General features: G+C 35.5%; 3 protein-coding genes and 1 pseudogene across 4 annotated transcripts; 3 read left to right on the top strand and 1 right to left on the bottom strand.

Annotated features, from left to right (window-relative positions):
• Positions 1-20,454: 20,454 nt before the first annotated feature.
• On the top strand, positions 20,455-21,372 carry LOC308422540 (olfactory receptor 5AC1-like; the record flags this gene model as incomplete). The annotated part of the gene is made up of 1 exon (XM_080919177.1): positions 20,455-21,372. The coding sequence occupies one exon, from the start codon at positions 20,455-20,457 to the stop codon at positions 21,370-21,372; it is 918 nt and encodes a 305-aa protein (XP_080775303.1).
• Positions 21,373-31,431: 10,059 nt separating this feature from the next.
• On the bottom strand, positions 31,432-32,352 carry LOC308422538 (olfactory receptor 5AC1-like; the record flags this gene model as incomplete). Its single annotated transcript, XM_080919175.1, has 1 exon — positions 31,432-32,352. The coding sequence occupies one exon, from the start codon at positions 32,350-32,352 to the stop codon at positions 31,432-31,434; it is 921 nt and encodes a 306-aa protein (XP_080775301.1).
• Positions 32,353-52,024: 19,672 nt separating this feature from the next.
• Positions 52,025-52,948, top strand: LOC308422536 (olfactory receptor 5AC1-like; annotated as a pseudogene). The gene has a single exon. The product of its transcript is annotated as an olfactory receptor 5AC1-like (transcript).
• Positions 52,949-69,796: 16,848 nt separating this feature from the next.
• LOC308422806 (olfactory receptor 5AC1-like) lies at positions 69,797-70,723 on the top strand (the record flags this gene model as incomplete). Its single annotated transcript, XM_080919477.1, has 1 exon — positions 69,797-70,723. The coding sequence occupies one exon, from the start codon at positions 69,797-69,799 to the stop codon at positions 70,721-70,723; it is 927 nt and encodes a 308-aa protein (XP_080775603.1).
• Between the last annotated feature and the right edge of the window lie 1,366 nt (positions 70,724-72,089).

The following is a 72,089-nucleotide window of genomic DNA, read 5'->3' on the forward strand; positions in this document are numbered from 1 at the left end:
TGTGGTATTTTGGGAACTCAAATCTCAAGAAAGTGGGATTTCCTGGGTGGGATTTCCCGGGAGCGGCAGAGGAAATCCCTAGGGCAAGGAATCAGTGTCCTTTGACAACCTTTTACTCTTCACTAGCTTTCTGCTTCTGCCACATTGCATACAGTGACTCTCCTAAGAAAGCCAGTATTTTGACTTAGTTTCACTTGTATATAATTTTATTCATTCTATACTTTCATATCCAAGAATAACTCTCAAATATTGTACAGAACTTATTTCATAAGTTCAATAAATTTTTCCTTTTTTTGAGTTTTCAATGTTGACTGTAATTTATTTTCATTTTTTTCTAAACTTTTTTGTGCTAGTACAGCATTAATGTGGAACTACAATTGTGCAATTATTATATTATTTTCAAGATGAGAACACACAGTGTACACATGGGCCATTAGAACTGTGCTGTGCTGTGCCTCTATGCATCAATTCTTAATTGTTTAAGAATCATTACATCAATAAACATCTATTTTTACATAGTTCACCAGAGCAGAAGGAGAAATAGATAGGAAAGTTAGTTTAATAGAATAATTATGCACACCAAGGCAAACTGAAAAGCAGTCATGAACAAATGAAATGAATTCTATACAGACATTGTCTTAGGCTAGGGTTAGGAGAAATGGGAAGAACTGCTTTTTTTTTAAAAACTGTATTTTAAAAAACAAAGATAAAAGAAAAATAAATTTTAAACATTTTTGCATAAATGTATACAGATACAATTGTGTCAGTGCTTGGCTTTTTTTTTTCTTTTTTTTAAAGGTTTGATACTCTGAATTAAGGTCTTACTAGTTACAATGAGCAAAAAGTATGTGTAAAACAGGATGTAACCTGGAATTAGAAAGTTTTCTTGGTGTGTAAGGATTGAGCATAATGGTTTTTTAATTTCTTTTCTTTTTCTTTTCTTGAACTTCACACAGTCTGTGAGTTGTTTCTGGGGTGTTCAGTGCATTCTAGGATTAGTATCCCATTGTCAGTGACTGTATATAATGCCTGTTTTTTTGTGACTGGGTTCTCTCACTCAGGATGATATTCTCTAGATGCAACCATTTTCCTAAGAATTTGGTTAAGTCATTGTTTCTGATGGCTGAGTAGTACTCCATTGTGTAAATGTACCACAATTTTTGTATCCATTCATCTACTGAAGGACATCTGGGTTCTTTCCAGCTTCTGGCTATTATAAATAGAGCTGCTACAAACATTGTGGTGCATGTATCTTTGTTGTATATTAAAATGTCTCTGGGGTATATGCCCAGAAGTGGAATAGCTGGGTCTTCAGGTAGTACTATGTCCAATTTTCTGAGGAATCGCCAGACTGATTTCCAGAGAGGTTGTATCAGTTTACAAGCCCACCAACGGTGGAGAAGTGTTGATCTATCTCTACAACCTTGCCAGCATCTGCTGTCATCTGAGTTTTGGATCTTGGCCAATCTGACTGGTGTGAGGTTGAATCTCAGGGTTGTTTTGATTTGCATTTCCCTGATGACTAAGGATGTTGAGCACTTCCTTAGATGGTTCTCAGTTATTCGATATTCCTCAATTGAGAATGTATTTTTTAGCTCTGTACCCGATTTTTTAATAGGGCTGTTTGACTGTCTGGTGTCTAGCTTTTTGAGTTCTTTGTATACCTTGGATATTAGACCTCTATCTGATGTGGAGTTGGTAAAGATCTTTTCCCTTTCTTTTGGCTGCCATTTTGTTTTCTTGACAATGTCTTTACTCTGACAGAAACTTTGCAATCTCATTAAGTCCCATTTGTTAATCTTTGACCTTAGAGTTTGAGCCATTGGTGTGTTGTTCAGAAAATTTTCTCCTGTGTCTATGTGTTCTAAGGTTTTCCCTACTTTCTCATCTAATAGTTTCAGTGTATCTGGTTTAATGTGGAGATCTTTGATCTACTTGCACTTGAGCTTTGTACAAGGAGATAAGAAAGGGTCTATTTTCATTCTTTTGCATGCTGAACGCCAGTTGGACCAGCACCATTTGTTGAATAGGCTGTCCATTTTCCTTTGAATGTTTATGGCTCCTTTGTCAAAAATCAGGTGATCATATACATGGGGGCTCATTTCTGGATCTTCTATTTTATTCCATTGATGCATATCCCTATTTCTGTACCAGTACCATGCAGTTTTCAGCACAATTGTTTTGTAATATAGCTTGAGGTCAGGGATAGTGATTTTTAAAGATGTTTTCTTGTTGTTGACGATGGATTTCGCTATTCTAGGTCTTTTGTTATTTCAGATAAAATTGCACATTGATCTTTCCAACTCAATGAAGAAGTGGGTTGGAATTTTGATGGGGATTGCATTGAATCTGCTGGTCCAGGTGGAAGATGGGCCGAGCCCTGTTCTATGCCCCTATTTCACTCTTTCTAAAAGACTTTATGTTCTACAGATCAGATAAAAGGTGACATAAATTCTGCTTCATGTACACAGTTAAATTAAATTCCCAGTGAACAGCATACACCCCATCACCCAGTTCAGATAGACAGGTTAATTTAGAATAAATAAAACAAGTACCTATACAATTCAAGTCACCATTATGTGTCTTTATCATATGACACCAATGAGAAGAACTTTGTTTTCATTTGACTCTTTGGTAAATCTAATGTAATTACTTTACTTTTGGTGTGATTATAGGTCTAAGTCCTGATTTCTGGGTTTGTATTCTTAGGGAGGATGTTTTTTCTTGGGTTTCTGTTTCCTCCTTTGGATTTTTTGGAATCAAGTGAAAGATGATTCAAAGGACAATTAACAGGATAGTGGTGAAACTGCTTCTTATGTTCTAGTCCAGTCTATGGAAATGTGCATACTGCATCCAGGTTACTAGTGAGTGTGTTAGTTCTGTGGACAGCCTGCCTGGTTTTCTGGCAAGAGTGGAATGTGTTTGAGAAGAGTTGTGTGCCTAAGTCAGGACTGAAATACAGTAGAAGTGGGAAAAAAGGGGCAGGTGTGGATGGTCTGTGGTCTTTATAGGAAGTGTAAACACACACAGAGAAAATTTCCCCTGATAATAGTGTTTGAAAAATAAGGAGAAAGTGAGGAAATAAGGGTTAGGAATTGGCCAACATCTTAGTAGTAGAATCTTGAAACCTGTATTTTACAAACAGGATGAAACTGGCACCAAAGACAACTGGTAGACCTATATTTTAGTATACTAAAACAAAAACAAAAAATTACACCCCAATGTCTACTGCATTATCTTCCAAAATACCTAACATATTAAAATATTCTACATGGCCACTAATGGGTGATTTGACAAATTAAATGATCTGAGCCTACCAAAAGATAAACATAAATTTTAATACAAAACTAAATATATAAATACACTATTCAAAAGATGTAAATTGTTGTACTTATCGGTTTGGAGGAGGTGGGGGCGGGGTACCCCTCTGCTCCTCGTGGGGGTGGGGGGGAGGTAGCGCCTCACAGTGCAGGTCCCAGGGAGGGCTGCTTCTGGTGCAAGCTCTGACTGGCCCACAGGTATTCAGGCTGGGAGGCTCGGAAACAAATCTCAGCGAGGTGCCGCCAGGCCTGTGAACTCTGGAGGGCCAGGACTCAGCCCAGTGCTCAGATTATAGCCCTGCAGGCCAGGGTCCTAAACCCCTGCCTGCCTGTTAGAAAAGTGCAGAGCCTGCGATAAGGCTCTGGGATAAAGCGTAAACGGACGATGAAGGAATCAGTACCACAAAGGAGCCAGGACAGAGGAGAAGGTTTCAACATGTTTTTATTTTCACGCGCCTCTCTCCTTTGTTCTGTTCTTTTTAAATGGCCCGGGATCCAACCCCTGGATTCCCATACATTTGCTTCTATGATTGGCCATGGTTGTTTTTCTAATGTTGTGTGTGTGTGTGTGTGTGTGTGTGTGTGTGTGTGTAGGGGTGGGACTTAGGGAGTGGCTGATTTGGCTAGAGTTTATGTCACTCTCTCCTGTGGAGGTGGGGTTTGGGGCTTGCCTAGAGTCTTGTACATCTGCCCCATTGTGGTGCATCCAGGTAAAGTGGATTTGCAATCAGGAGTTTAGAAAGCACGTGCTGGTTGACAGTTACCTGTCCTCGTGGCTTCAACCAAACTCAACCTCTCACATTTCCACTCTGGCCTTTCAATCCCACAGTAAATTATGTCATTAAAAACGGATGAATCACTTGTGCCCAGTCAGAGCCATTAGGACTTGTGACCTGCCTGCAGAGAACTAAGCACCTAGAAGAGATGCAGGAACGCTCTCCCTATTGATCCCACAGGTGAACCCATACTGTCTCTCCACTGATTATCTGGGGAGAGACCTCTGGGAACTCTTAAGAGTGCAGGTATCACGATACTGCTTGGGTTTGTGCCCTTCAGGTCTCCATCTGCATCCAGAGCTAGAGCCAGCACATCATCATTGGAACTCACAGCTTTCTCATAGAGAGCTGAATACCCAAGACCAATCTCCCACTGGAACTCATTGTCCAGAGACACAAAGGAAAGACAAGCTCCATTCAGAGACAACGAGAACAACTAACATCAAAGAAAAGAAGATGGCAAGAGGCAAGTGCAAGAATCTAAGCCACAGAAACCAAGCAACCTGGCAACATCAGAACCCAGATCTCCTACAACCACATGCAGTGTATAGCACAACACATCAGAAAAACAAGATTTGGATGTAAAAATTTGCCTCATGCTGATGATAGAGGGCCTCAAAAATTGCATGAATAACTCCCTTAAAAAAGTACAGGAGAACACAGAAAAACAAGTACAAACCCTTAGAGAAACACAGGAAAACACAAGCAAAGATGAAGGAATGGAAAAAACAAACAAACCAAAAACCACAAAGAGGGTCCACCCTGGAGATAGAAAACCTAGGAAAGACGTAAGGAGTCATACATGCAAGCATAACCAACAGAATACAACCGATGGAAGAGAGAATCTCAGGGGCAGAAGATAACACAGAAATCATTGATACAACATTCAAAGAAAATGTAAAAATTAAAAAGCTCCTAACACAAAACATTCAGGAAATCCAAGACACAATGAGAAGAACAAATTTAAAAATAATAGGTATAGAAGACAGTGAAAACTACAAACTGAAAGGCCCAGTAACTATCTTCAGCAAAATTATAGAAGAAAATTTCCCTAACATAAAGAGATATAACCATGAACATGCAAGAAGCCCACAGAACTCCAAAAAGATTGGACCAGATAAGAAATTCCTCCAGACATATAATAGTTAAAACACCAAATGTTCAAAACAATGAAAGTATACTAAAAGCAATAAGGGAAAAAGGACAAGTAACATATAAAGGCAGACCAATCAGAATTACACCCGATTTCTCAACAGAGACTATGAAAGTTAGGAGATCCTGGACAGACATCATGCAGACCTGAAGAGAACATAAATGCCAGCACAGGTAACTATATCCAGCAAAATTCTCAATTACAATAGATGAAGAAGCCAAGATATTCCAGGACAAAACCAAATTTACACAATATCTGTCCACAAATCCAGCCCTACAAAGGATAATACATGGAAAACACAATATAACAAGGGAAACTACACCCTAGGAAAAGCAAGAAAATAATCCTTTGCAACAGAACGAAAATAAGAAAGGCACACAAACATAATTCTACCTCTTACAACAAAAGTAACAGGAAACTACAATCACTATTCCTTAATATCTCTTAATATCAAAGGACTCAATTCCTTAATAAAAAGACATAAACTATCAGACTGGATACAAAAACAGGACCCAGCATTTTGCTTCAAACAGGAAACTCATCTCAGCAACAAAAATAGGTACTACCTATGAGTAAAAAGTCAGGAAATAACGTTCCAAGCAAATGATCCCAAGAAAGAAGCTGGAATAGCCATTATAATACGAAATAAAATAGATTCTCAATAAAAAGTCATCAAAAAGTAGGGACATTTTTACTCACCACAGGAAAAAATCTATCAAGATGAACTCTTTTTTTGCTCTGCATTGCTGATAATTTTCCTCTTTATTAGGTACTCTGCATTTAAATTTGAGATGTTATCTCTATACCTCACCTAGCTCCCTTTCCCCCTCCTGCTCCATTTGCCTTCATAAAGGTGCACTCCCATCTGATTCTCCTCTCCACCCCATTGCCTTAGCATTGCCATACATTGGGAAAAAATGCCTTCTCTGGAATAAATGTTTCTTCTCACACTGATGCCAGGCACTGCTATCTTCAGCTACATGCACAACTAGATCAATTGGTCTCAATTGTGCACACAAAGGATGGTGCTTCACTCCATGGGAGTTTTGGAGGGTTTGGTTGGTTGATAATGTTGTTCTTCCCATGAGGTTGCAACCCCTTTCAGCTCCTTAGGTCCTTTCATTAGCAACCTCATTTGGACACCCCAGTTCAGACCAATGGTTAGCTGCAAGCATGCTCAGATTTATCTATATCACTCTAGCAGAGTCCCTGAGGGGTCATCTCTGTCTGGTTCCAGTAAGTACTTTTTGGGATATACTATAGTGGTGTATCCCCAGGTGAGACAGCTGAGTGATGATTTCTTCAATCTCTGTTCCTCTACTTGACTTTGCATTTAGTCCTATGAGAGTTATTTTTCCTTTTCTAAGAAGGATTGAGGCATCCCTTTTTGGCCTTCCTTCTTTTTTAGCTTCATAATGTCTGTGAATTGTTTCTTGAGTACTGAGTAGTCAGAGCTTTCTGGAGCTAGTATCCACTTATCAGTGAGTGCATACCATGTATATTCATTTGTGAATAGGTTTCCTCACTCAGGATGATACTCTCTAGTTACAGCCATTTGCCTATGAATTTCATGAAGTCATTGTTTCTAATAGCTGAGTAGTAGTCTATTGTATAAATGTACCACACTTTCTGTATCCACTCTGCTATTTATGGATATCTGGGTTCTTTCCAGCTTTTGGCTATTATAACTAAGGCTGCTATAAACATGGTGGAGTATGTGTTCTTGTTATGTTTAAACATCTTTGGGGTATATGCCCAGGATTGGAATAGCTGAGTTTTCAGTTAGTACTATGTTTAATTTTCTGAGGAACCCCCACACTGATTTCTAGAGTGGTTGTACCAACTTACAACTCCACCAAAAGTGGAGGAGGGTTCCTTTTTCTCTATATCCTTGCCAGAATCTGCTGTCACCTGAGTTTTTTATCTTATCCATTCTAACTGGTGTAAGGAGGAATCTCAGGGTTTTTTTGATTTGCATTTCCTTGATGATTAGAGATGTTGAGCATTTCTTTAGGTGCTTCTCAGCTATTTGATGTACCTCAGCTGAGAATTCTTTGTTTAGTTCTATACTCCATTTTTAAAATAAGATTATTTGATCCTCTATAGTGTAGCTTTCTGATTTCTTTGTATATATTGGATACTAGCCCTCTACCAGATGTAGAATTGGTAAAGATCCTTTCCCTTTGATCCACTTGGACTTGAGCTTTGTACAAGGAGATAGGAAAGATAAGTTTGTATTCTTCTGCATGCTGACTGCTAGCTGAACAAACACCACTTGTTGAAGAGGCTGTCCTTATTCTATTGAATATTTTTAGATCCTTTGTCAAAGATCAAGTGACCATAGGTGTGTGGGTTCATTTTTGGGTACTTAATTCTGTTCCTTGGTCTACCTGCCTATCTCTGTGCCAGTAACACAGAGTTTTAACCACAATTGACTTTGTAGTATAGCTTGAGATCAGGGATGGTGATTCCCCCAGAAGTGTTTTTATTCTTGAGAATAGATTTTGCTATTCTAGGTTTTCTGTTATTCCAGATGAATTTGCATGTTGCTTTTTCCAACTCTATGAAAAATTGAGTTGGAATTTTGATGGGGACTATATTTAATCTCTAGATTACTTTTGGCAAGATGGCCATTTTTACAATGTTGATTCTGCCAATCCATGAGCATGGGAGATCTTTCCATATTCTGAGCACTTCAATTTTCTTTTTTAGAGTCTTGAAGTTCTTGTTGTACAGATCATTCACTAGCTTGGTTAGAGTCACTCCAAGGTATTTTATAGTCTTTGTGACTCTTGTGAAGGGTGTGGATTCTCTAATTTCTTTCTCAGCCTGTTTATCCTTTGAGTAGAGGAAGGAAGTTGATTTTTTTGAGTTAATTTTTTAGCCAGCCACTTTGCTGAAGTTGTTTATTAGTTGTAAAAGTTCTTTGTTGAAATTTTTGGGGTCACTTAAGTATACTATCATATCATCTGAAAGAAGTGATATTTTGACTTCTTCCTTTCCAATGTGAATCTCCTTAATTTCTTTTTGTTGTCTAATTGTTATGGCCAGTACTCCCAGTACTATATTGAATAGATAGGGAGAGAGTGGCCCGTCTCATCTAGTCCCGGATTTTAATGTGGTTGCTTTAAGATTCTTTCAATTACCTTTCATGTTGGATACTGGTTTCTTGTATATTGCTTTTACTATGTTAATGTATGGGCCTTGGATTTCTGATTTCCAAGACTTTTTTTCATGAAGAAATGAATGAGAAGAACATGTGGTTTGTTTTCTTTGAGTTTGTTTATGTGAGGGATTATATTGATTCATCCCTGGTAGTAAGCCTACTTGGTCATGATGGATGATTGTTTTGAAGTGTTCTTGGATTCTGTTTGCAACAATTTTATTGAGTATTTTTGCATTGATGTTCATGAGAGAAATTGGTCTGAAATTCTATTTGTTTGTAGTGTCTTTGTCTGGTTTAGGTATGAACATAATTGTGGTTTGAAGAATGAGTTGGATAGTGTTCCTCCTGTTTCTATTTTGTGGAATAGTTTGAAGCATATAGGTATTAGGTCTTCTATAAAAGTCTGATAGAATTTTCCACTAACCTCATCTGGTCCTGGGATTCTTTTTTGTTTGAGAGGCTTTTGATGACTGTTTCTATTTCTTTAGGTGTTATGGGATTGTTTAGATGGTTTATCTGATCCTCATTTAACTTTGCTATTTGGTATTTGTCTAGAAATTTACCCATTTTCTCCAGATTTTCCAGTTTTGTTGCGTATACTCTTTTGTTGCAGGACCTGATGATTTCTTTAAATTTCTCAGTTTCTGTTGTTATGTATCCCCTTTCATTTCTGATTTTGTTAATTTGAATACTTTCTCTGTGCCCTCTAGATAGTTTGGTTAAGGGTTTATTGATCTTTTTGATTTTATCAAAGAATCTGCTCTTGGTTTTGTTAATTTTCTTTGTATACTTTTCTGTCTCTATTTTGTTGATTTTTGCTCTGAGTTTAACTATTACCTTCTGTCTACTCCTCTTCTTTTTGTTCTAGAGATTTCAGTTGTATTGTCAGGCTGCTAGTGTATGCTCTCTGCAGTCTCTTTTTGGAGGCACTGAGCACTATCAGACTGGATATGTAAACAGGATCCAGCATTTTGCTGCATACAGGAAACTCATATCAGAGACAAGACAGACACTACCTCACAGTAAAAGGCTGGGAAAAGAAGGGGAGACATAACAACAGAAACGGAAGAAATTCAAGAAATAATCAGAACCTACTACAAAAGCCTATACCCAACAAAACTGGAAAATTAAAGGAAATGGATAATTTTTTAGACAGATACCACTCATTAAATTTATATCAGAATTGGATAAATTATATAAACAGTCCCATAACCCCTAAAAAATTGAAGATGTTATCAATAGTCTCCCAACCAAAAAAAGAAAGCCCCAAACCAAATGGGTTTAGTATTGAATTTTACCAGACCTTCATAGAAGACCTAATACCAATACTCTCCAAAGTATTCCACAAAATAGAAGTAGACGGAAAAATATCCAACTAATTTTTCGAAGCTACAAGTATGCTAAAATTAAACCACACAAAGACACTAAAATGAAAGAGAACTTTAGACTAATTACCTTCATGAACATTGATGGAAAAATACTCAATAAAATTCTTGCAAACCAAATACATCAAAATGATCATTTACCATGATCAGGTAGGCTTCATTCCAGGGATGCTAAGGTGGTCCAATATATGGGAATCTATCAACGTAATTCCCTATATAAACAAACTCAAAGAGAAAAACCACATGATCCTTTCTTTTGATGCGGAGAAACATTTGATAAAATTCAATATCTCCTCATGTTAAAAGTATTGGAAAAATGAGGAATTTCAAGGCCCATACTTGAACATAGTTAAAGCAGTATACTGCAAATCAGTAGCTGATATCAAACTAATCCCAGTAAAATCATGGACTAGAAAAGGCTGCCATCTCCCCCTACCTATTCAATATAGTACTGGAGAGAGCAATATTGTAGTAGCCAGAGCAATCAGACAGCAAAAAGGGGTCAAATGGATTTGAATTGGAAAGGAAGAAGTCAACATATTACTATTTAAAGATAATATAATAGTATACTAAGTGACCCCAAAATCCCAACAGAGAACTTCTACAGCTGATAAATAACTTCATCCAAGTACTAGATACACAATTAACTGAAAAAAAGTCAGTAGCCTTCCTCTACTCAAAAGATAAACAGGCTAAGAATTAAATGAGAGAATGGACACCATGCACAATATCACAAAGAATATAAAGTACCTTAGGGTGACCTTAACCAAGCAAGTAAAGGAACTGTATGACAAGAACTCCAAGTTTCTGAATAAGAAAATTGAAGAAGAACTCATTATGTGAAAAGATTCCCCCATGCTCATGATTGGAAGAATCAACATTTTAAAAATGGCCATCTTGCCTAAGGCAATCTACAGGTTCGATGCAATCTCCATTAAAATACAAACTCAATTCTCCATAGTGTTAGAAAGAGCATTTTGAAAATTCATCTGGAATAACAAAAAACCCAAGATAGCAAAAATAATTCTCAAGAATAAAAAACTTTTGGGGGATTCATCATACCTTACTTCAAGCTTTTCACAGATCAATTGTTATAAAAACTACATGAAATTGATAAAAAGACAGGCAGGTAGATCAATAGAAAAGATTGAAGACCCTGAAATGAACTCACACACCTATGCTCACTTGATCTTTGACAAAAGAGCTTAAAGCATTCAATGGAAAAAGAATAGCCAGTTAATAAATGGTGATGGTTCAACTGGTAAACCGCATGCAGAAGAATCTAAGTTGATCCTTTCTTATCTCCTTGTACAAAGCTCAAGTCCTAGTGGATGAAAGACCTCCACATAAAACCAGGTACACTGAAATTAATAGAACAGCAATTGGAGAAGAGCTTAGAGCACATAGGCACATGGAAAATTTTCCTGAACAGAACACCAATGACTTATGCTCTAAGACCAAGAATTGAAAAAAAGGACCTCATTAAATTCCAAGGCTTCTATATGACAATGGACACTGTCAAAAGAAAAAAAAAATGAAACCAACAGATTTGGAAATGATCTTTACCAATTCTATATCTGACAGAGGGCATACAAAGAATTCAAGAAGATAGACTCCAGAGAATCAAATTACAGAGCTAAACTGTAATTTTCAACTGAGGAATATGGAATGGCTAAGAAGCACCTAAAGAAATGCTCAGAATCCCTAGTCATCAGGGAAATGCAAATCAAAACAACACTGAGATTCCACCTTACAACAGTCTGAATGGCTAAGATCAAAACCTCAGATGACAGCAGATTCTGGTGTGAATGCAGAGAAAGAGGAGCACTTCTCCACTTTTAGTGAGGTTGTAAGCTGGTACAGTCACTCTGAAAATAAGTCTGGCAGTTCTACAGAAAATTGGTCATAGTATTATCTAAGAATTCAGCTATACCACTCTTGGGCATATAGCCCCCAAAAAGTTCCAACATGTAACAAGGACACATGTTTCACCATGTTCATAGCATCCTTATTTATTATAGGCAAAAGCTAGAAAGAACCCAGATATCAATCAACAGAGGAACGGATATGGAAATTGTGGTACATATTTACAATGGCATACTACTCAGCTATTAAAAACAATTAGTTCACTAAATTCCTAGGCAAATGGATGAAACTTCAAGCTATCATCCTGTGTGAGGTAACCCACTAACAAAAGAACACTTATGGTATCTCCTCACTGATAAGCAGATACTAGCCCAAAAAGTTTAGAATAACCAAGAAACCATTCACAGAAATTATGAAGTTCAAATTGATGGAAGGCCAGAAGTTGGATCCCTCAATCCTTCTTAGAATGGAGAACAAAACTCTCTTGGGAGGAAATACTAGGACAAATAGAGGAGCAGAGACTGAAGAAATGATCATCCAAACGCTGCCTTTGGTGAGATCCATTCCACAGGCAGCCACTAAACCAGTCACTATTGTTAATGTCAAGAACTGCTCACTGGCCAGGGATTGATGAAAAGATCACCCAGAAGCTGTCTCACCTTGATATCCAACACATATGTAATCACAAAATTCAAGCACTATAGCTGATCCCAAAAGGTACTTACTGGTAGGAATTGGACAGAGATGCCCCCTCAGGGACTAGTCATATAAATACAGTGGAGCATGCTTGCAGGTATCCATGATCTGAACTCTGGGGCCACAATGAGGTTGATAAAGAAAGGACCCAAGGAGCTGAAAGGGGTTGCAATCTCATGGGAAGAACAACATTATCAACCAACCGAACCCTCCAAAACTCTTATGGAGTAAAACTCCAACCTTTGTGTACACGTCGAGAGACCTATTGATTCAGTTTCATATGTAGGTGAAGATAGCAGTGTCTGGAATCAATGTGAGAAGAGGCATGTTTTCCCAATGTAGGGGAATTCCCAGGCAATGGGATGGAGAGGGTTATCAGGAAAGACTGCACCTCCGTGAAGGCAATTGGAGGGGGAGGTGGGATGTGAAGTGAGCTGGGTAAAGGGATAGCATCTCAAATGTAAATACAAAGAATCTAATAAAAAAGTGGAAAAAAAAGAAAGAACAGATTACTGGCAAGAGCCTGATATAAATATTTCCTCAGAGGCTCTGCCAGAGGCATACTGATACAGAGGTTGATGCTTGCATCTAACCATTTGACGGAATACGGGAACCTCAATGAAGCAGTTATAGAAAGGACTGAAGGAGCAGAAAGGGTCTGCAACTCCAGGGGAAGAACAAAATTATTGACTAACCAAACCTAACACAGTCTCCAGGGACTAAAACACCATGCAATGTGTTCTTATGTAGAGACCCATGTCTCCAGTTGCATATGCAGGAGAGAATATCATTCTCTGGCATCAGTGAGAGGAGAGGACTTTGATCTAGTGATGGCTTGTTTTCCCATTATAGGGGATTGCCAAGATGCTAAATTGAGAAAGGGAGATTGGGAGAGGGAGCACCTTTATGGAGGCAATGAGGGTGGAGGGGAAATAGGATTGGAGGAAAGGGGATAACACCTGAAATCTAAATACAGAGAATATTCAATAAAGAAAAATAGGAAAAGAAGTGGATGGATCATGAAGATATGCCAAATGAAATTTCTCAGGCCCAGAAGGCTCAGTACTACCTAACCTCTATTAAATACAGAATCTAACACAGTGAGACACATGGAAGTGTACTTGTGTAGTTTTCAGAGGCTTGAGAGTTTACAGGCCAAGGAAATGGTTGATGCAAGAAAAAGGTTTCAGGGGATACAAAGGCATTCCATAATGTCTTCACAATATTGTAATGACCAGTGATCATGAAGTACTTCATGCATATATACACACACATCATTTTGTAGTCATAAATACATTCAACCAGCATAATCCAATTTTAGGTAAAATTTGAGGTAACAAAATTTAAGGTAACTCTTAATAAAATGTTATATAGTTTTTCTAAATACATGAGAATTTTGTGATAGTTTAATGTAGATATAGATACATAATTATATGCATTCATATAAATATAATGTTTGTTACTTTTGGCTTGTATAAAAAACCAACATTCATTACTTGTGATATATGTAATATATTACAATATACATATAGTATTATGGCAAAAATGTAAGATAACACCCTTAACAATGTAAGTATGTTTTGTTGCACTGTTTTTAATTTTATGGTTAGAGATATGCAAAGAAATTTTTTTCAAGACTATATTTGAATACAATATTTTCCTTTTTTCTCTCCTTCCTGCAAATAGTCCCACATATCCTTATCTGTGTGTCTTCAAATTCATGGCATCTTTTTTCTTTTCAAAATTACTATTGCATATATACATATATAAATAGCATATCATGTACAATATCATTTATACTGTACAATTGTATATACTATACAATATATACTAATATAGTGATGTAAATGATATATGGTACATATTATATACCTGTTCAGTCTGTGGAATGTCTTTCATGTTTTCATGGCTGACCATGTGATACTGGCTAACCAATTGGTGTGCTCTTCTCTGGTGTGCCCCTCTGCTCTCAGCCTTCCTCACTTTCCTATAGTTCTTTGTGGAGGGCTGAGCCTCATGGGCTTTTCTCCATCCAGTTTGGCATGTTCGTTAATGTCATTCTTACTCACCTCACAATTTGTTGGCAAAGCTTCTTAGGCTTTATGGACATTGCCTCTGAATTTCTAAGGAGGCAAAACCTTACTGCAAAGTCCCCTATCTTCTGGTTCTTAAAATGAATCTGTCAGTTCTTTTTTCTTCAATGTCACCTTCCCTAGTCTTTGGTGCAGGAATGCTTTTAACAAAACAGTTATAACCAGAATAAATAAACTCAAGAATTTTTAAGCTAAGAGATTAGAAAATATGCTGCTCATTTTGTTAAGAAAGCAGATGCATATTCACATAGTTTTGTTTTTAGCAGTATCTACTAATACTATATATACAAATGGAAAAAACATGAATAGGTAGTAGGTGAAAGATGTTTTCACAAAAGTGCTATCAATATTCACCAGTAATTGATAAGGCTGAATCAATCTGCTCTTTCTAAGTTTTTATACATTTTCATTTCCTTAAACATTTTTTGATATTTGATAACAGTAAGCCACATTAAATTTGTTGTTTTATATATGAAAATGAGTTTATATTGGCAATATCATAGGATTCAATAAAATTTCTTCTCAATGTAGGAAGTGTGTGAGATAATCTATTTTACCATTGATCGAATCTGAATTATCAAATGCTAATTAAAATAAAAATTCAAAAGAATGACAAGAACTTCAAACCTCTAAAGAAAGAAATTGAGGAGGATATCAGAAAATGGAAAGATCTCCCATGCTCATGGATTGGAAAAATCAACATCTTAAAAATGGCCATCCTACCAACAGCAATCTACAGATTCAATGCAATCCCCATCAAAATTCCAACCCAGTTCTTCATGGAATTGGAAAGATCAATGTGCAATTTCATATGGAATAACAAAAGACCTAGAATAGCGAAATCCATCCTCAACAACAAAAAAACATCTGCGGGAATCACTATCCCTGACCTCAAGCTATATTACAAGGCAATTGTGCTGAAAACTGCATGGTACTGGTACAGAAATAGGCATGTGGATCAATGGAATAGAATAGAAGATCCAGAAATGAGCCCTCATGTATATGGTCATCTGATTTTTGAAAAGGAGCAGTAAACATTCAATGGAAAAAGGACAGCCTATTCAACAAACGGTGCTGGTTCAACTGGCACTCAGCATGCAAAAGAATGAAAATAGACCCTTTCTTATCTCCTTGTACAAAGCTCAAGTGTAAGTGGATCAAAGATCTCCACATTAAACCAGATACACTGAAACTATTAGATGAGAAAGTAGGGAAAACCTTAGAACACATAGGCACAGGAGAAAATTTCCTGAACAAAACACCAATGGCTCAAGCTCTAAGGTCAAAGATTAACAAATGGGACTTAATGAGATTGCAAAGTTTCTGTAAGGCTAAGGACATTGTCAAGAAAACAAAACGGCAACCAACAGAATGGGAAAAGATCTTTACCAACACCACATCAGATAGAGTCCTAATATCCAAGGTGTACAAGGAACTCAAAAAGCTAGACACCAGAGAATCAAATAACCCTATTAAAAAATGGGGTACAGAGCTAAACAAAACGTTTTCAGTTGAGGAACACCGAATGGCCAAGAAACATCTGAGGAAGTGCTCCACATCCTTAGCTATCAGGGAAATGCAAATCAAAACAACCCTGAGATTCCACCTCACACCAGTCAGATTGGCCAAGATCCAAAACTCAGATGACAGCAGATGCTGGCGAGGCTGCGGAGAAAGAGGAACACTTCTCCACTGTTGGTGGGGTTGCAAGCTAATACAACCACTCTGGAAATCTGTCTGGCGATACCTCAGAAAATTGGATATAGGACTACTTGAAGACCCAGCTATTCCACTTCTGGGCATATACCCCAGAGACACTTTAATACACAACAAAGATATATGCACCACAATGTTCATAGCGGCTCTATTTATAATAGCCACAAGCTGGAAGGAACCCAGATGTCCTTCAGCAGATGAATGGATACAAAAATTGTGGTACATATACACAATGGAATACTACTCAGCCACCAGAAACAATGACTTAACCAAATTCTTAAGAAAATGGCTGTATCTAGAGAATATCATCCTGAGTGAGATAACCCAGTCACAAAAGAACAGACATAATATGCAGTCACTGACAGTGGGATGCTAACCCCAGAGGCTTGCACTCCCCCAGAAACAACTCACAGACTGTATGAAGTCCAAGAAATAAAGAAAACAAAACAAAACAAAAAAAAATTTACAAAACAAGAAAACTTTAACTATTTCCATGTTACATTTTGTTTTACATGTACTTTAGCTCATTGTAACTATTAAGTTTTCAAGGCATACAACCAAACCTTGAAAAAAATCAAGTACTGACTAAAAAATATATTCATATAGTTTTATATAAAAATTATATTAAAATCTGTAAAAAAGTACTGACAAAATTTTATAATTTTAAGCAAAAAATGTTTAAAATCTGTATATTTATCTTTGTTTTGTAAAATAAAGTTGTTTAAAAAAACAACAAAAAATGCAAAAGAATTATCTGATAATTCTCATAAACATAATTAATACCCATACTATTATATGCATTAATAAAATATACCTATATGTTAAAATATTATAATTGATAAAAGTTTAATAAGATGAAGAATCAATTGCATCTAAAATATCTAAATAATTTCACTGGATTAAATACTTTTATTTGTAACTGTCTTTTAATATTTTGGATTTAGAAAGCAAGTGAGCTTATGTAAAACCAGTTGCAATAGTTTTGTTAGTAATAATTAGTTGTTTAATAAACAATGCCCAACAGATTGACTTCATTCTATAGGGAATTTTTGGTACCATTAAGGGATTTTTGGTATTAAATTTAAAACAGAATTGAAGATGATAAATAATAAATGTTCCCTATCAACCTCTTTGTTAAAGAATATTGACACGAGCACAGTTATTGCTGAAACTTGAGTATCTTCATGGAGATTTAAGCTCCATAGCACCTATGCTTGCAGATAATTTCACAGGAATTCAGTGAGAAAATAATATTTTTCAAAGTTTGCCATATGTCAGTAAATGCATGGAAATGATATTGTATAAGTGTCTTTTTAGGTGAATTATCTAATAAGTGGGGCAAGGCAGTCCGGAAAAGGTAAGTGAAATATTCCTTTATTTTGTAAATGTTCTCCAGATTGTTGTCACTCACAACAATGTGTTTATACACCTAAGATGTGAGCTCAATCATGTGATTTTGTAAGCATTTATGTGGTTAGCCTCTATGCTGTGATTCTTATTAAGTAGAATTGCTGGTTCCCGGTACCACAGGGCTGTGTGGCTTCTGATGGCATACATGTGTACTCACCCAGTTAATGGATTTCTTGGGAATATGAAAAGAGGAAGAGTCCCTCACAACAGCAGAATCTGTTTCATATTAACTGCTTAGCAGATATAAAACAAATGTTATATTATGCCTTTTATGTAAGACAGTGGAACATTTAATAATTTTTTTAAGTTTACCTGCTTCTCGGCTAATGTTTCAGCTGCCAATAAAACTCTAAGAAAATCTTCTGTTTCCTATTTCCAGAAAGAAATAAGGAGAACAAATTTCATGGAGTTGTTTTTCTTATTAGGTTGAGATGAAGAAGCATAAAATACCCTTCACAAATTTTTATATATTTTCTCAGTTTGTCTACATATTTTGTTTCCCCAAGATACCGTCTTGCCTATTCTTAGTCCAATTATGCTCATTTACTGTTACAGAAATACGGTTGGTCCTTACTTGAACTTTCTCCCAGCTGTAGCATATAGAATCTGGCACCACTGCCCTGGCTGGTTATTCTCATGGGTATTCACGGCTTGGTGAATTTTTTTCTGTGGATATTGTAGATTAGCTATACCTAAGCAAGTTCTACAACATTGATTATTTATATAAATATAGTTTTTATAACTTATGCAGAATGCAAATGATGAGACACTGGTCATGTGCTCCATGATATTCAACAGCACCTGTAATTTCCAATTTCCCTCAAGCAATTAGAAGCTCAGGAAACACTGTGACATTATTTTAATTTCTTTAAAATCATGTACAACTGAAATACTAAAAATTATTCTTAATCGACTGGACAGTTTTCTGTATTGGCATGTTTGAATAGTTTCTTAGATCTATCATAATATGTAAAGAAGGCATATACATCTCAGTGTATGTGTGTTTCATTTAAAACAAGTGTGAATGATACATTATGAATACATATGAGTACTCAGCTCTTTGTGACAAAATTTATAATATTTTAATTTGAGTGTGTTTAATCCCATAAAAATTAATGCTTTTTTACATGCTTTTTTGTTGAAGAAACTTGAAAAGACTTACTTGAAAAGTGTGTTTGGTTATTCCACTTCTGGGCATTTACCCCAGAGATGATCCAACATACAACAAAGATACATGCACTGCAATGTTTATTGCAGCTCTATTTATAATAGCCAGAAGCTGGAAAGAACCCAGATGTCCTTCAGTAGATGAATGGATACAAAAATTGTGGTACATTTATACAATGGAGTACTACTCAGCTATCAGAAACAATGACTTAACAAAATTCGTAAGAAAATTGATGCATTTAGAGAATATCATCCTGAGTGAGATAACTTAGTCACAAAAGAACAGACACAATATGCAGTCACTGATAATGCGATACTAACCGCAGAAAGCTCTGAACACCCCAGAAACAACTCACAGACTGTTCAACAAAAAATATATTTTAATTAAAATAGAACTGTATCACATCCCCCTTTCCTCCCTATAGCCCCTCCTAGTTTCTCTCCTATCCCCTCAAATCAATAGCCTCTTTTCCTATATTATTATTACATATATACATATGTGTATGTATATGTACCCACAAATACTTAATTACAACCTTAAAAATGTATTTGTATACTTTTATGCAAAAATGCTTAAAATTGTACATTTATCTTTGTTTTTTTAAATAAGAAAATATATTTCATATTTGCAAATATATATGTCATTTGAGATACTTTTCACTAAGCATGTAACCAATACGCAATTTCTTTTAGCATTTAGACCTTTAGAAAAATTTTAAACATCTCTCTTGTGTTAGTCCCTTAGATGTGAATTCTTTTAGCTTCCTGCTCATCTTTGCAGTGTTCATTTAACCTACAAATATTTACTCAATCTAGAATTGCATGTTGAGTTTTGCCACATTAACTGTGATGCTTTATTGAACTTGGTTGTATTCTTGATGAGAAATTGCAACAAATCTTTTTTGTCATATTGTGTGTAGTTCATGTGTCAGTAAAAATAAAAGAAAATTGTGTTTGTTCATATATATATATATATATATATATATATATATATATATATATATATATATATATATATATATATATATTTAAATCAGGTAACATTTGAAAAGAATAGAAAGAGTAGAAATATTTTAAATTGCCATCTTTTTACCGTACCTGGTTATTATTTAGAATGAAAGATTTGTCAATATAACTAATACCTAAAGTGCAGTCCATTTTCCTCCCATATAAGAATATTTGAATGATATATATGACCTAAAAATAGAATGATGTGTTTTGAGAAGGTAAAGAGAAACATCAGGGGAGGAGAGAAAACTGGAGAGTGTCAACATGTTCAAAATCCATTTTAAATGAGAGTCAAAATGTCATTATATAAAACAGTATTTTATACAAGAGACTTTTTTCAGCTTGGGCTTGTTTTAAAAATATTTTAGTATAGTCTATTTTCCCTTTTGCCATTCTAAATTTTATATAAAACATAAATGTGTCTAGGTTAAACATAATCTAAGTATATATTAAATTATAAGGTCATGGGAATAAATGTCTATGATGTCCTCAGTAGTTCTCAGCTATTTGCACAGTATAAAATGTATGCATCAACACTGTTCACAAAATGTTCCCTATTTCAGGAAAGCTTTGAAAGCAGAAAGAGTTTGTTCTGACATGTGTGAATGTGGACTGTGACCTGGTACTACTCTCACAGATTCTTAGTTATGTTTTCTTTGTCTCATCTCTCTTTGCAGTGAGCATATTGAGGAGCTGTAATGGAGGTGAACAGCACCCTTCTGACTGAGTTTGTTCTCAGAGGAATAACAGATCGTCCAGAGCTGCAAGTCCCCCTGTTCCTTGTGTTCTTCTTCATCTATGTCATCACCATGGTGGGCAACCTTGGCTTAATCTTTCTCATCTGGAAGGACCCCCATCTTCACACACCTATGTACCTTTTTCTTGGAAATTTAGCCTTTGCTGATGCTTGTACTTCATCCTCAGTGACACCAAAGATGCTTATGAAATTTTTAAATAAGAATGACATGATATCCATGGGTGAGTGTTTTGCCCAATTTTATTTTTTTTGTTTCAGTGCAACTACTGAAATTTTCCTCCTGGTAGCGATGGCTTATGACCGGTATGTAGCCATATGTAACCCTCTGCTCTATCTAGTGGTGATGTCCAACAGAGTCTGCACTGTCTTAATCAGTTTATCATACATAATTGGTTTTCTAAATCCTATAGTTCATGTAGGATTATTATTTAGATTAACATTCTGTAGCTCTAATGTTATTGATCATTTCTACTGTGAAATCATGCCACTCTATGCAATTTCTTGCACAGACCCATCTCTTAATGGATTGGTGGCTTTTATTTTTGCTTCTTCTATACAAATCAGTACCTCTGTGACCATTGTAGTCTCTTATGCCCGTGTCCTATTCGCTGTCCTGAACATGAAGTCTAAGAAGGGCAGAAGAAAAGCTTTCTTCACCTGCAGTGCCCACCTTCTCTCTGTCTCTTTGTTCTATGGCACCCTCCTCTTCATGTATGTGAGCCCTGGGTCTGGGTCAGGTAAACAAAAGGATAAAATGTACTCTTTGTTCTACACAGTCGTGATCCCTCTGCTAAATCCTTTTATTTACAGCTTAAGGAACAAAGAAGTTTTGGGTGCTCTGAAGAAACTCATAAAATGATAGCTATATTTAAAAAATTTTCAATTTTTATAGTTTTTTCTCCTTCAGTGCATCATAATTCTTAATTATGTGTTTTGAACATAATAGAAATTTTGCTTATTCTTGGACTACACACCCCTGTCTAATTATGTAATTATGATTAAAATATCAACCCAACATCTTGAGTCACTCATGATTATATGTTGATTTATGTATTTTTACTTTAAAATTCTTTTAATCCATAAACACTGTATTTCTGACTTTTTACCTACTGTTATAACTCTCTTTCTCCTATTGGGTCCCCTTTTCTACCATATAAATGTGGGCTTTTGCTTTGTTTTATTGTATCTTGTTTTGTTGTGTTTGGATGTCATCTCTTGGAGAAAATAGCTAGGAGGTGTTAGGGGAGAGAACACTGTGGTCTAAATGTATCATTTGATAGAATAATCTTTTTCAATAATTGAAACAGAAACTCTTTCTTTCCAAATATATACATCCTAAAACTCTTAATTTTGTATTATTGAAAGTTCCCAAAGCCTTAGTTATATGAGAGATACACCCTTCTCACTTTCACACAACCCACAAAGAGAGATAGGGAGATCTTGTGTGTGAGAGAATTTAAGAGAGAGAGGTTGAGGTGGAGGTCATTGAGTTCTTGGTGCCCCAAAGAGACATAGACAGAGACTAGATGAAGCAGAAATTCTCAGTGGCTAAGTGGTTGAGAATGGTTGAGTCTGCTTGTTGAAATGGAGCTCTGATATTCTGGAATAGCAGCATATTCTTTGACAGCTTCAACATCTCCCCAACCCCATCCAAGTTTTAATACATACTCATTAATTGCTTTCTTTAGTACAATAAGAAACTCCACCACCCCACAGTTTTCAGATATTGTAAAACTCTCTTAATTTATTTTATTGAACATGCTCATAAATACTCTTATTACAAACCTATTTTCCTCTTCTTATTCTTGAGGAAATTTTGTCCCAAATCTCCTATTTAGAAAATGTGTGTAATTATGCTGAAGAATGAAAAATGAAGCATCTGAAATGACTTTTTTGGAAATTTAAGAGTAGTCTTAATGAGCTAAATATTTCTGTAATACCTACAGAAGATACTCAAATTTATTGACTTAAAAATCAAATAAAAAGATCAATGGAAAGCTTTTTAGATGAATCAGAAGTGAGCTACCTGCTCTAAGCCTGCAATCTAAATAGCAAGCCCAGGACTCCCAAGTTGGAAGAAGAGAAATGGCTCCAGGTGGCCTTCCCCTGACCTCCACCTGAAACCATGGTATGTCGCCTCCATCAATAAAAAATAAATGTTAAATATGTTAAAAATTTATTGGAGCATAAATAGAAAAACTGTAAATTTTATAGACATCTATCATTTATTTTAAAACAAATACTGCACCTCTCAGTCCTGACTTGCAGATCCTAGTTGATTATAAATATTATCTATATTTGAAACCTTTATGAGGCTATTATACAAATTTTTCCTTCTTTAAAGTAAGGATGAGTCTGTCAGGCAATTATGGAAGGGTGTGGCATTTTGTCTTTTTGGTTATATTGAATAGTAAGTTTTTACTATGTACAGTAATAGAAATATGTCTATATATACATTGCATTTTATGTCCCACCTTCTGAGTAAATTTGAAGTTTCTCTTGAGTCTTATAACCCTCATCCATAGAGGCCAGACTGGCTCCACATATGCTTCTTCCTTAACTGTCTCATTCATTCTGGTGTATGGAGTTTAGTCTGAGCATGTTGCTTTTTGTGAGTGAAGACATATACCAAATTTACCAACTGAACAGTGTAAAGGCACTGTTGTTCAGTAAATTTGCAAGTCTTATGGATTCACCTTAGGCATTTGATGAATGTTAATAATGACTTTGTTACCTGTATACATCCTCTGTTCTATAAAACCCTGTAAAATTTACAGCATGACTCACTCGGTGCATATTTTCTTAGTCATTATTGATCTAGTGCAGGAAAGAAGATAAAACAAAGGCAGGGAATTCATATATCAGGTGGAAAAATATTTTGAAAATATCTCACAGTAACAATTTATTATCCTTTATTTGATTTTTTGGTATCTTTTGGTATCTTTATGGTATCTTTTGACTTATAAAAAGTTTTAAGGTTTATGAGGTCTCATGTATTAATTGTTGATTAGTACTTGAGCCACTGGTGTTCTGTTTAGGAATTGTCTCCTGTGACAATTAATTCGAGGTTGTCCCCCGCTTTCTTTTCTCCTAGGCTTAGGGTATCTAATTTTATGTTGAAGCCTTTGATCCACTTGGACTTGAGTTTTCTGCAGCATGATAAATGTGACTCTATTTGCATTTTTTATATGTGGACATACAGTTTGACCAGCACCATTCATTGAAGATGCTCTCCCTTTTTTCATTGTATAGTTTTGGCTTCTTTGCTAGAATTCAAGTGTTTATAGGTGTTCAACTTTATGTCCCAGTTTTCAGTGTGATTCTAATGATCAACCTGGCTATATCTATCCCAATACCTTGCAATTTTTAATTACTATTGTTCCTGTACTGATACCTCTAGAAGTTCTTTTATTGTACAAGATTGTTTTAGCTCAGTTGTTTTTGTTTTGTTTTTCCTTTATGATGTTGAAGAATTTTCTTTCAAGTTCTGTAAAAAAGTGTGTTAGAACTTTGATGGGAAATTCTTTGAATCTATGGATTGCTTTTACTAAGATGGCTGTTTTCACTATGTTAATCCTACCTATCTCTGAGCATGGGGGATTTTTTCATCTTCTGATATCTTCTTTCATTTTTTCAAGGACTTGAAGTTCTTGTTATACAGAATTTTCACTTGCTTGGTTAAAATTATGCCAAGAAATTTTATACTATTTATGGCTATTGTGAAGGATGTTGTTTCTCTAATTCCTTTCTCAGCCTGTTTATTGTTTCTTTGAAGGCATGCTACTGATTTCTTTAAGTTAGTTTTGTACCCAGCCATGTTTCTGAAGGTATTAACTGTGGTTCTTCTCAGGCAGAATATTTGGGGTCAGTTATGTATACTATTATAACATAATATAGTATTTTCTAGTTCCAGTCTCTTACCTGAAATTTTATGATTTTATTTTGTTATTGTGTACCACATTGTCATTGTCAACTTATCTGCTGTAGACATTTATGTTGCTTACATTTCATATCTGTTTTGAATAGAGCCACAGTGAGTACAGTTGAAGACTTTCTGTGGCATAGAATGTTGAGTACTTTGGGCTTATGCCAAGAAGTGGTATATTTGTGCTGTGCTAAGTTTACTGATTTCCATTCCTCAAATGTGCCACCTAGAGTTTGTCTATGTTACTACTATAGTCATTATACATGTCTCTGTTACACACACACACACACACACACACACACCCCTTCATGAAAACACTCTAGTTTGTAGAATGATATATGAAGTATATACTGCACTGAGTGGTAACTGCAGCACAGAGAGCTGAGGGAGGCAGAACACAACTGTAATGCCTATGTCATACAGGGAACAGTAGGTTACAAATTTTTATAGGCATAATTAATTAATGCTCAATTAACAAAGAGCACCACTAGCAGCCCAAGTATAAAGAATAACAGATTGTTCAGTGATCCCTTGTAAATGGGACATCAAGCAGTATTACATTCCTTCTTCATGAGGATGGGTATCATTGTAGAAACTGGAGGTGAGAGACATTGTAGAAAAGAGAGGTAAAAAAACAGACACAGTAGATAACTACTAACTACAAGAAAAGTGCCTGCACACAATATGACAGTTATACATGTTAATTCACAAATCTTGTGATAACACACCCTATGCATTTTATCATAAGGCCACACAAAATCCCAGTACAAAGGGGAGTGGGTAGGCATGATGTCCCACCCCTATCTGAAGAGCTATTCCTGATTGATAACTTTCAAAGAAGGGGTAACTAGTTTGTGTGTGTGTGGACATAATAAGCCTAACACATTTACAGTGTGGCCCCACAGCTAAGAATATATTGGCTACCATAGTAAAACACAATGAGTGTTTTTGAAATAGTGAGAACACCAACTTGAGTGGGATGTTACGAGAGTAGATCTAGTGGAAGATAGGTGTAAGAGGTGAAAATATTCACATACAATGATCAAGAGATATTATTTGATGGTTCACTGGCATGGTTATTTTTAGTTTAGGGGTGAGAAAGAACATCATGGCAGTAGCAAGTGGGAGAGGGAAACCAATTATTTCATCTTGCCAAGAAATACAAGAGGAGATGTTAACAGAGTCTAGAACTACTTCAAAATTTCTTCCATAAAACATTTTCTTACCCCCCACTTCCTAAAATCTCTACAATTTCCACAGAACAGTATTATATGGACTTCAAGGCTTCATGAAAATAGCTTTAGGGGAATATCTAAGATTCATACCATAAATAAATCTTACAAGTAAATATAAAATAAAAATAATATTAATTTTTATATTCCCAATCTCATCCTAGCTCTGTATCAGGAAACCTGCTGTGGTCTTTATTTTCTCTCTGACCCCATCTTTAAATATCAAAAAGTCCTTTCCCCTCTATCTTTTTTTCTTCATCTCATTTCAGTTATTCACCCTTCAATACCACCAGGCAGTACTCGTAAACCCATCAGCTGAATAGGTCAGGAAAAGAATACAGGCAACACACAGACATCACATTCTCCAAAAAATCCAGAGAACAAGCAGGAACCAAGGGGAAAAACCCACACACACCTAACAAAGACAAATCCAATCTGCAATCATCCCAATCCCAGATGTTAAGACATCAGCAGAAAAACATATTCAACACCATCTGGTAATGGGCAAAGAAACATCATGGTGGCAGTGCTGTCATTATATCAGTAAGGGGCAGAGCAGTCAGCAATGGTTAGTTCATCCTAGCTTGATGCCTGGCTTGGTAGCAAAAGCTATTTTATGCCTATGACACATAAAATCCAAATCCAGGCAATACACATTGGAGGAGGAAGATAGAAAGAGACCTGCATTCTGAAATGCCACCCTGTGTGGTCAGGGGAAAATATCTACAGACATGTCTATAGACCCACAAAGCCTAGCCTAGCACCACAAAGTACATGGAGGGAGAGGAAGGCAAATTTGGAGACTACCATACTTCTTACAGACCTGGCCTCCAGCCTACAGGCTGCCAGAGAACCATTTGATGCCACAGCACGCAGCTATGCAGCACAGCCCCAGGGGCCTGCCAGCTCAGCTACCATTCAGGCCCAGATCTTGGTGTCTGAATTGGTCCACCCCCAAAGCTTTATCATCTGCAGATGGTTGTACCACATGGAAGGGCTGTTTCGAAGCTGCAGAATCTACATGACACAGGGCAACAACAGGATTACTGGGAGGAGTACTGATGAAGGTACAGTATTGATGATGTCACAGAAGCCAGAGATGAAAAAGATTCTTAGATAAGTGCTCTACAATGAGGAGAGGGAGCTTGTAGAGCACACTTCCAGCAAAAAGACAGAACATCAAGTGAGAGAAGGGATGGCTGTCCCACAGCAAAAAACTCTGACACATAATTGTTCCTGTTTGAGAAAGAACTGCGGGGTCAGGAATGGAGCAAATCCTGAGGAAGGGAAGGTCCAACAATAGGGCCAAATTGGATCCAGCTCACAGGGAGGCCCCAAGACCTGACACTATTACTGAGGCAATAGAGTGCTCACTAAAGGACCTATTATAATTGCTCTACAAGGGACCCAGTAAGTAGAAAGAGGCAGGGACACCTGTGACAATCTGTAGTAGACATGATCACACTGACCTGGGCCATGTGGGGAGGAGAAAGAAAAGGAAATGGAAAAGAAGGGAACCAGGATCAACAGCCAGGAGGCCAAGGTGACAAAACCTGGGTAACTGTAGGTTTGTAGGATCTAGATGGCTGTTGGCTGTAGGGAAGCATTAAGGCACTTCCCTGGGGATGAGAAAGCACAGTCTGAGATGTGGGGGAAGCCAGATCTCACTTGGGGGTGTGTGTTCCTAGGCCTGTGACAAGGCAGTGGTTATGGGACTTTCTGACTCTTGGATATCCAGGCTCTGTTGGGAGTTGCAGAATTGCAGAGAATAGAGTTGGGGGCTTGTGGACTAGGAACAGCATTTAGTCCTGAGCTGGCGTGGGAAAGGACGCCCCAGCTTGTCTCACAGTGATTGTCCTTGGCTTGGTGGAAGTAGGCTTGGTGGCAGTGTAACTGGGAATGCAGAGAGGCCTTCTACAGGAGATAAGGCTACGGCTCCATAGAAGAATGCTGCCTTTAGGCTTCCCGTGGAAGATCTTGATAGAAGAGACAGTCCATGGTTCTAAGCAGTTTATTGTTATGGGGGAATATTGGTGTGTAAAGTCGTACCTCACTTTTCAGGGTGGGCCTGAGATTAAGTATCTTTTGCATAGAGCAATGCCTGGGAAGGGAAGCTCATGGTCTAAGTCCTGTGGACCTCTAGGTACTTTATTATCATGGAGAACTCTTTTATAGGCCTAAGTGACCATAGGACACATTTCTTTTATATGAGAAGAATGACATGTGTTCCAATTCAGGAGTCTGGCAGGGATCTGGGAGTCACCTAAGCCTCAGGTATGTGTTCATCAAGTCTATGGGTCTCAACCTTCTTTACCTTACCAAACATCATGGTATGGTTTTTTTCCCAGGTAACCAAAATGTCTGGATTACATAGGAAAGAACTTCTGGGAGAAGGGCATCTCAGCTCCCTGGCTTGAGAGTTCAGGATAGAGGGTTGGTATGACAGTCATACCCTGTACCGTGTAACAGAAAGACTGAAGAGTTCTGGGATAACCTGGTGGCCAGCTCCATTTGAATATGTTAAATAGGCATATATATATATATGCACACATCTACACATATGTTATATATACATTATATACAATATAATATAGCATATACTATACATATACACATATATAATCTGAGGGAATAGGAACATGAGTGAGAGTGATATATGATGTAAAACTCACAAAGGATCAACAAAAATATTCTGTAATTCTATAAAACATTTATTATGTTTATATACAACAACTATATAATTATATATATTAATATTATAATATATTAAATATTATATATAATATATTTTAGGGGGAAAAGATAAAGGTAAATTTGGGGGAAATTTTTTCTTAGGTGTTGTGATGAATAGGAATGGCCCGCATAGACTTATGTGTTTGGTTTTGTCCATAGGAAGTGACACTATTTGGAACTAAGGTGGAGAGAGTGATTGTGAGAGGGAGCACCTTCATGGAAGCAAGTTGAGGGGGAGGAGAGAGGGGAGTTGTGGGGAGGGTATCACATTTGAAATATAAATACAGAGAATATCCAATAAAAGTGAAAAAAAAAACAAACAAGTGTAGCCTTGTTGGAGTAGATGTGGCTTTGGAGAAAGTGTCACTGTGGGAGTCATCTCTGAGGTCTCATATGCTCAAGCTATGTCTAGTATGGAACATGATCTTCTACTGCTTGTGGATCAAGGTGTAGACCTCTCAGCTTCTCCAACACCATTCCTGTTTGTACACTGCCATGCTTCCCATCATAATGGAAATAGACTAAACTTCTGTAACTGAAAGCTAGTCCCAACTAAGTAATTTTCTATGTAGGAGTTGCTGTGTTATGGTGTCTATTCTCTTAGTAAAACAGGTGTACATTGAAACTGTTAGGTTCATGTTCTTGGTAGTTGGGGAAAGAAAATCCCAATACCAAGGAAAAAAGAAAGGAGATTTTATTCTTGGGAAGATTTTAGAATTGTGGTGCATTTGGTGGGTGTTGTAGAAACCTAGTACAGAGGAGATTTCCTGGAACCTATGCAGGTGGTCCTGATGAGGATTCCTTATAATGGGAAAAATAGAATTTCAACAGCCATTTCTCAAAGACAGGCAAAGTTTACACTGGCAGAACTGGGTGACATTCAATTAAGTTGCTTGCCAGGAGGTTCCCAAAATTATTCCCCAAACAACCCAGGTTTGTGCTAAGCAAAAGTTTGCTTCTTTGAAACTGGCAGCCAGGCCACATTGCTGAAGACAACATCCACACAATTCAAAGATGATGGATGTGTTGAACTGGTGTCTATGTGGGTCCTTCTCCACATTCTAGCATGTTTGGTGCAAAAAGGTATTCTGCAGGTTCCTGAAAGAAAACTGGACACCCCCTATTCACAAAACCTTTGACCTATAATCTGTTCTGCCTGTAAAATATGCTAGGGTAATTATGGAGGAGAATTTGTAGGAGTTGCCGGTTATAGTTTTATTTGACTTAAGACCCACTCCAGGGCATGAAACCCATTCTTGACACTATTTGGGTAATCAAGAACCAGATGCTAGATAGCTCAAAGAACAAACATGGCTGACAAACACACAAAACAAAACAACTAAAACCAAACCAAACAAAAAAAAAAACAAAACAAAAACAAAAACAAAAAGACAGCAAAAACAATAAAATGAGTCTTTTTTTTTTTGTTGGTTAAAGCAGTATATTTATTAAAAGTTTTCAGGTAACATTTGATGCCCATAATTACATAGAACTCTGCCAACCTATTAGTTATTAGAAAGGCTTCAACTACTGTTATTGATACACATATACAGTGATATTTATTTAATAATATGATTTAAGTAGGGGGCTTAATTTTTTTATAACTGAGTATGATGTTGGCGGTGTTGATGGTGGTGATTGTGTGTGTGTGTGTGTGTGTGTGTGTGTTTGTGTGTGTGAGTCTGTGTGTTTGATGGCAAATTTACAGGCCAGAGGCCATGTATTTTGTTGTTGTATTTACATTGTGTGATTTATATACGGTGTATATTTGTGTATGTGTTGTGTAAATATGTGTGTTTGTATGATAAAATGAGTCTTAGTGTTATTCTGCTATACTAATAGAGAAGTGGCTTATCCAGTTATCATCCGAGAAGCTTCCTACATAGAAGATGGAAATAATACACAGGTAGACATTAGGCAGAGAGTCTAAATTGGAAATCTCCATCAAATCCCTCCTGTCAAAGGTCAAAGAATGTTTGAAATAACCATGCAGTAAGCTATTCTATAGTATGTGTACATATGTGCACACATTTATTCTCATATATGTATATATATATTTTTAAGTGGAGTTAATCTGCATGTAGGATTATGCTACTTACAAAAGTGTTACAAGTAAAAGAGACCAGTGCAAGGGGTGGGGTATTTCCTCTTAAATTTTTGGTTAGGCGGCATATTCACAGGCAGACATACACGGGCACATTCACACATACACACACACAGACATACATACATACACACACATACACATAAATACACCCATACATGTATGCACACATAAACACATAAAATAACCTCATGGAAACATCTTAAGTTCTTAGGAAAGGATGCTTTCTCATATTTGGTTTAAGGTTAATATTAAGATCAATACTATTTTAAGTTTACATATTGATGAAATAATTATATAATATAATCATGTATAGTGTATTCATGCAATTATATGAGTTACTGAAAAGAAGCTTGAAATATAGATTGCACACATACATATTCTGTGAGCAATGTGCACTTATTACATGAAGTAAATGTTTTACTTTAAACAGAATATCTGAGCACCAAATATGAAATCTATATTTTCCTGCTATTATGACAGATATATTTATATTTTCCACTTGTAACCATTAAATAACAATGCATTTAAAGTGGTAGAACATATTTTGGAGAAGATAAATATATTTTAAACAAAAGATTTGTACAAACTTAGTATTTTTTTAGGGAATATAAATTTAAAGCACTATTAAAATTTACACATTTCATATATAAAATCTGTCTGTAAACACTAGAATTAGGGTTACAGAAGGATTTTATTGGCTGATTTAATTTTTATCTATCTGTGTGGATTTAAAATAACACATAATTGAAAATTTTAAAGTGCCCATTAATTATTTATAAATATTTAATATTTTTATTACAATTGTGCAGACTAAAGATTACATTTTGTTATTTAACATTATATCAGCTTACTGTATTTGATAACAGGATCAGAAATTTTGATGTATTCAGTAAATGAACACCATTTTCTCCCTGAAAACATTTATGACTTTATGATTTTTCTTAGAGCACCTAAAACTTCCTTGTTTCTTAAACTGTAAATGAAGGGGTTTAGTAGAGGAATCACAATGGTATAAAACAGAGAATACATTTTACTCTTATATTTACTTGGTCCAGACCCAGGACTCACGTACATGAAGAAGAGAGTTCCATAGAACAAAGAGACAGAGAGCAGGTGGGCACTGCAGGTGGAGAAGGCTTTTCTTCTGCCCTGCTTGGACTTTGTTCTCAGGATGGAAAAGAGGACATGGGCATAGGAGACTGCAATACTCATGAAGGTAATAGCTTGTATTACGGCAGCAAAAATAAAAACCACAAATGCATTAATAGATGGGTCAGTGCAAGAAATTGTGAAGAGTGGCAGGATCTCACAGTAAAAGTGATCTATTATGTTGGACTTGCAGAAGGTTAATCTAAATAATAATCCTACATGAATAAGTGGATGCAGAAAACCAATTACGTATGAACCACTTATCAGGCAAGTGCACACTTTGTTGGACATCACCACAAGGTAGAGCAGAGGGTTGCATATGGCTACATAGCGGTCATAGGCCATAGCTACTAGGAGGAAACATTCTGTTGTTGCACTGAATCCAAAAACATAATATTGGGCCATGCATTCAAAGAGGGAAATCATCTTACCATTGTCTAAGATGTTGATAAGCATCCTGGGTGTCACTGAGGATGAAGTGCAGGCATCAGCAAAGGCTAAACTTCCAAGGAAAAAGTACATGGGAGTGTGAAGATGGGGGTCTTTCCAGATGAGAAAGATTAAGCCAAGGTTGCCCACCATGGTGATGACATAGATGAAGAAGAACACCAGGAACAGGGGAACTTGCAGTTCTGGAAAATCTGTTATTCCTCTGAGAACAAACTCAGTCACCATGGTCCTGTTTAACTCCATGACATCAGCTCAGGCTTTTCACTGAAAGAAGGTTTAGATGAAGGAAGTAGTACCAAGTTTCAAGCAAGATACAATTGATATCCATATCACATCTTTTCTCTCACATGCTAGTCAATCAAACATTATTGGCAAATGGTAGGCAGGAGTAGCTGCAGTAGTCAATTCAGCCTCTTTACAGACAGCCCAAAATATTGAGCAATTTTTCTGTAGATTCAATATGAAGATGAACTTTCATAAAAACAATATGGTTTAGGTGAATTAATAATTTTACATAATTTTTGATTTGATTTAAATAATTTTAAGAAGTTAGGGCAACATTTAGAAAGTTTAAGGAGATGGTTTACTACAACAAAGTTAGAACTAAGAATAGAATGTGCCCCTTTACTTGTTGTGAGGGCAGCATAAGTTAGAAAAGGAGAACAGTGAGTTTCCATGCTTTACAACACACCATTGAACTTGGAATGGAAAAATAAGCTAGGGATAAGTTAGTGATCCACAAAATGTTCTTTGTTCGGTGTTTCTGAGTCTTGTGATCTATGGATGTGGCCATAGCATTCTGTGTGCACCATGAAAACATAGGGTTATGATAAATAGTAAATAATTATGTTATGAATATAAGATTAGAACACAGATAATTAGCCAGTTTAGCTGATCAAGACCTCAAAAATAAGATGTAAGATTTATGACGATTTGTTTCTTGGTAAATGCAAATTTTTGTCACCTATGCATAGGACAAAATTGCTACCATAGACTGGCTTGCTTAAGGTTTGTTGATCAATGACAAAAGAGTTATTGCTTTTGTTATGATGAACTTGTGGAGAGAAAGATAGATGGTAAATGTTCAATGAGGTATGAGTTTCAAGAGAAAAATACATACATAATCAATAATTCTGTTGTGATTTAATGTTGACTGATGATTTTAATCTGTTTTTGAAAAATATGTTTTTGTGGTTATTAGTTTTAGAGAATATGTAAGTTGTGGCTACATATTTTCTTTTTCTTACATTGGTAATCCTTTTCTTATGTAAAGAATATTGTCTTTGTATATAAAAGCTAAAAGAAAAAACATAAATGTGTTAGAGGCAACTTATTGGAGTTTTCTCCATCTACTGAATATGTATATGTGTATTATATCTTATATGTAAAACTTCTCAGAGCTTTGCTATGTCCACCCAAAGTGTGAATGTGTGTGTGTGTGTATGTATGTATGTATGTATGTATGTATTTACATATGTATATATATTTATGAATATGAAAGAACTTGTTGAAGCTTGTCTTGTTTTTGCCTCTCTCTCTCTCTCTCTCTCTCTCTGTGTGTGTGTGTGTGTGTGTGTGTGTGTGATTTTTTTTCTCATTCTTTCCTTTTCTCCAGTTGCTGGCTGCCATCAGCAGAGGTCTTAATCAGCTATTATGGGTACCGGCCCCCAGTAGCTGACTCTGCCTCATGTCAGCTTACTCTCTGGAGTTGACACTGACTTTCAGCAACATATGAATATGGGATATTTCTGCTTCACAAAATCATCCGACATACAAAGATTTAAAAACTGATTTTGAGATATAGGTAATTTCAATGATAAGTTTTCATAAGAGATATTAAAGAATACCTTAAAGATACCAATAAGGTCATACAATATAGTCATAGGCACTCTAAGTTTTATAGATATAGTGTTTTATACAAAATGAAAAATCAAAATCATTTAATGCATTATACAACACAGTGACTTTAAACAGTACTGATAAAAGTAAAAAATGAATAATCAATTTCTAAGCCACTTTTTATGTTCTTTATACTGACATAAGCAGAGAGAACTTTAGATTTAAAAGACAAACAAAAAGATATTTTAAAACAATAATAAATAAAACTTTTATTTCAAATAAATATTTGTAATTTCCCCAATAAAATTACTCTGAGCAGGCATTAGTTCCTTCAGGAAACTAATTAGCATCATTTGTGTTATGACACTGTCTTTCTTACCTCATGACATAGGAGTGATGACTGAGATGATATAAGTAATATATTAGAATAGGAGTTTTAAGAAAAAAAGATACATGATCACACCAATACTGGCAATATTCTTGTATGTTAGAGATCAATGTAAGTGCTGTCATTACACTCGCCGGTTCAGAAAACCATGTAGCCAACAATATCTTTTAGTAGACTAACTACATATGCATTTAAAAAGAGTGTAGCAATTCTCCAGTTGCTTCTATAATAGTTACTGCAAGATGGATTACCAAAATTAGAATATAACAGTGCAAAAAATCCACAATCTACAACAAAAAACTTCATGCAAATAAGAAATGCTGAGTGGGTAAACATCTTCAACAGGGAACAGCATGAAGACTGAGAAGGCTGTTCTTTATGAAAGTAGAAATACATGTGTGTGTATACACATATATGTGCATAAAACATTTAAAGAAAAAAGCTATTAATTTGAAAGAGAGAATAGTGTAGGTAGTATATGAGAAGAAGCGGAAATTATGTAATTAAATAATAGTTATATTATTATATATCATATATAAAATAAAGAAAAACAAAAATTATAATAAAAAGAAAGTAGTCACAGTAAGAATTTTCAGCATTCTCATTATCTAAATTCCATTTAAGTGTTCAAATAGTAAAATTTGTACATAGAAAATTATATTTGTGAACACATTGAATATCTATGATAGATAAAAAAACTAAATGAACTCTCAAAAAACATTTGAAAGTTTCATAAAGTAGAAGATAAAAGATAAAGAATAGATTCTGCTGAGACTTCTGTAGAGGAAAGGGAACTCAAGTTGGCATTACAGTCTTTCCGTTAGTTATAGACATATTACAAATCATTATAGACATATAATATACTTCAGAAATTCAAATTTTTTGTGCTGATGATCTATCATAGAAAGAACAGCCCTAAGTGTCTAACTCTCCATGAGAACAAGGACAATTCATGGATTCACAGGCCCTTAGTTCTTATGAAAAAAAATCAGCAGTCTGGGTATTCTTCCCACTTATATTTGCCTTCTATATCATATTGATCAGTTCTTTATCAGCTTAGCAATATATTCCACAGCATATTCTGTGACTATTAGAACCATTTTCTCAATGAATAAATCCCTCACACTCAAACATACAATATAGAACTCTGAACAGATAGTTATTGAGAATAAGAGGCTAAACACAGTAACTTTGAGAGAGTAAAACATGTAGGTATGCCAAAGTATTTTTATGAATCAAATTATTCTATTTTTTATTGAGAATATAAAATCAACTTTGGAGTGTGATTGGGTATGGTAGCATATTAACTAAACAGTGAAGCTGACAGTGAGTCTAATAATTGTTCCATCAAAAGACATTTGAGAATACATCCTCATTTATTATCTTCCACAATTTCAGCAATTAAATTGACTCTTTAAATAGTGATTTTATCCTTTCTACATATTTTCAGTAACATTATATAAACCATGAACCTGGTAAGGACAGAACTGAGTGACCAAAGGTGTCACATACTTCTGAGAGATCCAGCCATTGGAAAAACTCTTTCTGATACTGAAAGATTTGAAATATTAGTAGTATAAAACATTTAATTAATAAATAATTAATTATCTTAATAATTTAATTAATAAATAGCATATTATCCCATTATCCTATAATTTCAGAAAAAGTGTATAATTTCAAATTCCTCTAATTAATTAATCTTGTTTTATATTTTAATTTTTTATGCAGTGTTGAACTCACCAAGAAGCATACTCTCAGCAATCTATAAGCGTCTCTCTTTTCATTGATTTCAATAGCAGCACAGCTGAAAGACTGATCTTACAATTGTTCATGCATTCACCATATTGACTTCAAATTTCTGGTCTACAAATATCTATGTGTGTACTCATAAAGATGAAGAGGATCACACAAAATGTTTCAGAGTATTTTTCCAATTACTACTGCTTTCTATTCCAATTTGTAGATAAATCCTCTTAATAGATATATTCCTTGTATATTGGCACTTTTATAAAACAATCTCTTAGTACGAAAACATTTTTTAAAAAGATAACTACATCCAAGTATAATGCTGCATCCTCACATAATTCCTATAAGAAAATGTATGGATGTAGTGAGATGTAAATCATCATTAGGAACTTTTAAGCTGAAGAACAAAGTTAGCATAGATAATTGTTCTCTTCATGGTAGTTTTTCTTAAGAGAAGTTTGGATTGAGTGAATCTTTTTCACATCTTAAATGCCACCTGTAATGTTCATAGTGAAGTCTCTTCAATGCCACTAAAAGTATCCCAGTAGAATAACCAGTCTCCAGATAGTATGCAAAAATTAAGAAGTTACTACTAGGGAACCTATTAAAAATATTTGTTTCCACATGTTTTATTTCTTTTGAACACAAAAGAATTACAAATTAATAACAATAAAAAGTGTATTTCATTGAAATTATTTTGATGTTTCAGAAGTAACTGACTTCCAGTTAAATTTAGCTTAGGATAAAATAACTGATAACAAGTTCTGGAGGGAATGTGGAACAAAGTGAACCCTCATTCACTATTGATAAGTTGAAAACTAATTCAACCTGTGTATAACTATAGATGTAGAGTTTAAGTGAATATTTTATGTCTGGGCTTTTAATGGTTCCTCCAAGAGCCGAATATTTTTCAATAAAAATTTCAACACCATACAGGAGAAAAAAAAAAAACCCTTCATTTGAGTTGTTTGGCATAGTTTTCCAAACAGTTTCCAAAATATTATGGGCCATTATAGAAATATCACTTTGCCTTTTGTTGCACCCAAGAAGTAGAACGTAAGCCCCTATCATTTGAGACTTCATGCCTGAGTTTGAATTGACCTGAAAGCCTCCTCCCTGAGAATAGATAGATATTCATGATTCCACATGGCACCAAGTATCCTTCAAAAGGTGGGAAGAAAACAATAATCCTACCTAAGAATGATGTCTACAAACCACACAATGACCAACCTTGAACTGTAACCATAAAGATGCAATAATAGCATGAATTCCTTGGCAGTACCCAATGTTTGCTAATTAAACTTAAGGCATGGTCAACAATGGAAAAACCATGCATAATACTGTAAACCTACCTAAATAAAAAGAGCCAGTGAATTCATAGTTCTTGAAGAAATACAGGAGAACACAAGTAAACAGGTAAAAGCCCTTAAAGAGAAAACAAAAATTCCCTTAAATAATTACATGAAAACACTACCAAATAAGAAAAGGAACTGAACAAATCCAATAAAATTGAAATTGAATGAACAAAAAAAAATCACAAAGGGAGACTATGTTGGAGATAGGAAACCTAGGAAAGAGATCAGGAGCCATAGATTCAAGTATCACAAATAGAATACAAGAGATAGAAGAAAGACTCTCAAGTGCAGAAGGTACCATAGAAAACATTGACACAACAGTCAAAGAAAATGTAAAATAAAGAAGGCCCTAACCCAAACCATTCAGGAAATACAGGAAAAATTAGAAACTTAGCCTAAGTATAACAGGTATACAAGAGAGTCAGGATTCTCAACTTGAAGTCCCAGTAAATATCTTCAAAAATTATGGAAGAAACCTTCTCTAACCTAAAGAAAAAAATGATAGTGAACATACACGAAGCATATAGAACTCCATATAGACTGGACCAGAAGAGAAACTCTTTCTGTCACATAATAATCAAAACAGCAAATGCACAAAACATACAATAGTAAAAGCAGTAAGAATAAAAGTCAAGCAACTTATAAAGACTTAACAGAATTACACCAAACTTCTAAATATCCCAGGCAGATATCATACAGACTCTAAGAGAACATAAATGCCAGTTTAGGCTACTGAGTACCTAGGCTACCCAGTAAAACTCTCAAATAACATAGATGAAGAAGCCAAGATATTCTATGATAAAATCAAATTTATACAATATCATTCCAAAAACCCAGCCCTACAAAAGATAATGGATGGAAAACTCTAACACAAGAAGGGAAAGCACACCCTAAAAAAGGAAGAAAGTAATCTTGTAACAAACCCAAAAGAAGATAGCTCCACAAACATAATTTTACCTCTAACAACAACAACAAACAACAAACAACAACACTGGAAGCAACAATCACTTTTTCTTAATATCTCTTAAAATCAGTGGAATCAATTCCCTAATAAAAAGACATAGACTGACTGGATACATAAACAGGACCCAGTATATTCTGCATACAAGAAACACATTTCAGTGACAAAGACAGCCACCACCTCAGAATAAAAGGCTGGGAAAATTTTTTCAAGTAAATGGTCCCAAGAGAAAAGCTGGAGTAACCATTCTAATATTGAATAAATTGACTTTCAACCAAAAGTTATTAAAAAAGATAAGGCAGGAGACTTTATACCCATCAAATGAAAAATTTAACAAGATAAACTCTCAATTCTGAACACCTATGATCCAAATGCAAGGGCACCCACATTCATAAAATAAACTATACTAAAGCTCAAATCACACATTGCACCACACAATAATATTGGAAGACTTAAACACCCCACCCCATTAATGGACAGATGATGGAAACAGAAACTAAACAGAGACACAGTAAAACTAACAGACATTATAAACCAAATAAACATAAAAGATATGTATAGAATATTTCACCCTAAAGCAAAAGAATATACCTTCTGCTCATAATCTCCTGGTGCCTTCTTTAAAACCAACCACATAATTGGTCAAAAAACAGGCCTCAAAAGATGTAAGAAATGGAAATAATCTTACAAATTCTATTAGATCATAATGGACTAACAGTGGACTTCAATAACAACAAAAATCACACAAAGTCAACATACATATGGAAGATGAACAACACTATTTGATGCTAAATAAATAAATTAGAAAGAAAGAAATAAAGAAATTAGAAACTGTTTCGAATTTAATGATAGCAAAGGCACAGTATATCAAAACTTATAGGACACAATGATAGCAGTTCTAAGAGGAAAATCCATAGCACTGTGTGCCTCCAAAAAGAAACTGGAGAGAGCATAGTATAGCAGCATGACAGAACACATGAAAACTCCAGGACAGAAAGAAGCTAGTGCACCCAAGAGAAGTAACAGCAGTATAATAAAAAAAGTGCTGAAATCAACGAAACAGAAACAAAGAATTAACAAAAGCATGAGCAGGTTCTTTGAGAAAATCAACAAGATAGATAAACCCTTAGCCAGACTAACCAGTGGATATAGAAATCAGAAATGAATGGGGAAACATACCAACAGAAACCTTGGAAATTAAACATCAGCAGATCCTACTACAAAAGCCTATATTCAACAAAACTGGAAAATGTGGATGAAATGGATGATTTTATAGACAGACACCAAGTACCAAAGTTAAATCATGATCAGATATGCTATCTAAACAGTCACACAAGCCTTAAAGAAATAGAAGCAACCATTAAAAGTTTCCCAAAACAAAGTAAACCCAGAACCAGCTGGGTTTAGTGCAGAATTCTATCAGACCTTCAAAGAAGACCTAATACCAATACTCTTCAAACCATTCTCAAAATCGAAACAGAAGGAACACTCCTCATTTTGTTCTATGAAACCACAATTATTCTTTATTTTCTCACAAATTTATTTAAAAGAGAGATACATGCACAGATTTTTAAAAGCATTTTGTCATAAAACTATACAAATATATTTTTGTCAGCACTTGAGTTATTTTTTAAAGGTTTGATAGTATGCACTGAGATCTTACTAGTTAACATTAGCATAAAGTACATGTAAAACAAAACATAACATGGAAATAGTCAAAGTTTCCTTGGTGTGTATAGATTAAACATGTTTTTTAAATACAAAAAAATGGCACAAGGCTATTGTCTTAGCTCTTGAGTTACTAATGATTTAAGGTCTATGTATATCTCACTCTGAGTGGATGCTATATATTTGTTGTTGCATCTTTTTTTTCTAAGAAGGACTGAGGATTCCACTTTTTGGTCTTTCTTTTTTTGAGCTTCATATGATCTGTGAGTTGTTTCTTGGGTGTTCAGAGCTTTCTGGAGCTAGTATCCAATTATCAGTGACTGCATATGATGTCTGTTCTTTTGTGATTGAGTTGCCACACTCAGGATGATATTCTCTAGATGCATCCATTTTTCTATGAATTTCATAATGTCATTGTTTCTAATAGTTGAGTAGTACTCCATTGTGTAACTATACCACAATTTTTGTATCCATTCATCTACTGGGGGATATAGGGGTACTTTCCAGCTTCTGGCTGTTATAAAGTAGGCTGCTATGAACATGGTAGAACATGTGTCCTTATTGTATGTTGGAGCATCCTTGGAGTATATGACAGAAGTGAAATAGCTGGTTCTTCAGATAGAACTATGTTCAATTTTCTGAGGATCTACCAGACTGATTTCCAGAGTGGTTCTACCAGCTTACATATAGGCATCTCCTTTTTTCAAGTTAGGAAAATTTTCTTTTATGATTTTGTTGAGGATATTTCTGGGCCTTTGAATTGGGAGTTGTCTTTTTCTCTTCCTATTATTTTTAAGTTTGGTAGTAGTATGATCAATTTTCTGAGGAACCACCCAACTGATTTCCAGAGTGGTTGTATCAGTTTGCAACACCACCAACATTGGTGGAGTGTTCCTCTTTCTCTGCTTCCTTTCCAGCATCTGCTGTCATCTGAGATTTTGATCTTAGCCATTCTGACTGGTGTGAAGTGGAATCTCAGGGTTGTTTTGATTTGCATTTCCCTGATGACTAGTGATGTGGAGCACTTTCTTAGATGCTTCTCAGCCATTCAATATTCCTAAATTGAGAATTTTTTGTTTAGCTCTGTACGCCATTTTTTAATAGAATTGTTTGATACTCTAGGGTCTAACTTCTAGCATTCTTTGTATACATTCGATATTAGACCTCTATCGGATGTGGGTTAGGTAAAGATCTTTTCCCAGTCTGTTGGCTGCTGTTTTGTTTTCTTGACAGTGTCCTTAGCCTTACAGAAACATTGCAATTTCATTAAGACCCACATCTCAATCTTTGATATTATAGCAGAAGCCATTGGTGTTCTGTTAGGAAATTCTCCCCTGTGCCTATGTGCCTAAGGTTTCCCTAATTTCTCTTCTAATAGGTTCAGCGTACCTGGTTTAATGTGGAGACCTTTGATACACTTGCACTTGTGCTTGTACAAGGAGATAAGAAAGGGTCTATTTTCATTCTTCTGCATGCTGAGTGCCAATAGAACCAACACCATTTGTTGAAGAGGCTGTCCTTTTTCCATTGAAAGTTTACAGCTCCTTTGTCAAAAATCAAGTGACCATATATGTAAGGGTTCATTTCTGGATCTTCAGTTCTGTTCCATTGATCCATGTGCCTATCTCTGTACCAGTACTATGCGGTTTTTAACACAATTACCTTGTAATATAGCTTGAGGTCTTGTTGTTGAGGATGGATTTCCCTATTCTAGGTATTTTGTTATTCCAGATGAATTCACAAATTGTTCTTTCCAGCTCTATGAAGAATTGGGTTGGAATTTTGATGGGGATTGCATTGAATCTGAAGATTGCTTTTGGTAAGATGGCCATTTTTAAGATGTTGATACTTCCAATCCATGAGCATGGGAGATCTTTCCATTTTCTGAGATCTTTCTCAATTTCCCTTTTTAGAGATTTGAAGTTCTTGTCATATAGGTCCTTCATTTGCTTAGTTAGTGAAATACCAAGGTATTTCATTTAGTTTGTGATTATTGTGAAGAGTATCTTTTACCTAATTTCTTTCTCTGAATGTTTGTCCTTTGAGTATAGGAAGGCTACTGGCTTGTTTGAGTTAATTTTAAATGCAGTCACATTGCTGAACTTGTTTATCAGCTGTACAATTCTCTGGTGGAATTTTTGGAGTCATTTGAATACACTATCATGTCATCTGCAAACTGTAAAATATTTATTTCTTCCTTTCCAATTTGTACCTTTTGATTTCCTTTTGCTGTCTAATTGCTCCGGGCCAGGTCTTCAAGTACTATGTTTAATAGGTAGAGGGAGAGTGGGCAGCCTTATCTAGTCCCTGATTTTTGTGGGATTGCTTCAAGTTTTGTTGGCTATTGGTTTGCTGTGTATTGCTGTTATTATGTTTAGGTATGGGCCTTGGATTCCTGTTCTTTCCAAGACTTTTAACATGAAGGGGTGTAGAAATTTGTCAAAAGCTTTCTCAGTATCTAGTGAGATCACATGTGTTTTTTTTTCTTTGAGTTTGTTTATATGGTTGATTATGTTGATGGATTTCTGTATATTAAACCATCCCTGCATTCTAGGGATGAAGCCTACTTGATCATGGTGAATTATTATTTTGATGTGTTCTTGGATTGGGTTTGCAAGGATGTTGTTGAGTATTTTTGCATCAGTGTTCATAAGTGAAATTGGTCTGATATTCTGTTTCCTTGTAGGGCCTTTGTGCAGTTTAGGAACAAGAAATTTTGTAGCCTTGAAAAATGAGTTAGGTAGTGTTCCATATGACTGTACTTTTTGGAATAGTTTGTAGAGTATTGGTATTATGTCATCAATAAATGTTTGATAGAATGCTGCATTGAACCCATTTGGACCTGGACATTTTTTGGTTGGGAGGCTTTTGATGACTGCCTCTATTTCTTTAGGTGTTATAAGATTATTTAGATGGTTTATCTGGTCCTCATTTAAATTTAGTATCTGGTACCTGTTAAAAAATTCATTCATTTTCTCCAGAATTACATCTGTTTTGACTATAGGCTTTCATAGTAGGATCTTATGATTTTGTGAATTCCTCAGTTTCAGTTGTTATGTCTCAACTTTCATTTCTGATTTTGTTAATTTGGATACTCTTTCTTTGCCCTCTAGTTAGTCTGGCTAAGGGTTTATCAATCTTGTTAATTTTCTCAAAGAACCAGCTCTTGATTTTGTTGATTCTTGAATGATTCTTTTTGTTTCTATTTGGTTAATTTCTGCTCTGAGTTTGATTATTTCTTGCTGTCTACTCCTCTTGGGTGTATCTGCTTCCTTCTGTTCTAAAGCTTTTAACTGTGCTGTCAATTTGCTAATGTATGCTTTGTCCAGTTTCTTTTTGGAAGCACTCAGAGCTCTGAGTTTTCCTCTCAGTACTGCTTTTATTGAATCCCATAGGTTTGGATATGTTGTATTTAATTTTCATTAAATTTTAGAAAATTCTATTTTCTTTCTTTATTTCTTATTTGACCATGTTATTGTTGAATAGAGCATTGTTTAGTTTCCATGTGTATATGGGCTTTTTGTTGTCTTTGTTTTTATTAAAGACCAGCCTTAGATAATGGTAATCTGATAGGATACATGAGAGTATTTCAATCTTCTTATATCTATTGAGGCTTCTTTTGTTACCGATTATATGGTCAGTTTTGGAGAAGGTACTCTGAGGTGCTGAGAAGAAGTTGTATTCTTTTGTTTTAGGGTAAAATGTTCTGTAGATGGCTATTAATTCCAATTGGTTCATAACCTCTGCTAGTTTCACTGTGTCATTGTTCAGTTTCTGTTTTTCTGATCTGTCCATTGATAAGAGTAGGGTTTTGAGGTCTCTCACTATTATTGTGTTGGGTGCAATGTGTTTTTTGAGCTTTAGTAGAGTTTATTTTATGAATATGGGCACTCTTGTAATTGGGGCATATGTGTTAAAGTTTGAAAGTTCCTCCTGACAAATTTCCTCTGTAATGAATAAAAAGTATCCTTCCTTATCTTTTTTGATAACTTTTGTTTGACAACCTACTTTATTCGATATTAGAATGGCTAGTCCAGCTTGTTTCCTCAGACCATTTGCTTGGAAGTTTTTTTTTCCCAACCTTTCACTCTGAGATAGTATCTGTCTCTGAGACGAGTTTCCTGTATTCAGCAAAATGCTGAATTATGTTTATGTGTCCACTCTGAGAGTCTATGTCTTTTTATTGGGGAATTGAGTCCATTTATATTAACAGATATTAAGGAATAGTGGTTGCTGTTTCCTGCTATTTTTGCTTTTAGAGGTAGAATTGTGCTTACATCTTTCTTCTTTTGCTTTTCTTGCTTAGTTATTTTCTTGTTTTTACTAGGATGTAGTTTCCCTCCTTGTTTTGGGTTTTCCACCTATAAATACTTGTAGTGCTGGGTTTGTGGTCAGATATTGTGTAAATTTAGTTTTGTCATGGAACATCTTGGTCTCTCCATCTATGGTGATTGAGAGTTTTGCTGGGTATAGCAACTTGGGCTGCACTTGTGTTTACCTAGGGTCTGCATGATATCTGTCCAGGATCTTCTAGCTTTCATAGTCTCTTTTAAGTAGTTGGGTGTGGTTCTGATTGGTGTGCCTTTATATGTTACCTGACCTTTTTCCCTTACTGCTTTTATTATTCTTTCTTTGCTTTGGGCACTTGGCATTTTGACTATTATGTTTCGGGAGCAATTTCTTTTCTGGTCCACTCTACTTGGAGTTCTGTAGGCATATTTTATGCTCAGGGTCATGTCATTCTTTAGGGTAGGGAAGTTTTCTTCTATGATCTTGTTGAAGATATTTACTGTGCCTCTTAATTGATATTCTTTGCCCTCTTCTATTCCTATTATCTTTAAGTTTGGTCTTCTCATTGTGTCTTGGATTTCCTGGATATTTTGGATTAGGAGCTTTTTTGGTTTTTGCATCTTCTCTGACTGTTTTGTCTATGTTTTCAGTGTTGTCTTCATCCCCTGAGATTCTCTCTTTTATTTCTTGTAGTCTGTTGGAGATACTTGCATCTCTGTCTCCTGACTTCTTTTTTAAGTTTTCTACCACCAGGGTTGTCTCTTTTAGTGTTTTCTTTATTGTTTCTATTTTCATTTTAAATTCCTTCTTCAATTCTTTCATCTCTTTGGTTTTGTTTTCCTCTAGTTCTTTGATTTCTTCGAGTGTATTTTGTGTTTCCTCTTTAAAAGCTTCTATTTCTTTATGCTTCTCCTCTGGTTCTTGTTTAAAGATCTCCATAATCATCTTGAGGTATAATTTCAGGTCTGAGTCCTCTTTTTTGCAGTGTTTGACATTCTGCTGTTTGCTGTGATGGTTGTGCTGGGTTCTGATGTTGCCAGGTTGTCTTGGTTTCCATTGTGTAAATTCTTTCTCTTTCCTCTTGCCATCTTGGTGTCTGTGTTTATATGTGTTCTTATTGTCAGTGATTGGTCCCTGTCTCTCCCTTGTTCCTGGCCTATGTCCCTTGATCTCTGTTGTTTTATGTAGCAAACGGCTTGAGCGTTTGGTCCACAAGCAAGGGCCTCCTGGGTGGACCCAAGTATCTATGACAGAGTTTCTTCTCCCCTCAACCAAACATGGATCCACCTACTGTGTGCTAGGCCTAGCCCTTTCTGCATCCCAGCTACTAACAGAGCCCCACAGTCTTGTAGTCTCGTGTCCCTGGATATGCACTGTTCCCGGTGGCAAATATCCTGAGTGTTTTTTTTTTTTTTTTTTTTTGAGCATGCAATGGCTTTCTAGGCAGACAACAAGTCCCTATTCCAGGGTTCTTGCTCCCCTGATCCAATCAGGGGGCCATGCTTTCTGTGTGCTCAGCCCAGACCTCTCTGCACCTGAGCTACTAGTAGTGAAGTCTCACTAGGCCTGTGTCTCTGGATCTCCTCTGTTCCCAGTGGTAAATGGCCTAAGCATTTGGTCTGCACACCAGGGCCTTCTGGGTAGAAACCAAGTCTCTACAGCAGAGTTCATGCTCCTATGAACCAATGGGGGGGAGGCCTGTGCTTTCCACATGCCAGGCCTAGCCCTCTCTGTGCCCCTGCTTCTGGCAGCACAGTCTCACCATGCCTGTGTTCCTGGATCTCTGCTGTTCCCAGTGGCAAATGGACTGTACTTTTGGTCTGCACACCAGGGCAAAAATATAATTATATTATTCTTTACTTCTTTTTCTTTCTTCAGTTACTCCTATGTCCTACTTATCTCTCAAATCCTGGACTCTTTTTCCCTTCACTCTTTTTGCATATGTATGTATATGAAAATAAACACATAATGATACAAAATAAATACAACCTACCGACTCCTTTTACTCTTACTTTTATGAATGTAATTTTTGGTTTGACAACTTGTTGTTGGATAAACATCCTAGAGAAGATTCTCCCTCTTTCAGCATTAATTAATCACCTGGACATCTTCATCTAGGGATGAGGCCCCATGAATCCCATTGATTTGTGCATGACAACTGGTGTTGTTATCATTCAGGACTTGAGTTAAGATTTCAAAGTATATCTTCCTCGTCATACTTAGAAGACAAAAAAAGCAGAATTTCTGATCTTCTTACTATTAATATCCTTTTATTCTTTCTTTGGTTATTTTCCCCAACCCTTAAGTAAAGGTTTTGAACTGTAGAATATCAGTTGGGGTTGGACATCCCACACATCTTTCTCTGCATTATTTGATGAGGTAAACAGTTACATTTATCTGTGGGTATAATGATAGGTATTTAGAATGCAGTTAGGAATTATACTGGCTTAGGAAAGTGATCATAATTTTTGAAGTAAGATAATCTATACAAGTGTCAGAGCACTCCAAGATATTCCCAAAACAATATAGGTTATTTATGTTGTCCTTGATTGCCTTTTGAAAGTTAATTAAAAATACATTTTTATTGTTTCACTATACCCTTTGGACATAAGACACAAAGGATGTGACATGATTACAATTATGCCTCCTCCCTGAAGAGTAGGTTGTTTTATTAATAGTGCTGTAATGTCCTTAGGGAACTTCCAAGGTAGAAAAGAAATCAGTAGCACTATTCATCTATAATGACTATGAGCCCCAACAATAACCAAGATTTCAGGTATCAGGTACTTGGTATGTAAATAAAAATGGCTACCACTCTTTTTTTTATTTAGAGAATATAGTTTTACCTGGCACTCTTTGAATTGTGTACATCTAAGTAATGGCTGGAAACTGGATTTATTTCTTTTGAAAAGAGGTTGAAAGTTTATTGTGAGAGGAGGTGCTATAGACTATAAAAACTGTCATCTAATTAGTATTCATGTTTTTGCTTTTCTAAATATGGCCCTTCTTTGCACTAAAATGTGGTCAGATAATTTAGTTTTTAATTGAGAGGAACATATGCGAGTTAAATTTTATCCAATACTCATTTCATGTGCAAAACCTGTTGTCAAGTGTGTTTTCTTCTGGCTTTATCCAATTGAGAAAATAGACACAAAAGAGAGCCAAGATGGAAAAATGGTTGAGTGGTATAAGTGAAACTCTCCAGGATTCTGTATCCTCAGGTGTGGATGAATTTTTTTTGTAATTAGAAACAGTCATGGCCCTTTATATAAAAGATAGCTGAGCTTCTTTCTAATCAACTAAGACATCATTGAAGAATTATGAAACAATTCATGTTACAGTAAAATGGTATACAGAGGAGCTGACAACACCCACTTGACTCTGTTCAGTTAGCTATTGTGTCTTAAAATGGTGTCTAGAGTAATTAATAATATTAGTTGTTACATTACAAACAATGGAAATCACGAGTTCTAAGAGGAGAGTTTGTGTTTAAGTTGGTAGTGAAGGGTACTGGGGAATTTTATGAAGATCAATCTTCAGTCAGTATGGAATTGAATTTGGTGTCTCTGCTCTAAGATAGAATGCCTAGGAAGTTACATGACTCCAAGCAAGTAATGAATAATTTCTGAGTTAAGTTTTGAGTTTCATAGTGGAGAAGAAAAAAAAATCTGTGGATATAAAATAATCTTCAATTGGTAAAATCTAGAACAGTTGGTTTCCTAAGAATACTGGAGAAAAATCAGGTTAGGGAATGGGGTAGAAAAAGACCACCTTAGGTTTAAACTTGTTAAATTTCATGTGCCTTTGAATTTTCAAATGAAAATAAAGTTAATTAGGTGATTTGCATTGTGAGCAATTATGTGAAAATAACAGGAAGGAAGCCAAATTTGCTCTAAACTCTGTTTGTCATAACTGTGAAATAATCCCTATAGAGCATCTGAGGACACAATGTGTACTGCTAGTTATAAGTTTGTGTGAAAGATTTAATGATCTGAGGCAGTATTCAGTAGAACAAAGCTGACATCACCCTCTTGGAAATATTCAGGGGAATTGCAACATTATTTATTTAAAGTATGGGGTCATTGTAGTTGAAATAAAAACATCATATTCGGCTCTGCTTTGGAGGTTTTGAGGAAACTCTGCACATTGACTCATACTGTACTTTGCATAGTACTTACAGAAAATGAGCAATGCTCCTGTTTTACAATGTTTTGCAGGAATTAAGTGAGAGTGCAGATATTGCCATAATTTTCACTGTTGTAAAGTTGATTTTTTTACTAGAGAAGAACAACAGAAAACTCTTAAATAACCCAAGGCATAGAATTTGATGTTCACTTGCTGATGTCTCTATTAATAATTCACATTGGAAGAAATATAACTGTCAAGAAGATTGCATTAGTTAGTTCAAAGGGTGGAATCTGGGAGATGAATTTCTGTTTATATATTTATTAGTATTTGCTTCAAATTTGTTCCATGTGTTCTAAAATTGAGAATATCACTAATTTGAAGATATGAAAAATTTTGAGTTTTAGAGAATATTTATCGAAAAATTTGTAATTTTAACCAACATTTGATTTTCTTTTGCATAATAGAGTTCTTGCAGATAATTAAAAGTAAGAATTACAGATTGCTCTAGCATTTTTAGGGATGACAGAAAATGTGAAGTTATTCTCTATTCTGGTATTTATGGACATCTGATATTTTAGTATTAAACATAGATTTTGTACTATCATAACTGAAATTTTATTGTCTTTAAGTATTAAGTGTGTATTTATTAAATGTTTAGTTGTTTAGTATTAAGAATTAAATCATTACATGCACAGTGTCACGCGCCCACGCTTCCCGCCACTAGGAACAGGCATGCAACAAAACAAACAGCTTCTTCTGCGGATAACCTTTATTGACCAGCACTTTGAGCAGGGCTTCTTGAGCAGGAAACTTCTCTCTGGGCCGGGGACTCCCTACCGAGTTCTACTGTCTAGTCGACCTCACATGCGCAGTCCCCCACGAGCGATCTCTCTGTCCAGTCTCTGTCCACGCAGGACCTCCTGCAATCTCTTTTACCGAGTCTCTCTCCACGTGGTGCCTCTCCGCCATCCCTCCACGTGGGGTCTCCCACAATCTCTCCACTGTCTTCCTCTCCTTCTCTTCACGTGGGGGAGAAAATGCACTGCTATACATGCCTAGGAGACTCCTGTTGCTACCTGATTGGTGCATCCTCCTGTAGCTCAATCACGTGCCCCAAGAGCAGGCTGTGACTTATGTGGTGCATGCGCATTAAGTCTCTTGGCTGGGCAACAGCTCTGTTTGCTGAGTTCTCGGCGGGAAGCCTGCACCATGTTTGGGTGCAGCACAAACGGCTCCCTACATACACAGTATCAAATTATTTGTGGTTTTCCCCTACTGAAAGATAAAACGTATTCCTGTATTTATTTTCCTTAAAAGTTTTCATCAGAGAACTTGAATTCTTTCAGTAATTGTCTACCAAGCTTGAAAAGTATCCAAATTCATGTTTGCATTAAATGTCCTTTATTAACAGGGTCATAAGTAAGGAACACAGGGATAAGTTTTATCAGAACATTGCTGGATAAATGACAACTTTCATTATTTTGCCAATCTGACTGTCATTTTAGGTTATGAAATTAAAGGTAAGTTAAGATAAGACTTACCTACTCTTCATGACCAAAAGTTTTATCACTGAAAATGTCTAAGCCTTTGGGTTCTCAACCTGTGGGTCATGAACTTTTATGAGTTGAATGACTTTTACATAGGGTTTCCTACAGCCATTGAAAAACACAGATATTTACATTATGATACATAACAAGAGCAAGACCATAGTTATAAAAAAGCAACAAAAACAATTTACAGTTTGATGTCACCCAACATGAGGAACTGTATTAAATGTTTGAAGGATTAGGAAGGCTGAAAACCACTGGCAAAAAAAAAATTGCTTGTTTTCCTGAGTACTTTCTGAACTTATCTGATTTTTAGTTGCAAAATTAAAGAAGGAAACCTGTTAGCTTTACAGTGGGATTTTCAGTGTGGAAATGCATCCTATAACAGGCAGCCACAGCAAGTAACCATTTATTTTTTTCTGCTTCTACTCCACCCTATTAACAAGCAAAGGCCATGCTTTCTGATATCTGCACATAACACATAGTAATAGATATGCATGTATATCTGTTATTTTATTTTTTCTGATACAAATTAGTTTTCTTTGGATTCTCTCCTTCTGGAACGATCACTTAAATTTACTACATGTGTATTCTTTACCCTGGTCATTTGTTCCTGTATCTCTTTTGCAAACAAAACAAAATAGCACAAACCAAAACAACACCAAACAAAACAAACAGAACAAAAAAAAATGAAGAAACAAAAACCAGCCCACTTCCCAGAAATGTGATAGTTTATTTAGTATTCCTTTTCAACAGTACAAGTATTTGAAAATGCTAGTTTTTACACAAAGTCATTGGTTGTATGACAACAATGAGATAAGAATTACTTGCAGTTGGTTAAATGTTTCTACATAGACACGATTTAGACACGATTTCTATCATAACTGTTATATCTTCTGAGTTGAATTTTATAAAATATTATGGATATGCAATGTTTTCTTTTAGTACTTCATTGAGGATATGTGTGGCCTTTCAATCTTGACAAATAATTCATTACATATCACACACACACACACACACACACACACACACACACACACACGGGGTGAGAGAGAGAGAGTGAGAGAGAGAGAGAGAGAGAGAGAGAGAGAGAGAGAGAGAGACAGAGAGAAACTGACAGAATAACTTGTGTAGTTATACTGTTATTTCTAGTGTATATAAATATGAGAGCATATTAGAGGTACTTGCAGTTTAATTGATATTTAAAATTTTTTTTAGAAAAAACTAGCAATCCTATTCCTGTAATTAGTACATAAAAACACAATCTTTAATCTCCATATGCAGTGGATGTTTTATATATTTTAATTTCTGCTGATGTTATTTATGAAAAGGAATACACGTGCTTAAGTATTATGAATCATATGCTATTTTAATCATACTTTACTATAATCACAATATATGTATAATCTTTATATTATTTTCATAAATTCATGAATATACATTTTTCAAATTTCTTATATGTTCTTTGTGGGAGTAAAGTCAAGTTTATTATTTCCAGACAAACATCTGGAAGTTTCAGATGTTCTTTTCAAATTGTGTTGGACAGTCATATAGTTCACATCAATCTTAAACACTCCAGAATCAATTTTTATCTTTTCATTCTGTCATAGTTACATTCTTGTTTTAATGTGTTGAACATTAAGGCTTTAACATAGTTAAAAATCTATTAAGTACACTTCACTTCTCTTACTCATAGTGTTCTTAGGAATGAAAACAAATTTTTATATTAACTTGAAGATGAATATTTGGAGGTTTATAAAACCTTGGTAGAATGAGATGTAAAGTATTTGTATTAAATTTACATGCCACTTTGTATTTTCTTGCAATTATAAGAAACTTACAGTGAGTATTTAAATAAAGAAGTGAAGGCAAATCTTAAACCTAGTAAAGAAGCATCACGTAGGAATGTATTAGTAACACAAATGTCTCCTGATTCTACAATTCTGTTTAGTTGTTTCTTGCTGCTTCATCTCAATGATTGTCCAAGTCAGATATGGTGGAAAGAAATTGGACTTTGGTAAAATAGTTTGTGCTCATAGGACTCACTAAGCATCCTGAGTTGAAGATTCCTCTCCTCCTGGTTTTCCTTATCATCTACCTCATCACCATGGTGGGCAACCTTGGACTGATTGCTCTCATCTGGAAGGACCCTCACCTTCATACTCCAAAGTACTTATTCATCAGCAGCTTAGCTTTTGCTGATGCATGTACCTCATCCTCTGTGACCCCCAAGATGCTTGTCAACTTTTTATCTACAGATCATGAAATATCCTTGATTGAGTGCTTCACCCAATTTTACTTGTTTTGTAACAGTGCAACTGCAGAATATTTTCTCTTACTAGTGATGGCCTATTATCGATTTGTGGCCATATGCAATCCCCTCCTTTATCCAGTGGTCATGTCCAACAAGCTCTGTACTCAGTTTATAGTTCTTACATATTTTATAGGTGTTATGAATTCAGCAATTCATGTGGGTTTGCTAATTAGATTAACTTTCTGCAGGTCCAAAGTTATAGACTATTTCTACTGTGAAATTGTGCAATTATTCACAATTTCTTGCACTGATCCTTCAATTAACATGCTTGTGATTCTTATCTGCTCAATCTTTATACAAGGCTTCACACTTGTAAATATTGTTGTCTCCTATATCCGTGTGCTCTTTGCCATCCTGAGAAAGAAGTCTAAGAAGGGCAGGAACAAAGCCTTCTCCACCTGCAGTGCTCACCTGCTCTCTGTCTTTTTGTTCTATGGTACTCTCATTCTCATCTATATCCTTCCTGGGTTTGATAAAACTAAAGATAAGGAACAACTATTTTCTCTATTTTACACAATAGTAATCCCCTTGCTCAACCCATTTATTTATAGTCTGAGGAACAAAGAGGTTTTGGGAGCCCTAAGAATACTGATAAAGAAATAAACATTTCTCCTGGAGGCAACTTCAGGGCGCAGAACAGAGTCCTGTCCATCTGCCACCCGGACCGGCAGGAACTAATGGTTTAAAAACTGGTGAGAAGGAGACCTAGGCAGCCAGGGAGCAGAGAGATCTCTGCAGAGTGCGCACAGAAAGCGCACCCCCCACCGCACTGCCCGATCCAGGAACCAGGAACACAACTTTGAAACTTCTGTTTCCACCCAGCAGCGACTTCAAGGTGCAGAACAGAGTCCGGCCCATCTGCCACCTGGTCGGCAGGCACTTAAGCTTTAAACACTGGTGAGTAGGAGATCTAGGAAGCCAGGGAGCAGAGAGATCTCTGCGGAGTGCGCACAGAAAGGGCACCCCCCTTGCCCTGCCTGATCCAGGACCAGGGACACAGCATTGGAAATTCTGTTCCCACCCTGCGACTCTGAGGCCCAGAACAGGGCTCGGCCCATTTGCCATCTGGACCAGTGGAGATCCAGGGACACAGACCAGATACAAGGGAAAGGTAAGAACATATCACTGACAACAAAATGGCAAGAGGAAAGCAAAAGAGTATATCCCAAGGAAACCAAGACAACCTGGCAACACCAGAACGCAGCTCTCCCATAACAGCAAACATCGGAATTCCAAACACTCCAGAAAATGAAGACACAGACCTGAAATCATACCTCAAGATGCTGATAGAGATACATAAACAAGAACAAGAGGAAGAGCAAAAAGATTCAGAAGCTTTTAAAGAGGACACAAGAAAAACACTCAAAGAACTCAAAGAACTAGAGGAAAACAGAACCAAAGAGATGAAGGAATGGAAGAGGGAATTTAAAAAGGAAATTGACACAATAAAGAAAACACTAAAAGAGATAACCCTAGAGGTAGAACAAACAAACAAACAAACAAACAAAAAAAGAAATCAGGAGTCACAGAAGCAAGCATTTCCAATAGATTACAAGAAATGGAAGAGAGAATCTCAGGGACAGAAGACAACATTGTAAACATAGAAAAAACAGCCAGAGAAGATTCAAAAAACAAAAAGCTCCTAACCCAAAATGTCCAGGAAATCTAGGACACAATGAGAAGACTGAACCAAAGGATAATAGGAATAAAAGAGAAAGAAGAGTATAAACTAAGAGGCACAGTAAATATCTTCAAAAAAATCATAGAAGAAAAGTTCCCTACCCTCAAGAATGAGATGACCACGAGCATAAAAGAAGCCTTCAGAACTCCAAATAGATTGGACCAGAAAAGAAATACCTCCCGACACATAATAGTCAAAACACCAAGTGCCCAAAGCAAAGAAAGAATACTAAAAGCAGTAAGGGAAAAAGGTCAAGTCACATATAAAGGAAGACCAATCAGAATCACACCCGATTTCTCAACAGAGACTATGAAAGCTAGAAGAGCCTGGACAGACATTATGCACACCCTAAGAGAGCACAAGTGCCAGCCCAAGCTGCTATACCCAGCAAAACTATCAATCACCATCGATGGAGAGATGAAGATATTTCAAGACAAATCAAAATTTACACAATATCTGACCACAAACCCAGCACTACAACAAATTTTAGGTAGAAAACCCAATACAATGAGGGAAAATACTGCCTAGTGAAAAAAGAAAACTAAACAAGAAAACCAAAAGAAGAAAAAGACACAGATACAACTAAACCCACAAAAGCAATAATAGCAGGAAACAGAAACAACTATTCCTTGATATCTATTTACATAAATTGACAATACTCCCCAATAAAGAGACAAAGACTATCAGACTGGATACATAAACAAAATCCAGCCTTCTGCTGCATAAAGGAAACTCATCTCAGAGACAGAGACAGACACTATCTCAGAGTAAAAGGGTGGGAAAAAACTTCCATGCAAACAGCCCCAAGAAGCAAGCTGGAGTGGCTATTCTAATATCAAATAAAGTAAATTTCCAACCAAAAGTTAATAAAAAAGATAAGGAAGGACACTTTTTACTCATTACCGGGGAAATCTGTAAGGAGGAACTCTCAATCCTTAACATATATGCTCCAAATAAAAAAGCACCCACATTCATAAAAGAAACCCTACTAAAGCTCAAAAAATACATCTCACCTCACACAATAATAGTGGGAGACTTTAATACCCATCTCTCACCAATGGACATATCATGGAAACAGAAACTGAACAAGGACACTGCAAAATTATCAGAGACTTAGAACCAACTAGAATTAATAGATATATACAGAACATATCATCCTAAAGCAAAAAAATACACCTTCTTCTCACCACCCCATGGCACCTTCTCGAAAATTGACCACATATTTGGACACAAAATGAGCCTCAATCAATATAAGAATATTGAAATAATTCCATTCATCCTCTCAGATCACCAGGGTCTATGGCAGGTCTTTAACAACAACTAAGGCAACAAAAAGCTCACATACACATGGAAACAAGACAACGCTCTGTTAAACGATAGCAGGGTCAAAGAAGAAATAAAGAAAGAAATTATGGATTTCTAGAATTCAACGAAAAGGAAAACACAACATACCCAAACCTATGGGATGCAATGAAAGCAGTACTGAGAGGAAAACTCATAGCCCTAAGTGCTTCCAAAAAGAAACTGGAGAGAGCTTACATCAGCAACCTGACAGCACAGCTAAAAGCCCTAGAACAAAAGGAAGCAGATATACCCAAGAAGAGTAGACAACAAGAAATAATCAAAATTAGGGCAGAAATAGACCAAATAGAAACAAAAAGAAACATTGAAAATATCAACAAAACCAAAAGTTGGTTCTTTGAGAAAATCAACAAATTGAGAAACCCCTAGCCAGATTAACTAGAGGGTAAAGAGAGAGTATACAAATTAACAAAATCAGAAAGGAAAGTGGAGACATAACAACTGAAACTGGGGAAATTCAAGAAATCATCAGATCCTACTACTAAAAGTTATACTCCACAAAATTGGAAAATCTGGAGGAAATGGACAAATTCCTAGACAGATATAAGATCCTAAAGTTAAACCTGGACCAAGTAAACCATCTAAATAATCCTATAACACCTAAAGAAATAGAAGAAGTCATCAAAAGCCTCCCAACCAAAAAAAGCCCAGGTCCAGACAGTTTCAATGCAGAATTTTATCAGACATTTATTGGGGATATAACACCAATATACTCCAAACTATTACAAAAGATAGAATCAGATATAATACTAGCAAACTCATTTTTTGAGGCTACGATAACCCTCGTACGTAAACCACACAAAGACCATACAAGGAAAGAGAACTTCAGACCAATCTCATTTATGAATAATGATGCAAAAATACTCAACAAAATCTTTGCAAACCGAATACAAGAACACATCAAAATGATCATTCATCATGACCAAGTAGGCTTCATCCCTGGGATGCAGGGATGTTTTAATATAAGGAAATCCATTAATGTAATCCACCATATAAATAAACTCAAACAACAAAATCACATGGTCATTTCACTAGATGCTGAGAAAGCATTTGACAAAATTCAACACCCCATCATGTTAAAAGTCCGGGAAAGAACAGGAATCCAAGGCCCATACTTAAACATAATTAAAGCAATATACAGCAAAGCAACAGCCAACATCAAACTTAACGGTGGGAAACTTGAAGCAATCTCACTAAAATCAGGGACCCGACAAGGCTTCCCACTCTTCCCCTACCTATTCAACATAGTACTGGAAGTCCTGGCTGGAACAATTAGACAGCAAAAGGAGATCAAGGGGATACAAATCGGAAAGGAAGAGATAAATCACCACTCTTTGCCAATGACATGATAGTGTACTTGAGTGACCCCAAAAATTCCACCAGAGAACTCCTACACCTGATAATCAAGTTCAGCAAAGTGGCCGGATACAAAATTAACTCAAACAAATCAGTAGCCTTCCTATACTCAAAGGACAAACATGTGGAGAAAGAAATTAGGGAAAAGGTACCCTTCACAATAGTTACAAAAACTATGAAATACCTTGGTGTGACTCTAACAAAGCAAGTGAAGGACCTGTATGACAAGAACTTCAAACCTCTAAAGAAGGAAATTGAGGATGATCTCAGAAAATGGAAAGATCTCCCATGCTCATTGATTGGAAGGATCAATATTTTAAAAATGGCCATCCTACCAAAAGCAATCTGCAGATTCAATGCAATCCCCATCAACATTCCAACCCAGTTCTTCATGGAATTGGAAAGATCAATATGCAATTTCAAATGTAATAACAAAAAACCTAGAATAGCAAAATCCATCCTCAACAACAAGAAAACGTCTGTGGGAATCACTATCTCTGACCTCAAGCTATATTACAAGGTAATTGTGCTGAAAACTGCATGGTACTGGTACAGAAATAGGCATGTGGATCAATGGAATAGAATAGAAGATCCAGAAATGAGCCCTCAAGTATATGGTCACCTGATTTTTGACAAAGGAGCAGTAAACATTCAATGGAAAAAGTACAGCCTATTCAACAAATGGTGCTGGTCCAACTGGCACTCAGCATGCAAAAGAATTAAAATAGACCCTTTCTTATCTCCTTGTACAAATCACAAGTGTAAGTGAATCAAAGATCTCCACATTAAACCAGATACACTGAAACTATTAGATGAGAAATTAGGGAAAACCTTAGAACACATAGGCACAGGAGAAATTTTTCTGTAAAGAACACCAATGGCTCAAGCTCTAAGGTCAAAGTTTGACAAATGGGCCTTAATGAGATTGCAAAGTTTCTGTAAGGCTAAGGACATTGTCAAGGAAACAAAATTGCACCCAACAGAATGGGAAAAGATCTTTACTAACTCCACATCAGATAGAGGCCTAATATCCAAGGTATACAAAGAACTCAAAAAGCTAGACACCAGAGAATCAAATAACCCTATTAAAAAATGGGGTACAGAGCTAAAAATTGTTCTCAGTTGAGGAATGTCGAATGGCTGAGAAACATCTCAGTAAGTGCTCGACATCCTTAGCTGTCAGGGAATTGCAAATCAAAACAACCCTGAGATTCCACCTCACACCAGTCAGATTGTCCAAGATCCAAAACTCACATGACAACAGATGCTGTCGAGGTTGTGGAAAAAAACGAACACTTCTCCACTGTTGGTGGGGTTGCAAAGAAATACAACCACTCTGGAAATCAATTCGGCAATACCTCAGAAAATTGGACATAGTACTACCTGAAGACCCAGCTATTCCACTTCTGCGCATATACCCCAGAGACACTTTAGTACACAACAAAGATATATGTACCACAATGTTCATAGCAGCTCTATTTATAATAGCCAGAAGCTGGAAAGAACCCAGATGTCCTTCAGAAGATGAATGGATACTTAAATTGTGATACATTTACACAATGGAATACTACTCAGCCACCAGAAACAATGACTTAACCAAATTCTTAAAAAAGTGGCTACATCTAGAGAATATCATCCTGAGTGAGATAACCCAATCACAAAAGAACAGACATAATATGCACTCACTGATAGTGGGATGCTAACCCCAGAGGCCTGCACTGCTCCTGAAACAACTCACAGACTGTATGGAGTCCAAGAAAAAAAGAAAACAAAACAAACCAAAAAAAATAGTCATGCTCAATCCTCACCCACCAAGAACACATTGACAAATTCCGGTTGTACTCTGTATTAAATGTACTGTCTGCTCATGGAAAAAAAATTCTTTACACACCATGAAAACTTTGACTATTTCCAGGTTGCATCTTATTTTACATGTACTTAATGCTCATTGTTACTGGTGGGATCTTTATCATACCATCAATCCTTAAAAAAAAGAAAAACAAGTACTGACAAAAATGTATTGTATAATTTTATGCAAAAAATGCTTAAAATTTGTACATTTTTCTTTGTTTTGTAAAATAAAGTTTTTTAAAAAAGAAATAAACATTTCTAAAACATTTCAAGTGTTTTTTGTCTTTATCTTAAAATAATAACCACATACATACTAAAGACTCCAGCACCCCTCAAGTTCAGTGTATGAGCCACTACTTTGTCCTTTTAGCACGGAGCTGCTACTCAGAATGTTTTATGAGCTCAGTATAAAGACAGTGTCTTGCTTTAATTTAGTGCATCTATATACATTTGCTGCTATGTACATATAGACTTGATTAATTAACATTGTCTATAGCTATATTGTTTAGATGCATTATGCCTCCTTATTCATCAGCATTTTTATTTATGTATAATACAAAATTTCAACTAATTTCCATAATTATAAGTAGCCACTGGAAAGTTTACTGATAAATAATTGGAAACATGAACTGAAATAAATAAATACTTGGCTGCTAGGCTGAAAGATAACTTAATTGTTATAATTGTTATAACGACTTATAACTGTCTGTAAAGCCAAAATCATATTGTAAAAATACAGAGATTCACAGCCAGACATTACTCAGAGTATAAGGGACCTTAGAATACTTAGTGTTAAATGAGAAGTCTCCATCAAATCTCTCCCCTTTGAGCTAATGGATAGATGGTGAGAGATGTTAATAGAGGGTAAGAGTCAGAGAATGTAGAGGACAGAAAGAAAACAAGACCCTGTAAACCAATATGAGCAAAGCGCCTGTAAAATTAGAAATTGAAACAGTATGCAAAAATTCTGCACAGCTGCACTTCAGGTTCTCTGTGTTTTCATTTAAGTTTCCAGTTTAGTATGTTTATGGGATTCCTGAATTTGTGAGTGGGTGTGTCTCTCATTCTTGTGCCTTCTCCTGAGCTCATTTCCCTCTTTTGGTTTGTCTTGTATGACTTCCATGGTTTAGTTATTGTTTTCTTATTTCATATTTTATTTTTTTAAAGTTTAAAAAGAATGCATGAATAAAAACCTAGCCAGTAAAGTAAAGGTTAACAACTGAACTCTCACTTATAGCCAATGGGAAGGGAAAATCAGTACTCTCTAATAGAATAACCCTTGTTGTTTCCGGATATATTCATGGGTAGCTGACCAACATAAAGTGGACCTTATATTTGTGTGTGTGTGTTTTATTTAATTAAATTTTTTTCTTTAGGTGTGACTTTATTTTTGCTTTTTTGGTGTGGGTGTGACTTTTGTTGTTGTATGGGTTTTTATTTGTATTTAAAAAAAAGATATAAAGTTGAAAGGGTAGGGATAGGAAGAATCTCAAAGAACTTAGAGGAGAAAAAGTATATGGTCAAAAATATTTAAAATTAAAATTGTTTTAAATAAATATAAAAAGTATGTACAACAGTTACATAAACAAGCCTTTAAACACTAACGTTTAGTGATGGCTCAGTGGGTCCAGAAATTCCTCCAAAGACTGATAACCTGAGCTTAATCCTCAGGACAGTAGGGCTAAGTCCAAAACTAGCTCCCACGAGTTTTCTACTTACCTCTGTGTGTACACTGTGGCAAGTACATGCTTATCAATATACACATATTAACATACATGAAAATCAATACACGGCTTTAAAATGCTAATTGTAATATATAAATAAAATGCTAATGTAATAGATAAATAGGATTGGATTGGCTTTGTAGATTGTCCCAGAGTTGTTTGTATTTTAATGTTAATTCCACTTCCCCAAGAAGGGCTACCTAGTCACAAGACTCCAACAGAACCTTCTCATTTTAATTAGTAAAATAAGGGAAAGCCAGTGACTGGGCGGGAAGAGAAGGTAGAGAGGGCTCTGAGGTCAGAGGAGGTCAGTTGATGGAGGGTGAAGGTCATGGCATTGTGGAATTTTCGAACGACCAGCTAGACCCAGGTGATATTAATTGTTGTTAAATAGCTATGAATATTAAAGATTTTTTTAGGTCTAGTATCTCATATAGAATGGTAGTTTGTATCTTTGTCTATTTGATGTAATATTGTTTTGTAGAGGGTTTGTGGACTAAGAGTTGAACATATAAACATTGATGAAAAACCACTGGGTTGTAGATTTGTATTTATGTGGGATTTTGGGGCAGAGAAACAGGTGGTAGAAAACAGCCAGGGAAGGGAGTTGCATGGACAAATTGGGCCTTCTTATATGTAGGTGCATCTTTTGGGTATATTCGACAGGAGTGGTACAGCTGGGTCTTCAGGTAGTAATATATCCAATTTTCTGAGGCACCACCAGACAGATTTCCAAAGTGGTTGTAGCAGCTTGCAATCCCAGTAACAATAGAGACATGTTTCTTTTTCTCCACATCATAGCCAGCATCTGTTGTCAACTGAGTTTTTGGTATTAGTCATTCTGACTGGTGTGAGTTGGAATCTCAGGGCTGTTTTAATTTGCATTTCCCTGATGAGTAGGGATCTTGAGCATTTCTTTAGGTGCTATTTGGCCATTAGGTATTCCTCAGTTTAGAATTCTTTGTTTAGCTATGTACCCCATTTTTTTACCTTATATTTAAATAATTTATTTAAATGAATTAAATAAATCTGTTAAAAATTATAAAGTTGAAATCTGAACTTTTAAATGATTCTTAAAAATGAAATAGCAATAAATGGTTGTTAGTCATGTATTCCAGATGTGAATTGAAGATTTTATCTTTTTTTTTAAACGACTTTATTTTACAGAACAAAGATAAATGTACAGATTTTAAACATTTTTTGCTTAAAATTATACATTTTTGTCAGTACTGTTTTTCAGACATTAAAATAATTTTTACATAAAACCATGTGAATATATTTTTTTTTAGTCAGTACTTGATTTTTTTCAAGGGCTTGACAGTATGCATTGAAAACCTAATAGTTACAATAAGCGTAAAGTACATGCAAAACAAAACGCAACATGGAAATAGTCAGTGTTCTTGTTTTGTAAATATATGTATATTTTTTGTTTTCTTTATTTCTTGTCTTCTTTATTTCTTCTTATACCCCTTTTCTTTATTTCTTGTCTTCTTTATTTCTTCTTATACCCCATTTTTAATAGGATTATTTGGTTCACTGGAGTCTATTTTTTGTGTTCTTTGTATACATTGGATATTAGCCCTCTGTCAGATATAGGATTCTTAAATATTTTTTTCTAATCTGTTGGCTGCACTTTTATATTCTTTTTTCAATTTTGCTAGATATTCTCTGTATTTACGTTGTCTTTTTGGCAGTGTCTTTATCCTTGTAAAACATTGTAATTTTATGAGGTCTTATTTGTTGATTCTTGATATTAGAGCATGAGCCATTGGTGTTCTGTTCAGAAATTTTGCCCTGTTCCAATGTGTTCTAAGCTCTTCCTTACAGTTTTAGTGTACTTTGTTTTATGTGGAAGTCTTTGATTCAATTGGATCAAACTTGATTTGTACAAGATAAAAATGGATCAATTTGCATAATTCTGTTCTTCTGCATGCTGAATGCCAGTTGAATCAATCCCATTTGTTGAAGAGTCTGTACTTTTTCCATTGAATGTTTTTAGCGTCTTTGTCAAAGATCAAGTGAACATAGGTGTGTGGGTATATTTCTGGCTCTTCAATTCTATTCCACTGATCTACCTGTCTGTCTCTATACCAACACCATGCATTTTTTGATTGTTTGTTTTTTTTTTTTATCACAATTGACTTGTAATACAACTTTAGGTTAGAGATGGTGATTTCCCTGGAAGTTTTTTTATTGTTGAGAAATTTTCTCCTTATCCTGGTTATTTTATTACAAAGGAAATTACTCTTTCTAGCTCTATAAAGACTTGAGCTGAAATTTTGATGAGGATTGAATTGAATCTGTAGATTTATTTTAGCAAGATGGAGCTATAAACATTCAATGGAAAATGGACAGCATTCAACAAATGGTGTTGGTTCTACTAGCTTTCAGCATGCAGAAGAATGAAAATAAACTCTTATCTCCTTGTACAAACCTCAAGTCCAAGTGAATCCAAGATCTCCACATTAAACCAGGTACACTGAAACTATTAGATGAGAAAGTAGAGAAAACCTTAGAACTCATAGGCACAGAAAAAAATTTTTTGAACAAAACACCAATAGCTGGAGCTCTAAGGTCACAGATTGAAAAATGGGACTTCATGAGAATGCAAAGTTTCTGTAAGGCTAAAGACATTGTCAAGAAAACAAAATGGTAGCCAACAGAGTGCGAAAAGATATTTACAAACCCCACATCAGATAAAGACCTAATATCCCAGGTATATAAAGAACTCAAAAAGTGAGACACCATTGAATCAAATAACCCTATTAAAAATGGGGTACAGACTTAAACAAAAAGTTCTCAATCGAGGAATATCAAATGGCTGAGAAACATCTAAGGAAGTGCTCGATGTTTTTAGCCATCAGGGAAATGCAAATCAAAACAACCCTGAGATTCCACCTCATACCAGTCAGATTGGACAAGATCCAAAACTCAAATGACAGCAGATGTTTGCGAGGCTGTGGAGAAAGAAGAACAATTCTTCACTGTTGGTGGGGTTGGAAACTGATACAACCACTTTGGAAATCTGTCTGGCAATTCCTCAGAAAATTGGACACATTACTACCTGAAGATCCAACTATTCCACTTCTGGGCATTTACCCCAGAGATGCTCCAACACACAACAAAGATACATGTACCACAATGTTCATTGCAGCTCTATTTATAATAGCCAGAAGCTGGAAAGAATCCAGATGTCCTTCAGTAGATGAATGGATACTAAAATTGTGGTACATTTACACAATGGAGTACTACTCAGCTATCAGAAACAATTCTAATGAAATTGATACACCGCATTAAGGTCTTATTAGTTACAATGAGCAAAATGTACATGTAAAACAGGATGTAACCCGGAATTAGTCAAAGTTTTCTCGGTGTGTAAGGATTGAGCATAATGTTTTTTTCTTTTCTTGTTTTGCTTTGTTTTGTTTTCTTTCTTTCTTTCTTTTTCTTTTTTCTTTTTTCTTTTTTTTTTTTTTTTTTTTTTGAGCTTCACACAGTCTGTGAGTTGTTTCTGGGGCAGTCCGAGCCTCTGGGGTTAGCACCTCAGTGACTGCATATTATGTCTGTTCTTTTGTGACTGGGTTATCTCACTCAGGATGATATTCTCTAGATGCAACCATTTTCTTAAGATTTTGGTTAAGTCATTGTTTCTGATGGCTGAGTAGTACTCCATTGTGTAAATCTACCAAAATTTTTGTATCCATTCATCTACTGAAGGACATCTGGGTTCTTTCCAGCTTCTGGCTATTATAAATAGAGCTGCAATGAACATTGTGGTGCACGTATCTTTGTTGTATATTGGAGTGTCTCTAGGGTATATGCCCAGAACTGGAATAGCTGGATTTTAAGGTACTACTATGTCCAATTTTCTGAGGAATTGCCAGACTGATTTCCAGAGTGGTTGTATCAGTTTACAACCCCACCAACAGTGGAGAAGTGTTCCTAGTGCTTTCCCTAGTGGAGGATGTTCCGAGTGACTATTGTGCACCCCGGAAGCCGCCGGCTGGGAATGAAGGGCCCAATGCCAAGAGGTTCCTGGATCCATGGATCAAGCCGGGCAGATGCACTCTACATGACCACTTATCTTTAAACTACATGTTCAGAGATGTCTAGGTTATAATAAAAATAGGTCTAGAATCTGTAATCTTTTCTTCCTGCCCATCAAAGTTTTCCAGTTGTCATTTTTTATCCTGTGTGAATTATACTGTTTGACTTTGCTAATGAGCCTGCAGTCAAAGAAGATTCCTGGAGCAATAGCCTCATTTAGCCATGTGCTTACCTGTGTAATGAGCTCCATACATAAGGAAGACTTCCAAAAAGGGGCCAGCATAATGTTAATTTAAAAAATTTTCTAGAAAGACATAATAGAAAAAGACATAAAATGAATCAAATGTAGAAAGTCTTCAAGAATACAACATGAAGAGGCCAAAACTCAAAAGTGAGGGATAAAAGGAGAGTGATTGCAGCATTTTGCTTACCTTTGCAGAAACTATGTGAAGCAGCAGTGCTAGCTTCGTGACTCTCACCATTTCTAGTTGCTATGGTTATGCCAGTGTACAATATGAAGTGAAGATTTGTGTATATATATATATATATATATATATATATATATGTATATATAAATACATACATACATATATATAATTATATATATTCCTATATATAATATATTATATATGTATTTATTATACATATATACATACATGTACAAACACACACACACACAGAAACACTCACACACATTGGACATAGCTATACCTGAGGACCCAGCTATACCACTTCTGGCCATATATCCAAATGATGTTCCAACACATAACAAGAACACATGCTCTACCATGTTCATAGCAGCCTTATTTATAATAGCCAGAAGTTGGAAAGAACACAAATGTCCTTCAACAGCAGAATGGATACAGAAAATGTGGTACATTCACACAATGGAGGACTCCTCAGCTATTAAAAACAATGGCTTCATGAAATTCTTATGTAAATGGATGGAACTAGAAAATACCATCTTGAGTGTAGTTAACCAATCACAAAAATACACCCATGGTATGCTTTCACTGATAAGTGAATATTAGCCCCAAAGCTTAGATTACCCAAGATACAATTCACAGACCACATGAAGCTCAAGAAAGAGTATGACCAAAGTACAGATGCTTCAGTCCTTCTTCGAAGTGGAAACAAAAGCAATTACAGGAGAAAATATGGAGACAACGTTGAAGCAGAGACTGAAGCAAAGGCCATCCAAGACTGCCTCACCTGGAGATGGAGCTCATGTACAGCCATGAAACCCTGGCAGTATTGCTGATTCCAAGGAATGCATGCTGACAGGAGCCTGATACAGCTGTCTCCTGAGAGGATCTGCCAGATCCTCACAAATACAGAGGAGGATGTTCATAGCCAACCATTGAACTGAGAACAGGGTCCCAAATGAAATATTTAGAGAAAGGATTGAAGGACCTGAAGGGGTTTGCAACCCCATAAGAACAACAGAGCTCTTAGGAACTAAACTACTGTCCAAAGAGTAGAAATAAATGGACCCAAGGCTCCAGTTGCATATTTAGCAGAGGATGGCCTTGGTGGGCATCAATGGGAGGAGAGGCCCACGGTCCTGCCAAGGCTTCATGCCCGAATGTAAGGGAATGTCAGTGAAGGGAGGCGGGGGGGGGTAGGTGGTGAACACCCTCATAGTAGGAGGAGGAATGGGGGTTGGATGGGGAAATAGAGGGGAAGACAGAAAAGGGGATAAAATTTGAAATGCAAACAAAACTTATCCAATAAAAATAACCTTTAGATTGACTAAAACTCAATTAATGTTACAGTCAATTACTTATATACACAATGACAAACACATTTTTACTACGTACCATCATTAGTGATGTTTCTCATTTTAATGGGGCTAATTAAGCTTATTAATGTATCTGTAGTCTTATCCTCATAGAAAGTTATATATTTGAAATGAGAAGAATTATGTATGTTCTGGGTGATTGGGAGGATATATAAATTTTATGAAAGTAATTCTTGTGAGAACTGGATGACTCTGTTATAAGAATCACTGTTATTAGAGAATAATGTATATGTAAATGTATAGGCAGTGTAGATTATAGCAATGATTCTGAAGTGAATTTGATTATAGAATAATCTGCATGTAAAATTCAAACTAAGATGTGTTGGACATTATTGAAACAATGGAGTTAAGTCTACAGTATATCATGAATGGCTTATGGCTTGCATATTTGGTAGCTCTCCTTCTGGACTCAGAATACTGGAAGAACATTGGGGTTGGAGAAAAAATACAGAAGGATATTCATCAGATTGTATGTGTGTTCTCTATAGTATCTTTGAAACTTCTAAATTAATATCAAGTTAATCATATCTGTGAGTAAGAGGAATGAAAATAAATTTATTCTAAGTTTTGCTGGATGATTTTGCAAAAACCTTCTCCCCTGTGAACTCTGAGGACACAATGCATTTTTATGGTAACTAGTTATGTGCACAATTTGAAGGTTTGTTCTCAATGCCCACTGGAACAACCTTAACGTTAATCTGCTGGGAATGGCTGGGAAACGTGAGCCAATTTGAAGGTGATTTAAAGAACCTGTTTGCAATGGAAGAAAAGATGCTAAATCTTTTCATTTTGGAGTTTTGAGGGGGAACCTGGCTCACAGAAAATACCATTTGCCTCTCCCCTGATATTTTATACAAGTTACAGAAGATGAGGTCATTTCCACTTTCCCCATTTTTTACAGGAATTGGGTGAGAAAGCAGACTTTTGGATTTTTTGTCTGCCTTACTAATTTGTAAATTTATAAAATAATTTTAATTAATTAAAATGCTATAAAAGATTTTGTAAATCAGTCACTGTTTTACTCCATCAGGAACACAATTTATGAGATGGTCTCCACTGAGTTGGATAACAACAGCAAAAACTGAATAATGATATGAAAATCCTAATCATTCAGGGAAAATTTTATGGTGTAAAACGTTTTTTAAATTAAGACATAGTTATCGTTCAGATCTCAGTTGTTTGAAATTTTTTTTCTGCATGATCAATTTAGTATTATGACATTTGTGGTTGAGAGATATAAATTTTTTTCTAATTCATAGAAGCAGGAGAACAGAAGTAAGGTACAGAGCAACCTCCACAGATGCTGCCAGTCTCCTAGTGTACCATGTCCCATAATCAATACTGTATCATTTAACTACTAAGTTATTTATTAATTCTAAGCTCAATTATACCTTGCAATATCTAAAGTTATTTGGAATAGTTATATCTGGCCAAATATCTTGTCTCATGAGATGTTTACAATGCTGCACTTAAAAGTAAAAATTCTCAAAAGTTTTAGTATTAATTTTTGTGTTATATAAAATCACAACTTGAAATCATACCTCATGCTGATATTCAGTTCTGAGAATTAAACTTCTATTCATTTTAAAATTATGTAAAAGAAAATTTCTGGACCTTTGTACCTTTTAGCTCACATAAGTATTTTGATATTTGAAAATATAACAATCTTTGTGCTTTTATTTATTCATTTTACTTAAATTTTTCATATAAAAATATGAAGCTCTTTCAGAAATTCCAAAATATCAAAAACATCCTCTCATTCATACTACTTTAAAAAATATAAATTTTATATTTTAAGTAGGCACACAGGGGAATCTTAATAACATTTTAAACTTGAAAGATATCTAAAATCAATCTTCGTCATCCTTATGTACATAATTATAGGTGAGCTTAGAGTATTACAAATATGCTTTACCAATGCTAAACATTTTCTTATGTTAAAATTTAAAGAACTAGGACAATTTTCCTGAAGGTTATTTCTGTATTTCATTTAATTTTATTTAAATTATGATATGATATTTAATTAATATATTTAATGCATGAATTTTGTTATATTTCTTAATTTTTACATTACAAGAAAACTCCTGCTGCATATGTAACAGATGACTGTCTTGTCTGGCCTTAACAGAAGGGGTGACACTTGGTCTTGTGGATGCTTAATGCCCCAGAGAAGGGGATGCTAGAGCGGTGAGGTGGTAGTGGGTGGGTGGGATGATGTGCACCATCTTAGAGGTGATGGGAACGGGAAATAGGGTGCAGTGCTTATGAAGGGGAGTCTAGGAAGTGGGACAACGTTTGAAATGTAAAAAGTTAAAGTAATTATTAAAAAAGTACATCACCAGGACTTCGTTGTTCTCAAGTCTTTTTATCATGTTTGAGGGATTCTTCACCCACCCCTTTCTGTACACATATTGAGTGTACATGTACAAAGAGATACAATTTTGTATACAATTATTTATGTGTCTGTTCTTATGAAATTCTCATTGATGTATCTTTCTCTTTCTTACCTATTTCCCTCAGCCAAGACCCTATTCCCATACAATAAAAATCTGAATTAATAATTTATTATATTTATCCATATTTTTAAATTAAGAGGATTCTTAAACTTATAGTTTATTTGGATGAAGTGTGATCATAGTTACTTTTCTGTCTGTATATTTTGGTCTTCTGAGATAGTATACACTGTGGTAATTCTCAATACAATTAATAATAATTCTTTTTTTGGGATTTTTTTAATCCACCATGACATATTCACCTGTTTCTATTCATTGCACCTTGGCTGGAAATGAATTGTGTACATTTTGTATATTGTTTTAATCCAGTGTTGCTTATATTTCTAGACTATAACTTAAAGAATGGTAGGTTGACTAATAAATGTATCTAACTCAAATAAATTGGATTGTATAAAATTCCTTTCTCAAAGACAGTTGCAATTAGTACTCTACAAGTAATACAGGAGAACAGTGATTTTCTCACCTTACTCAAAAGTGGGCACTTTGACACATTTTAATATATGCCAATCATATACAGGAGTAGGTGTGTGGGTGTGTGTGTGTGTGTGTGTGTGTGTGTGTGTGTGTGTGTGTGTTGTGTTTCCTTAATTTTCATCTAGGTATATGCCGGGTAAACATACTAATATTTTATTTCTATGTATTTCCAAATAAATAGTTGCCATTGACAGTATAATCTACCACATCAATTACCATTTTCTACAGTATAAAAATATGCATCTGCTTTTTAAATATCCCTTTATTTAGAATCTGAAATCTGTTCTAATACTTAACTAACTCACTTCTTTATTATAGGATCTCAATTATTACATCTTTAAACTAAAGTTCAATATCAGGTAAGATTCTTTCAACTAATCTTACTGTTTATTATTTTGGTGTAGCAATCTGTTTTAATAACATGAGTTTAAATAAGTACATATTACTTTAAGTGTATTGTTTATTGTTTAGTTTTTTTTAATTAGGTGAAACTTTGGAATTGTGAACAAATTCCAAAATTTAAAAGTCTGGCATAAAAAACCCATATATTTTGGAGAGTGGCAGTGATATCAACAATTTTGTAATTTTTCTGTAACTCTGTCTTTACTGATTATTTTATCTTAGTGATTGTTCAGATCAGACATGGCAGAAGAAAACCACACTCTTTTCACTGAGTTTATTCTCATGGGACTCACAGAGCACCCCACACTAAAGGCTGCCCTGTTCCTACTGTTCTTTGTCATCTACCTCATCACCATGGTGGGAAATCTCGGACTGATTGCTCTCATCTGGAAGGACCCTCACCTCCACACCCCCATGTACTTATTCCTCAGCAGTTTGGCCTTTGCTGACTCATGTACTACATCCTCGGTGACTCCCAAAATGCTCCTCAACTTTTTATCTAAAAATCATAAGATATCCCTGGTTGAGTGTTTTGCTCAATTTTATTTTATGGGTTCCAGTGCAACCACAGAATGTTTTCTCCTATCTGTGATGGCCTATGATCGCCATGTGGCCATATGTAATCCATTGCTTTATCCAGTGTTGATGTCTAATAGACTCTGTATTCAGTTTATAGCTGTGACATACTTACTTGGTGTTCTACACTTGGCAATTCACGTGGGTTTGTTACTTAGATTAACTTTCTGCAGATCCAACATTATACAATATTACTATTGTGAAATTTTACAACTTTTCAACATTTCTTGCATTGATCCAACAATTAATATGTTTGTACTTTTAATCTTTTCAATTTCTATACAAGCCTTCACCTTTGTAACTATCTTGGTATCATATATACGTGTCCTCTCTGCCATCCTGAAAAAGAAGTCTGACAAAGGCCGAAGCAAAGCCTTCTCCACGTGCAGTGCCCACTTGCTTTCTGTCTCTTTGTTTTATGGAACTCTTTTTCTCATTTATGTTTGTCCTGGGTCTGGGCCGGTGGGAGACAAAGAGAAAATGCTTTCTTTATTTTATACAGTAATAATTCCCCTGCTTAACCCATTTGTTTACAGTCTGAGGAACAAAGAGGTTATAGATGCTTTTAGAAGAGTAATAAAGAATAACTGATCATTATGCAATTTTTAAACATGTCTTCTTCACAATTCTATAAAAATAAGATGAAAGGATTAAGAGAAAAATAGTTTCTAAGAACTTATTAAAACTTTGCCATTTTTCTGGAGAGTCAGTATCCTCTGCTGGGGATGTCTAGCTTTGAAATTTATGTCAGATGCTCCAATGATTCTTTTCATATGGGTTCAGTGAGGTTCTGATAGCACAGTTCATGAACACCTTGTCTAGAAACAATAACCACTATTTTATTGGAAGATTTAGATTTTTCAAATTAACTATTTTCTTTGGCCCTTCCAAATTTACAAATGTGAATTTGCAATTTTTGTATGCCATCCTGAGACACATTTGCTGAAACATCTGTGATTATTGCTAACAAATATAGTTAGCCATATGCCTTCTGAATACCTAGAAGTAAACAAGGTTTTCAACCCTTTAGTTCACTAAATAACATTGGTAGACTGATAAAATTCGAACTCTATTTCATGATAGAATGCATTTCTGAGAAGACATGTACTATTGAATAACAGGAAGAAAAGTGGAGGGGGGAATTGAATTACAAAAATGTTAATGAGAGAAAAGGAACTGAGTAACTGTAATTTGTTGTTCAGCAACAAAATTTGATATATCTTGCATTTAGGGCACAGAATGCTATTTTTATTAAGGATTCTGAATATATATTCAATAACTTATAAATTTAGTGCAGTCAAAAGCAATCCCATAGAGCTGCCTGACAATGACAGGATTGTCTCTATCAATTTTTGTAGGAGTTTGCAAATTGGAGAACAATCTAACATAAATGAAACAAATTCTTTAGGATGATACTCTGGAAATGGAAAAAAAACCAAAACCAACCAAACAAACAAACAAAAAAATTACATAAAGTTAATACAGTACATATGTGCTTCTGTAGTCTCATATATAGTGAATTTGTAAGGGTCCATTGGCTGTCTTTTTAACTTTAAGTATGTTTTTTGATAATTTCATACTTGAGTAGCATATTTACATAATTTCTACTTTTAACTTTCTCCCCTCCAACTCTCCTTGTAACAACTCAAAGGAAAGCTTTCTATGCCTAGAATGGGCTGTTTTTGTTACATACTCTACGGGAGCATTCACAATATCCCCTAAAATAGAATTACACTCCATTTAAACTTTCCCCACGACTTTTTCAAGTACCCCAAAGATTACTTATCTCTCATTTCTCTTCCATCTCTGTATTAACATCATCTCTTCATAGATAAAACTCTCAACCTAGTATTTTCTGTTTCACTTCCATAAAACGTGTGTTTTATTATGACCCCTATTATTCTAGGATTCTTCTTCTCTTCCTCTTTCTCATGTTCTCTTTCTATGTTCCTGGATT

This window comes from Micromys minutus (genome assembly GCF_963924665.1).
Source record: "Micromys minutus genome assembly, chromosome: 7".
NCBI lineage: Eukaryota > Metazoa > Chordata > Mammalia > Rodentia > Muridae > Micromys > Micromys minutus.